At 37.3% G+C, this 58,534-nt stretch overlaps 2 protein-coding genes across 2 annotated transcripts; one reads left to right on the forward strand and one right to left on the reverse strand.

The window, feature by feature from the left end:
* Nucleotides 1-1,965: 1,965 nt before the first annotated feature.
* Nucleotides 1,966-41,510, reverse strand: LOC106914599 (uncharacterized). The gene is made up of 61 exons (XM_088015271.1): nt 40,883-41,510; nt 36,529-38,600; nt 36,288-36,349; nt 36,014-36,043; nt 34,473-35,908; nt 34,108-34,349; nt 33,402-33,454; nt 31,352-32,943; nt 30,670-30,801; nt 30,549-30,583; nt 30,141-30,293; nt 28,617-28,745; nt 28,396-28,434; nt 27,418-27,543; nt 27,198-27,324; nt 26,940-27,110; nt 26,822-26,856; nt 26,517-26,681; nt 25,175-25,309; nt 25,023-25,061; nt 24,798-24,938; nt 23,783-23,868; nt 23,528-23,551; nt 22,243-22,586; nt 20,932-21,117; nt 20,792-20,826; nt 19,308-19,460; nt 19,096-19,221; nt 18,470-18,508; nt 18,228-18,353; nt 18,026-18,152; nt 17,082-17,264; nt 16,962-16,996; nt 16,714-16,878; nt 16,487-16,621; nt 14,916-14,954; nt 14,699-14,839; nt 14,498-14,571; nt 14,367-14,393; nt 12,898-13,541; nt 12,223-12,402; nt 12,103-12,137; nt 11,181-11,330; nt 10,977-11,105; nt 10,814-10,852; nt 10,496-10,630; nt 10,333-10,429; nt 9,956-10,126; nt 9,591-9,625; nt 9,237-9,398; nt 9,000-9,134; nt 8,136-8,174; nt 7,903-8,043; nt 7,463-7,551; nt 7,328-7,351; nt 6,424-6,607; nt 4,705-6,286; nt 3,888-4,022; nt 3,199-3,333; nt 2,649-2,783; nt 1,966-2,108 (listed from the first exon to the last, which is right to left on the reverse strand). The coding sequence occupies exons 2-61, from the start codon at nt 38,413-38,415 to the stop codon at nt 1,966-1,968; spliced, it is 13,293 nt and encodes a 4,430-aa protein (XP_087871397.1). The 5' UTR covers nt 38,416-38,600; nt 40,883-41,510.
* Nucleotides 41,511-42,872: 1,362 nt separating this feature from the next.
* On the forward strand, nt 42,873-52,596 carry LOC106914598 (type I phosphatidylinositol 4,5-bisphosphate 4-phosphatase-B-like). The gene is made up of 7 exons (XM_014981468.2): nt 42,873-43,151; nt 46,053-46,234; nt 46,725-46,831; nt 47,878-47,989; nt 48,072-48,124; nt 48,244-48,334; nt 49,877-52,596. The coding sequence occupies exons 1-7, from the start codon at nt 43,058-43,060 to the stop codon at nt 50,018-50,020; spliced, it is 783 nt and encodes a 260-aa protein (XP_014836954.2). The 5' UTR covers nt 42,873-43,057; the 3' UTR covers nt 50,021-52,596.
* The last annotated feature ends 5,938 nt before the right edge of the window (nt 52,597-58,534 follow it).

Below are 58,534 nucleotides of genomic sequence, written 5' to 3' on the forward strand. Positions count from 1 at the left end.
CTCTTCTGAAAAGGAGGAGAGAAAAAGGAACAAAATAAATGAGCAGTCGTGAGCTAAACCACATTTCAGTTCAATCATCTGGATCTCTAACTGTTTAACCTCAAGTGTAGAAAATCACCACAGACTCCTTAGTGCTATATTTCACAACTAAGGATGGAACCGATCTGAAAAAATGAGCCGTTACCAATAACCAATATTAATATTGCTATTAGAGCCACTACTTGCCAATATTACATGTTTCCATGTCCTTTCGATACTGTGAAAAAACGACTACACAGCTGACACTACTTATGCAAAATTCATTTTTTGAACATTTTCATGCTTCCATTTGGGTTTCTACTGCTTCTAAAAACAGCCCGATGGCTTAAAAAGCAAAAAACACTCAGCCATTTTGGGCAATAAGCTGATGTCTGGAAAATGAGCCGTTTAAAAAAAACCCTCCAGATTGTTGAGTCACACTGTACCGTTACCTAGCAACCCCAGCATAACCCAGCGGTGTTACCTAGCAACCCAAACGGAACTGTATTGAAGTTTTGACTGACTTAAATTCACTTATAACAAGATATTTTTCCTATGTTGTAAGTGAAATAATCTGCCAATGGAACTAGTACTTGGTAATATTTTGTGTTTTTGCAGCGTACATGAGTGTAAATTCGATGAACTTCCTGTGTGGTTTAGTCACTTGAGGTTAACATATTACAGAAATCTGAAACGTATTGAAGAATCAACTTAATGAAGAACGTTTACAGTAGATGGATGATTTTGTATCCCGTTTTCTCACCGCAGAGGTCTCTGAGGTCTATAAGGAGGGCATCTGACACTGGCAGCAACCGGAGCAACCCAAGAGCAGGATCTCTTTGGCTCGGGTCCAGAAAGATCCATCTTTCTTTTATGTTGTACTAGAAAAAAAAAGGAAGTAAAACAGAAATTAAGAAAATACAACAGAAATCGTATCAGTTCGATCTGAACTTCCACACAATATGCAAATCTCCTCCAAATAAAGGATGAAAAGTTGTCTGAAGGACAAAGGATTCACAGGAGAGAACATTATTAATTATAATAGTTAATTTGACCAACGTTGCCATTTACCACCAACATTAGGTAAAGAGATTCTTTCAACTGGAAAATCTAGTTTAAAGATGATCTATCATGCTTCCCCTTTAAGGTCAGGATAGGTTTATAAATACATTCATCACATATTTTGCACAAAATAATTTTTAGATAATGAGATTTTAGTCTCAGTTTTGCCTATTTGGGGCTATTTTAGGGCGTCTTGTCATTTCAATTCAAATAAGCTGCAGCTGGCCACGCACCCACCACTCACACCTGAAAATGGCTGGAAACAGATGCACAAATATACAAATGTACAACTCTGAAAAGCAGAAGTGGAGCCTGTTGCACAACAAACAAGAAAGCAACAAGTGGTTTTTGGATGGTAAGTCAACAGCAAAACACTTGTATTTTCCAGCAGCCATTATATAGTATTTGAACCAGCTCATTTTCCAGACACCAAAAAACACATTAAATTTAGCTAAAAAACATTGGTCATTTATTTGTATTAGCTTGTGCTGTTTTTAGAAGCAGCTGAGACCCAAATTGATGTACAAAAACATGGAAATTATATATTTGCATAAAAGGTCGGCTTTAAGATGTTTCTCCTCTTCTATCAACTGTTTTTACAAATTACAGACTGAAAATACTCTGTCTGTGCAAGCAGTCATTTCTATTTGCTGTTTGGAGTCTAGACTCTCCGTAAGGCAAAGGGAAGAGAAATTCATTAAACATTTTTCAAGCTGTCATGTTTGTGTGAAGAGTTTGGAGAGAAACGTCACCACTCACATCTTTCCAGAGTCTGTCCATCAGGATTTAACTTCACTCCAGTGGTTGGTTTCCTCACTGCAGCAGAAGATAATAAGTTGACCTGGTTTCATCATGTTTCAGTGATTCTAACAGATGGAGCCCCGTTTACTCACTCGGAACCGGTCTGACTTTCTTCTTGGGTCGACCTCTTCTTCTGGGCGCTGTAGTTTCTATTTTCTCCTCTTGAGTCTCTCTGGAGTTGCAGGTCATCGACATGACGTTTTTAGGAGACACTTCTAGAGTTTTCTCTAAAGGATTCACAGTAGGGAACATTATTGGCAATTGTTAATTTGGCCAACGTCGCCATTTACCACCAATAATAGGTAAAGAGATTCATTCAAGGGGAAAACTTTGTTAAAGGTGATCTATTATGCTTCCTTCAAGGTCAGGATAGGTTTATAAATACATTCACATTTGCACAAAATCATATTTAGATAATGAGATTTTAGTTTGCTCAGTTCAGTCTATATCAAGCTGTTTTAGGGCGTCTTGTCATTTTAAATCCAAATAAGCTGCTGCTGGCCACTCCCCCCCAACTCAACGTTTACACTCGTACCTAAAAATGGCTGCAAACAGATGCGTAAATATACAACTGTACAACTTTGAAAAGCAAAAGTGGAGCCTCCTGCACAATGAACAAGAAAGCACCACATGGTTTCTGGATGGTAAGTCAACACTTGTCTTTGCCTGTCTTTTCCAGCAGCCATTATACAGCAGCAGAAGATAATAAGTTGACCTGGTTTCATCATGTTTCAGTGATTCTAACAGATGGAGCCCCGTTTACTCACTCGGAACCGGTCTGACTTTCTTCTTGGGTCGACCTCTTCTTCTGGGCGCTGTAGCTTCTATTTTCTCCTCTTGAGTCTCTCTGGAGTTGCAGGTCATCGACGTGACGTTTTTAGGAGACACTTCTAGAGTTTTCTCTAAAGGATTCACAGTAGGGAACATTATTGGCAATTGTTAATTTGGCCAACACTGTTATTTACCACCAATAATAGGAAAAGTAATTTGTAAAAACAGCTGTTTTAGGGCATCTTGTCACTTTAAATCCAAATAAGCTGCTGCTGGTCACACCCACCACCTCAACGTTTACATTCACACCTGAAAATGGCTGCAAACAGATGCACAATTATACAACTGTACAACTTTGAAAAGCAAAAGTGGAGCCTCCTGCACACTGAAGAAGAAAGCAGCACGTGGTTTCTGGATGGTAAGTCAACAAAACACTTGTCTTTGCCTGTCTTTTCCAGTAGCCATTATGCAGCAGCAGAAGATAATAAGTTGACCTGGTTTCATCATGTTTCAGTGATTCTAACAGATGGAGCCCCGTTTACTCACTCGGAACCGGTCTGACTTTCTTCTTGGGTCGACCTCTTCTTCTGGGCGCTGTAGCTTCTATTTTCTCCTCTTGAGTCTCTCTGGAGTTGCAGGTCATCAACGTGACGTTTTTAGAAAACACTTCTAGAGTTTTCTCTAAAGGATTCACAGTAGAGAAAATTATTAATTATAATAGTTAATTTGACTAATGTTGCCATTTACCACCAACATTGGGCAAAGAGATTCTTTCAACTGGAAAATCTAGTTTAAAGATTATCTATTATGCTTCATTCAAGGTCAGGATAGAATTATAAATACATTCATCACATATGTTGCACAAAATCATATTTAGATAATGAGATTTTAGTTTGCTCAGTTCAGCCTATATCGAGCTGTCTTAGGGCATCTTGTCACTTTAAATCCAAAGAAGCTGCTGCTGGCCACTCCCCCCAACTCAACGTTTACATTCACACCTGAAAATGGCTGCAAACAGATGCACAATTATACAACTGTACAACTTTGAAAAGCAGAAGTGGAGCCTCCTGCACAACGAACAAGAAAGCAGCAAGTGGTTTCTGGATGGTAAGTCAACAAAACACTTGTCTTTGCCTGTCCTTTCCAGCAGCCATTATACAGCGGCAGAAGATAATAAGTGGACCTGGTTTCATCATGTTTCAGTGATTCTAACAGATGGAGCCCTGTTTACTCACTCGGAACCGGTCTGACTTTCTTCTTTGGTCGACCTCTTCTTCTGGGTGCTGCAGCTTTTTTTCCCTCCTCTTGAGTCTCTCTGGAGTTGCAGGTCATCGACATGACGTTTTTTGGAGACACTTCTAGAGTTTTCTCTAAAGGATTCACAGTAGGGAACATTATAAGCAAATGTCAATTTGACCAACATTGCCATATACCATCACTAATAGGTAAAGAGATTCATTCAAGGGGAAAACTTTGTTAAAGGTGATCTTTTATGCTTCCTTCAAGGTCAGGATAGGTTTATAAATACGTTCACCTTTTGCACAAAATCATATTTAGATAATGAGATTTTAGTTTGCTCAGTTCAGCCTATATCGAGCTGTTTTAGGGCATCTTGTCACTTTAAATCCAAAGAAGCTGCTGCTGGCCACGCCCCCCCAACTCAACATTTACACTCACACCTGAAAATGGCTGCACACATATGCGCAATTATACAACTGTACAACTTTGAAAAGCAGAAGTGGAGCATCCTGCACAATGAACTGCTTTATGTAAACTGGCTGCCGCTGTGACCATTTCAACAAAACAGAACGATGGAACAGAAAGGTGCTAACAAAGAAATACAAACTCTAAACTTACTGGGTAAAACATAGCTCTCTTATTACTGCTCTTTACTGATATTCCTTTTTTTTGCAGCAAGTGGTTTCTGGATGGTGAGTCAACAACAAAACACTTGTCTTTTTCAGCAGCCATTATACAGCAGCAGAAGATAATAAGTTGACCTGGTTTCATCATGTTTCAGTGATTCTATCAGAGGCAGCCCTGTTTATTCACCTGGAACCAATCTGACTTTCTTCTTGGGTCGACCTCTTCTTCTGGGCGGAACCGGTCTGACTTTCTTCTTGGGTCGACCTCTTCTTCTGGGCGTTGCAGCTTCTTTTTCCTCCTCTTGAGTCTTTCTGGAGTTGCAGGTCATCGATATGATGTTTTTAGGAGACCCTTTCTCTTCGTTTTGTTGTTGAGAATACCTGGCAGAACGTTTTCTCCTCCTTGTTGGAGTCCTATCTTCTTTTCTTTCAACCGAAGAGTCGGTCTGAGTTAGTTTTCCTCCTCTGGGTGATTTGATTTCATTTGTTTTGTCTTGATTGGCTAATCTGGTAGTTTGTCTGAAAGATCTTCTTAAACCAGATTTATGTTGAACAGAGTCCTTACAAACCATTTCCTCTGTCTCCATCTCTGCACTGATGTCTTTTGATCGCGTCTCAGGTTGTTTATCCAAACTCTGTTCTTTTGCAGGATTTTCTCCATCTTCAGATTCAGACACTCTGGTTTTCTTGTCTGGTTTTACTGCCAAACCTTCGTCTTTGACCAAAGGTTTTTCTTCTTGAACAGAAGCTCCAAGGCCATCCATTCTAATCTCTTTTTGTTCAGCATAAACATCTTTCCCTGACTGACTGATTGTTGGTACAACAGTGGCCGATTTGTCTTGATTGGCTCCTCTGTCAGTTTTCTTAATAAATGTATGTATGGGAGATTCATCCGGAACAGAGTCCTTACAAACCGTCTTCTCTCCAGTTTCTGAACTGCTTTCTTTTATTTTTGTCTCATACTTGTTATCTGAACTTTCCTGTTTTATTGGTAAAGTCTCTCCCTCTTCACCGCTAAAAGCTTTCATCCTCTTGTCCAATTTTACTTTTGAATCCTCATCTTTTCCCAGCAGGTTTTCCTCTTTAACTGCAACCAAAAGCTCTTTGATAGCAGTATGTTTTGAATCAAGAGGGTCATTTCCTTCCTTCACTGGATTCCTGACATTATTCTTCTGTTTTTCTTTGCTTTCAGTTCCCTCTTTGAGTGATTCAGCTTTAAAACAGTCTTGGTTCAAATTTGACGTTGCCACTCTTGGGCCCAACTGAGTTTTTGCAGTGCCGCTCTCTGCTGACACCTTGTGGTCAGCCTTTGCTACTGCAGCAGCAGGTGCAGCTCCATGTTTATCCGACTGTGGAGTTTCTGCAGATGTTGCAGCTGAACTGGTGCTTCGAGTTGAGGATGCAGATGATGTTTGAGATGCTCCAAGAGGAGCCTCTTTCTTGCTCTGCTGATCTTTCTCATTTAAAGATGCTAAAGACTTAAAAGTCTTTGACGAAGTGGAAGGAAAAATTTTACTGCCACCTGCAGAAGATGACTGATTAATTTGAGGTTTCATAGACTCAGGTGCGTCTTTTTGTGTTTTTAATGACAAAGACGTGGCGCTAGACTTCAAGCTGCTTTTTCCAGTTGATGAGGCAGAGCTCCTGCAGTCTTTATTAGACTTTGGGATATCTCTAGTTACAGACGATGAATGCGAGATCTTCATTTCTTTTGTGATTGGCTTGGAGGGAGAGGAACTTTTAAAACTGCTGCTGCTTCCACTGGAAATCTACAGGAAAATATATGAAAGATTAATAACCTTTCCAACCAAATACTCCATGATTTTGTCAGTGAAGATCTGAATGGACATTTATTAAGGCTTTGTTGAAGTTTGTGCTGTTTTTAGTTCAAAGTGTTTCAGTCAACCTGAAGGAATCCTGTTCCTCTGTGAAATGTGGTCAGGCTTCTGTCTGGCAGAGGGTCACATGCTGCAGATTTCTTGTCCACCGTCTTCAGTTGTGCCGCCTCAGGCTTGACACTCATGGTGCCGAGTTCAAGGTTCACTGCAATTTTCTCACAGTCCTTCAGTCGCTCTTTTCGGCTCAACAAACTGTAATAAAAGCAGACAAATGTTAGGGAAAACCATTCTTAAAGATGATCAGTTATGCTTCCTTAAACAGGTTAGGATATGTCTTTATGAAACATGATTATAACACTTTTTTGCACAAAATAATTTGTAGATAAGGAGATTTCAGTTAGCTCAGTTCTGACCATTTTGAACGGTTTTGGGGTATCTTGTCACTTTAAATCCAAATAAGTGGCTATTGGCCACACTACCCAGCTCAAGATTTGCACTCTCACCCGCTGAACGGCTGCAAACAGATGCACAATTATACAACCGTGCATCTTTGAAAAGCAGAAGTAGAGCCTCCTATACAACCAAGAAAAATGCACCAAGTGGTTTCTGGATGGCAGGTCAACAACAAAATACATTTCTTGTTCAGCAGCCATTGTACAGCTGAGGTAAAGCCAGCCGACCAAAGCTGCTGGAGCTCCGCTTCGGTTGCTAGGTGACTGGCTGGGTTTGTCTGCGGTTGCTAGGTAACGGTGCAATCAGGAGATTTTTTAAAACAGCTCATTTTCTACACACAAAAAAACATCAACTTATTCCCAAAAAAATGGCTGTGTGTTTTTTCCTAAGCTCTTAGAAGCAGTAGAGACCCAAATGGAAGAACAAAAATTTGAAAAATGTGGATTTCGAATAGTAGGTCCCCTTTAACTCATTGAACTCAAATACTGTGTCAGGCTTGAAGTCAGAAGAAATGCTCACCTTTCAACACGTCCGACCAGCTTCCTAAAAAACGCAGAAAAAAAAAAAACACAGTTAAGCTTCAGAAACACAATCTAAAAAATCCATTCATTTATATTTTTATTCAATCATTAACTTCTAAGTTCACACACTTACCAAGCTTCATGCTGTTGAGATAATTTGCGAACAGACAACTTCTCCACCACTCTTCTGACTCCGCTGGACTCGGCCATCTCAACGTAAATCTGTCGTGAATCGACAGGAGTGGATGCAGCAAACAAAAGCAAGGGGAAAAATTAATTATCAGTCTATGAACAAAAAAGACCTCAACTCTACTGACACTTCGGCATGACCTTTACAGTTTTGTTACATCCTAACAAATAAATATGTTTAATTTGTGTTGTAAAAAAATGAAAATACAAATTTTATTTAAATTTGCTAAACTTTTTTTTAAAACCAGCGACATGGTAATTCAATTCCAGTTGGATAAAAATGAGTCAAAACATGGATTTTCTCAAAATCATAAGCAAACTGGATTGAAAAAAGAAAATACATAAAACACAGAAAACAGCCAAGTATTTCTTTTTTTGTTATACCCTGTTGGAAAGCGGCAGGAAGCTAGCAAAAGTAGCGATGCTTGCCACTTCTTTTATAACCATCATTGTGATATGCTCGTTGGTCCCTGAAGCCTCCACAACGAGCAGCCGCTCCCCCAAAGACGTCAGGTCTGGAACATGCTGGGGGGAAAGAACAACATTTTTTGGTTTTAATTTAAAGTCGTAGCAGATTTTACATGGCAAAATATTTAAAAAAGTGAAAATTCACTCACAATATTGCTCCATTTCATCAAAGCTCTGAACATGGATTCCTGAAACAACAACATTAAGTGGATTATATTTACTTAGGGACCCGTGGCAGTGTGACGTCATGCCTCCATTTTCCTGCTGGAGGGCAGAAAGCTGCTGGCTAACGGTGACTAGCATTGATTTTAGCTGTTAAGTTGTCAATATAACGCAGTAAATCCTAAATGTACGCCTGATATATATAAAAGGGAAACAAACGTAGTGCTTTGCTACTAAATCTCAACAAAACGACAACTAGATCAGGTCAGGAAAAAGTTTTAATTAAGAAAAAAAATAGGGAGGGAGAAGTTCAGTTATGCTAGCTTGACTTTGACAACCGTAACATGTAGATGTGCAGTGGAACTCGTAGCAAAAATAAACGTCAAGCCTGAAAACATAAAACTGTAATGGACTGAATGTTGTGTTCTTTGTGTGGGAAATGTTTGAGTGTTTTTTCAGTGTTGAATCGTGAAACATAAAGAGGCGTTGTTGCCAGTTGCTATAAGTCTGTGTGTAGCGTAGCCGACAGAGATCAAGAAAAAAGTGGTTTTGAGTTGTTTTTTAGTGTTTTTTTCTGCGTTATTTTCTGCTTTGCTGTGGTTCACTTTACTAAATTAGTAATAACTTCATCTCCAGGTCTCATTTAGTTAACAGAGATTGAACATCTACTGTGACAGCGTGGCGATGGACGGCGAGTAACATGCAATAACATGCATTCATGTTAGTTTCATGATGTCCTGGACATAAGCCAGAGATTTACACAAAGTGTAAAGTAAGTTGATCAAAGTCAAATATAAGTAAACAAAAGTTACTGATGGAAAAGAGCCAGTTGTGCACTGCACCTCCCATACCTCACTGGACCCAAGACTGAGATCCTCCAACAGCAAATGGATGTTTGGAATGAAGCCTTTGAAATAAACTCGTTTCCTGTTTCGATCTCTAAGAAATCTTATGCAAGCACAACTGCTGCTGAAAATCACAAAAGCCTGCAAAAGAAGAGACATGAAGAGATATGACACGCTGTTCCCACAACTAAAAACATCTTAAATCAAGGAAAAAGTGATAAGACTGCTGAATTTGGCCTTTACCCTCCTCTGCAGCGGTAAAACTACAACATTGTTGTACAGTGTGTGAAGGTTCTGTTCGGGAAAATGCCTCCACACCAGCATAGCCACTTCCTCGTGTGTGTAGCTTCTGTTTGGCAAACCGGTCAACATGATGCCTGCAAACTTCAAATCTCGCTCAGAAATCTACAGGAAAAAAATTTAAATAAACTTTTATTTATTGAAAATTGGAACAGGCTTGAAAACTTAGTCACCTTAGCAATCAATAGAGTAGCTTTCAGTTAATTTGAAAAATGTTTTAGGAAACTGGGTTTTACACTGAATGCTAATTCATATGATTCAAAAATGTGTAAATACAAGTACAGGAATAAAACGTACCCTGGCACAGGTCTTCCTGTCGACTGTCTGAAAAGCTGGGAGTGACAAAAAGGCAGATCACAATAAATATTCATGCGTAAAATTATCAAACATCAGCATTGGTTCGTGTGTCGGTTGTACGTGTAGAAAAATCAGACATGAAGTTGTTCTCAAATCCATCTGGGAGCGAATTCTTGGTGCTTTTTGTAGTTCTGTAACTAGATGGGATTAATTCAGCTTCATTTTTTGATAACTTGTGATCATCACCTGAACACCAATCTGATCAGATCAATAAGCTAATCGGTGGTTTAAACTCCTCAACAGTCACTTACAGTCAAAATGTTTTGGGTTTTCAGCTACATTTGGCTTCTCTGTACTCATCTTACCTGGGACCTTGAAGAAAGGAGACGCAGTGTGAACAACATAAGGACTTTTCTTCACGGTCATCCAAAAAGGCGCCTTGGTTCCCTCTGGAACGGCTCCTGCTGTTCGCGGGACGCTGGTTTCAACCGAGATATTCTCCCAGATTTGCAAACCATGAGCTGATCCGCTTAGCGCTGCACAAACAAAAAAATAATAGTAATAATACTGGACTAAGAAGGGAAATCTATTCTCACATCAGCTCCACCAAAGCCTGCTGCTGTTAAAGTCCTTTCACGTGTTAACTGATCGTTTGTTTTTACAGTGTTTTATCCGTGTGTTAGAGTGACTGCCGCTGCATCCTGACACTCTGACCGCAGAGACTTCAGTGTTTCCGTCTCACCCGTCTGCTGAGCGTCGTGGGATCGGCTCCATCTCCAGTAGCTGTACCAAGCTTCGAGTCGATCGGCGTCCTCCGGGGTTTCACAGTGAACAAAAACCTGGAACATGACAACAGATCAACACAGAGCAGCTCCATCTCCCTGAGTTTTAAAGTGTGCTTTTACCCTGTTGAGCAGAGGCAGGTAGTTTACAAAGCAGCCGATTTTCCTCAGCGCTTCCCTCAGGTCTCTGGCTTCACTTGCTGAAATGTTGGGGAAGTAAAGCACGTTTTTTGTGCCCAATTTCATCTGACATGCCGGCTGGAAAGAGGGCAAACAAATCCATATGTTTCACTGCAATGCATCTGTGCATTTAAAAAGCATAAAGCGTGTTGCATACAGTTTCATTTGGATTCTTTGTCCGTTAAAATTTGTGTAAAATTTAAAGCGACGAGCATAGATATTAAGAAAAATAGAAAGAGAAAAAGTCGGTCCAATACTTACAAAATCGGTAAAAGACATCAAATATCGATAAAACCGAAACTGAAAAAAGAAAACAAAACACACTTGAATCAGAATATTTCCGTTTGCAAAAACAATGAATGGTTATTTTTGTGCCCAACAGTCTTTCTAAACACCTAAACACATGCCAATAAGAAAAACCTACCAGAGTCATTGGTGTGGAGCTGGTGACCACATGAAATCCAAGTTTTCGTCCTTTGAAGAAAAGCTCCCTCCACGGCGTCGCTCTGAACAAATGCTGCACCTGCGCCGCCCTCGGCATGATGAGGAAAGCCTGAAAGCAGAGCAGGAAATGTAAAAGTCTCTGAAAACAGCAGCAAGCAAAGCCTCAGCAGAGCTCGGTGCCGACCATTTGCGACTGGGGAACGACGAAGATTTCATTTTCGTCACACTGAACTCGACACTTCTGAAGGACGTTGATGATTTCGGTTTCCGTGTAGGAGCCGTCGAACCACCGAGGCAGGTTGGTGACAACCAGGGTGATGTGGAGAGAGAAAATCTGCAGAGCAGACGAATTATTAACGTTCAGAACGAAAATTATGTTATGGGAAGGCTGGCGCAAGATGAAACCACCAAAAACTAAATGTAATAGTTTATTTTTGCAAGTTAAGCATCAAAATTCTGACAAGAAATTTAAAATCCAAATTCGAGTTTCAAAATTAGAAGCTAAAATGTAGTTTCATGGTTTTTATCTTCAAACGTTTCATCAAGGTGAGTTTTCAAACTTTTCCAAACTTTGGAGATGAAAACGAAACAAACTAAAAAAAATTCACTATTATATAATCTCTTTTATCACCGTTAATATCGTATTGTATTTCATATTATACAGCAGGGATACATTAAAATATGACAAAATGTTATGTTTTGAAATGTCTCTCACACACCATGCACCTAAAGGTCAGAGAAAGTTCAAATAAATAAATAAATCTCTGAAAAATTTTCCCGCTACTTTTTCTGGCATTTAGTAAACAGAAATAATTCTGGTAATTGTTACAAACCAAAAACAAGAGAAGTTTGATCTAATTTAACTTCAGACAATGAGAAATAAATGTCTTTTTATTGTCATTAAATGTCTAATTTCAACTGTAAAAAAGGTTTTCAATCAAATGTTAGATTGAACCTTATTACCAAACTGCACAGTTTGAGTGCCAAGCACTTTATACAGAAATCAAACATTCAACTTTATTGAAATTCAAACATTTCTGATGCATAAAATCCAGCTTTCAGAGGAGTTTTATAACTTTAGACTGAGCTGCAGAAAGAAAACTTACCGTTGGAGACAAGATGGTGTGCATGTCAAGCTGACCTGAGAAGAAGAAACGGAGATCAGTAAATAAATGAAAGGACCTAAAGAGGACATTTTTGGTCTCTGTACGCCGTTCGTGTCTCACGGAGTTTAAATGGCGTCAGGAAATGGTGCAGCTTCTCTCCGGGGGTCAAAGGAAACGCTTCGGTTGACGTCGCTGCTGCTCCAAGCGGCTCCGATTTTGTTGCCGCTGTCGAGGATTTCGAGTTTGGGTCAATTTCAGCTGAAGCTGCTGAAACTTTAGATGCAGGATTCTTCACAGCAGCTACATTTAAAACAGACGTCAATTTAATGATCTGGAGAATTTCACTTAACGGCTAAAATCACATCATGAAACATAAAAACATTTAATCACGGGGCTGGACAATAAATCAATAATCTACATCAATAGATTATTCAATAGTTTCACTGAACTCCGATCCAGAACCGCACAGTTTCCTGGAGGTTTAGGCAGAAGAAAAACTAAGCAGTTACCTCTTTGGTTACCTAGCAACAACCTGCTCACTTACTCATGGTTGCCTAGCAACACCCTGTTAAGTAAAGGGCAGTTAAAATTTCCGCCATTTTGTTTCGTAAACTGCTTAAAAAACAACCATCAACGGCGTGGAGAGAAAACTGAGGATAAAACAGGGAATTTCACACCACCAGGTTTATGTCTGATATTTAAAACCAAACAAAAATAATCAATTTATGAAACGAGTATACTGTCCAGCCCCAACAGTTTAGTTTATTTAGGCAAACAAACACCAACCAGAACTACCTGAGTTTCCTGAAATGTCAGTTTTGGTCTCCGGGTTTTCAGCAGACGACGTTGGTTTTGGGTTTATGCGTTTCTGGAGCTGTGACGGCGCCTTCACAGAGGTTTGTACGCCGGTTTGTGGGCTTTTACGAGGAATAGTTAAAGGTTTAGATGGCTTAACCGTGGGGGTTGATATCAGAAACTTCGTTGGTTTAGCAGGTGGAAGTTTTTCATCTTCAGTCTTTCCAACTTTGGACTTGGCAGCATTTTGACTCTTATCCTCTTCAACCTCATCAGTTTTTGCTTGTTGCTTCTTCTCCTCGGTCTCAGTTTTGTCTTTAGGCACCACTGCAGATTCTTGAACTTTTCCACAAACGCCAGGATGTTTTTCTGAAACTTTGGACTTCCCATTTTCATTTTCTGTTGCAGCAATTTCCATCTTTGTCCCAGATCCATCGGCAGTCGATTCCTCTGTAGACGGAGCACTGTTTGGAAGATTTGTGACTTCTTGGACGGGAGGTTTTGTTTTAACGGGAGAATCAGACAAAGGAGGTTGTGGTTCATTTGTTGTTGCTGGAGTTTTGTCATTGATGTCTTCGGTGTTGCGTTCAAGATCTATTTTTGTTTCGCCTGAGTCTTTGAGACGCTGTTTTAGGCTCTTCACACTGAAATTAAAAGAGGAAATTGGATTATATTTTTAAAAATCTTATGATAAAATCTTTACTGGTAAAGTAAATAACATGTTGAATGTAGAAAGAAGTTTCAATGCTTTCTTGAACAGGTTAGGATGGACCTATGGCCTATACAAAACATGTTCATTACATTTGTTGCACAAAATCATTCTTAGATAGTGACATTTTATTCTGATCAGTTCCGCCTGAGCTGTTTTAGAGTTTTACACTTGCAGGTGAAACAGATGTGCAATTACATAACCATACATGTTTGAAGAGCAGAAGTGGAGCCTCCTGCACAACCAACAAGAATGCAGCAAGTTAAGCCGACAACAAAACACTTGTCTTTCCCAGCAGCCATTGTACAGTGTATACAGTGGTAAAACCAGCTGAAAAAATGTGGAGGAGTTCTACTTTGGTTGCTAGGTAACGGGCTTTGCTTGGCTGGGGTTGCTAGGTAACGGAGCAATGGGGAGACTTTTGAAGCAGCTCATTTTTCAGACTCCAAAAACCACCAACTTATTGCCAAAAACAGCTGGGTGATTTTATTTTATTTTATCTTAAAGCGCCTAGACCGTTTTTAGAAGCGGAAGAAAGTCAAATGGAAGTACAAAAAATTTGCAAAATGTGAGTTTTGAATACTAGGCCTGCTTTAAATTGACCTGGTGGAAGAAACAGCGTATTAAAACAGAAGGACTTCAAACTCTCTGTAGTTCTGTTAATGTAAGACATGACTGTGAAGCTTCAGATTTAACATTTTAAAAGTTTAAATTTTTTGTAGGTCGTCGTTTCTCCTGCTTTCTTCGATAAAATACTCACGATTCAACACTCTGAACTTGACTATTCCTGTAATGAGAGGAAAAAAGACGAAACTAGTAAGTTGATGAATGTTGCAAACTAATTTCCATCAGGAATGAAACATTGTTTTCTTATAAAATGGCAGGTCGTACCAGTCTTCTGGCGAACGTGCAAACCTCTCCACCACCTGATCTACTCCTCTGGATTCAGCCATCTCGATGCACAACTACATAAAGAAAGTAGCAAAAATAAAAGATGAAGATGTTTGACTCTTTCTTTTAGTGCTGAATCTAAGCTGTTCAGATGAATTAAGTAAAAACTTTTTTAAAAAATGTCTGTTTTTGCTGTCTTACCCTGTTGGCTAGCGGCAGGAAGCTAACAACTGCAGAGACGTTTGTCACTAATTTTACGGCGGCCATGATGAGGCTTAGGGAGGTTTCAGAGAGCGCCACACACACCAGCCGCTCATCCAGAGACTCGAGTTCAGGAACACGCTGGAAAACATTTTAATGGAGAATTTAATTTCATTCCACCATGACACCATATTTAAAGAAGGGAACTATAACTTACAGCGTTGCTCCATTTCATTAGCGTTTGGTACATCATGTCCTAAAAAGACAGCATCCAAATAAACGGTTACAGTCATCACAAAATACACGACACTGCTTGATACTGCAAATATTTATCAGAGCCTTATCTGATCAGGCTTGTTTTGATGAACTTCCAAAAATGTCAAATGTAAGATAAATGTCACAAATTGACGATAAGATAAAGGTTTAGTATGAAGTTAAATACTTTTGTTTATTTAAAACAAATTTCTGATTTGATCAAGTAATTAGGTTTTTGTTGGTAGCTTGCCAATACTTTTTTATATTCTTGAATCTCACTACCTGACCCTCTTTTCTTGTGTTTGTGGGTGCATTTATTGGGTTGCTAGCCAATTGCTGAATTTACACTTATTTATTTTGAGTAGCTAACTGGCTGCTTGAAATTGCCAGTGGCAGAGCAAAAGAAAAGTTAATTTTCTTTATTTTGTAACAACTTCAACCTAAGTTGCTAATGTATCAATTTATTAGCTGAACCACATAATGACATTAAATCTTGAACTATTGGTTGCTAGCCAGTGGATTTTGGTTTATAGCAGCTGACTATTTTTTCTATTTTTTTAGTTCCTTGCAAATTGTTTTGTAGCATGCTAATTTCTTATTCTGCATGTTTTCAGCTGACTAATTGTTTTTCAATTCACAGCTTGCCATTTAATTATTCGATAGATGTTTGGTGTGTATTTTTCTGTAATGAGATAGATGGCTAGCTAGCTAGAAAAGCCTTGGTGAATTTCCATTCTATGTTGTAGAAATTTAAACCTAATTTATACATTATTTGTTTTAGCAGTTTATTATTTGCTCAAATATGAAACTAGATTCCTAATTATATTAAATCTTATACCATTTTGGTTGCTAGTTAGTAGCTTTCAGTTTATTGTAGTTTTCTGGTTGTTAGCTAATTTATTTTGGGAGGGGAAACCTGGCTATAATGTTTTTGGTAGCAAGCTAATTTCTGAGGTAGCAAGTTTTTAGCCATCTAGATGTTTTTCCTCACAAATTGCATTTTATTGGTTGTTAGTTGTTTGCTCTTTTTTTGTAGAAAGCTAGGTAGTTAGTTAGCACCTGAAATAGGAAAGAAACTAGAAGAATTTACTAGTTAGTACTCTTTCAATTTTGGACCCAATTTATTAATTCATCAATATATTAGCTGCTATGAACTCTTGGTTACTAGCTAGTGGCTTTTGGTTAATAGGTTTTGGTGGTAAGCTAATTATATTTTGGTAGCAAGCTAAATATCAAGCTAGCAGGTCTTTAGCTGTATAGTTTTTCCAATACACAACTTGTCATTTTATTTGTAGCTGGCTGTTTGTTGTGCTTTTGTGGCAGTTAGCTAGATAGGGAGTGAGATAATGTTTTAGCATTTGGCTAGTTTAGCTCCATTTTTCTATTGTCAGCTAAACTATGATAACTCACCCCAAATCTTAACACCAGATCTTTATTCTCAATATTTTTTCTTGCCTTTTTTCATTTAATTGCTCTATATGCTACAATTAAAGACAAATGCCACTTTGCTGACCACCTCTCTGACCGCCATACCTCACTGGATCCAGGATTCATCTCCTCCAAGACCAGGTGGATGTGCAGCTTGTGGCTTGTAAAGGAAACTCCCTTCTTGAGGAAATCTTGAACAAAGTTATTGCATGATGTCCAATCGTTGAAATACACAAAAGCCTTGAATGGAAAATACATTTTAAAAAACATTAATGACTCCGTTACAACAGGAATATCTGAGCACATCTTAGTCTGCATCGTGAGATTTTTACCCTTTTCTGCAGTGGCAGCACCACAATGTTGTAGAACAGAGTCTGGAGATTCTGCTTGGGGAAATATTTCCACACCAGCTTGGCGACATCCTCGTGTTTGTAGTTTCCTTCGGGTAAACCCGTCAACATAACGGTGGAAAACTTACAGGCCACAGAGACGGATGCCTAAGTGACAGAATAGTGAAAGATTTTTATGCTAAACTCACCTAAACCTTTCAAATGAAACACAAACATGGAACCGCACTTACCAACACGTCCTCCTCTTTATCAACCGTCCTAAATTCTAGGAGATGAAGTCAGATTAAGTTTATCGCTTCATTTGTGATATTTGATAATTTGATCATTTGGTTTCCACATTTTTTTCTTACTTGGAATGACGAACCAAGGCGACACTGTTGGGAAGAGGAACGGAGCGGTTGTCATGGCGACTGAAAATGGTGCCCAGCTGCCCTCTGGGATGCTGGTATTCATCGGCGGGACGATCGGCGGGACGATCGGACCGGCGACGACATCTTTGCTTTCCGGCGCTGCTGTAGCTGCCAGGTGTGGTGCTGTGAAAAGGAAAACAAGTTAAAGCGACAATTTTTATTTCTATCTACGCATAAGACAAAAACATGTAATCAAATCAGATTAAAATCATGTTTTTGTGATGATTAACCCTCTTAACGTATAACACATTCCTCTGGTTTTATTAATATAGTTTCACTGAAGGTAATTTACTCTGACAGATTGGGAAATTTTAAGCTCCAGTGTTTGAGTGAAACAAGGTTTAGTCCCTGACATGAATATTGTTTCTTTCAGCGACATTTCAAATATTAAAAACAGTTGATTAAAATCTTGCTATTCCATTCAGACGATGGTTTTGATCATCTACTTGTTTATGCAACATTGGTGGAGATTTTGCAAATGATCCAGTTAAAATATTATAATTGGACAAAAAAAGGGGGAAATTATATTTCTATCAAATTATGGATATTTTCAAAAATAATTTTAAATATATAATAAAAAAAAATGTTTCTACATATTTCGAACATATTTTTAATACATTATATCGTGTATATTTATTTATTTTCAATACATTTAAAATGTATAAGTTTATATTATATTTTTATTTCACACCTGAAATAAAAAGTGTGCTGCAACTGGGGACCAAATAGCAACATTTGTTACATTTTCAGCTGCTGTGTTTCGCTCTGTGTCGAACAAAACAAACTAACTGGAAAACCAGGTTATTGTTTGGTCAGTGAATTTGCTGTGATTTTTAATAGCGCATCTGTTGAGGATGTGCAGCTTTCTGAAACGTTTTCCTTACTCGATGATGTGACGTCGGTCTGGGGAGGTTTTATCCTGCAGACGTTATGAGCAGGGCAGCGTCTCTGCAGGCTGTACCAAACTCCGATCCGATCAGCATCAGCCGCGGACTCAAACTCGATGAACACCTGAAGCAGGAAACGCCAGAGTCAGACGGTCGGTGAGTCAAACCCGTACTCTTTCAAAGGAGAGGAAGTTTCTACCTTGTTGAGGAGAGGAAGGTAGTTTTTAACAGAGCCCATTTTCCTCAAAGTTTCCCTGAGATCCCGGGCTTCGCTTGGCGAGACGTTCTGGATGTAAACGGTTCTGGTTCCGTCGTCGGTGACCGGCTGCTCCAAACAAAGCAGAAACACCGGAATGAGCTTCATTTGATAAATCCTCATTTATCAACCATGAACGATGGAGCAGAACGCTAAGGAAACGGTGAAAAGGTGCGGATACTTACAGAATCGATCATTTCCATCAGAGATTTATAAAATCCAAACTGCAACAAGAGCAAAATGGTCGTTTTATTGGTACGGCACATTTTCAGAAACAATTCAAACTGAACTGGAATGAAAATAAAACAACATTTCATTGCAGTGATAAAATAAGAAAAATGGATGAATTTTCTAGAGCTTGTTGGGACAAAAACATCAAAATTCTGATAAAAATCAGAATTACAAAAAAAGATAAGAATTCTGAGGAAAAAAGTAATAATTTCAAAACCAGTCAAACTTAAGAGAAAACAGTCAACTTTCTGAAAAAAGTCAAAATCTAAGAAAAAAAAGTCAGAATGAAAAAAGTGTCAAAATTCTGAAAAAAAGTCAAAGTTAAAAAAAAAGTCAAACTGCTAAGAAAAACAGAGTTCTGAGTTGGAAAAAAGTCCATATTTTCTCAGTGGTCCAAATCCTCCTCCATAGAAAAACACAAATCCAGTCGTGGCAAAGCAACTCAAACAGACCAATTTAAAAAGTTATTTTAGAGAATAGAAATGATTTCTTTCAATCTATTTGCTTCAATTGCAGAGACATCAACTACACACTGAAAACGAATCACGATCTCCAGCTGTTATGTTTTAATCCATCTTACCGTTGTCATGACGACCCCACTGCTGATTATCTCAACAGAGAGTTTACTTCCATTCAGAGTCAAACTATCCTTCGCAGCTATGAAAACTTCCTGAGCCTTCTGGTAACTTTCCATGAGGACAAACGCCTGAAAAAACAAAAACGTTTAACAAAACGTTAACGTTCTGCAGTAATCAGTTTGATCAGCTGCAAGGTTCATCTGCTGGAGTTTACCATGCAGGCCTGAGGAACCACGAAGATGTTTTTGTCCTCGTACTGAAACCCAAATCTGTGCAGCAGGTTGCTGATGTCCCGCTCAGAGTAGCAGCCGTCCCGATACGGTGGCAGGTTGGTCACCAACAAAACCCTCGACTGAAGGGGAAACGGCTGGGAGACAAAAAGAGGATTCAGAAAACGCACAGGAAATAGAAATAATGCTTGAATTCAGAAAGTCTAATCACTAATCCACTGGTTTTAACAAAAATTCCCACGCAGATTTTTCTGAATTCACTTTATATTGACAGATAAAACGTGGCATGAGGGGTGCAGGGGTCACACACAACCCACATAAGGAGGCCTCAGTCCTCGACTCGGCCGTCGCAGGTTCGATTCCCGGCCCGGTGACCTTTGACCCTCGTCTTCCCCCTTCTCTCATTACCCACTTCCTGTCAATTCACCATCAAATAAAGGCAACTAGAGCCAATAAAACCATAAAAAAAAACCTGGCATGTTTCTCAAACGCTGCGCTTAAAGTCAGTGAATATTTGATATTTCAGTGCTTTGTGTGCCAGTTGTTGCACTTTAATTACTTCAGTTTTTGAGCCACTTTTGGATAACATCCGTCTGGTCTTCTTCTTGCTGAGAAAGATTTGTATTTTTGTCTCATATTAGATGTTCTGACTTGTTTTTCTCAGATATTTTGGCCAGTCTACAGTATAAAATGCACAACAAAACTGCAGATTTGTTTTGAAACTGAAGTAGCTTAAAAAACTACAACTGTTTGATTATGTAGAGAGCAAGATTTTTTCTATTTACTTTTCAATAAAATAAGCAACATAGTATCACACCTTTGGTAGCAAAAAAAAAAATAGAAAGTAAAATGTGCGCAAAACTTTGTCAAAATTCCACTAATGTCAAAAAAATATTTTGAAATTGTGTTGTTTCCATTAAATAAGAAATGAATTTAAAAATCACATGTGAATAAGCTTATTTATGCAAGAAGTTACTAAAATCATCCTCCTGTCTCCGTCTTTTTCGTTTCTGCCAGTAGTAACATCCTGTTCCTGATCATGTGACACAAAAACAAGCGTTTATGTTGAAGTTTTGCAAAACAAAATAATTTTAGTAGTAGAAAAACCGCCTCATCCAAGCAGAAAAACTTTAGCAAAAATGTGATTCCCCCCTCTACTGGCATTTCCCTTAAATTAATTTTCATAATTCCAATTTGTGAAATTTTAAGTTTAATGGAAACGCAGCTAGGTAAAGAAACAGAGAAACAAAGAGCTGAAAATAGCAAACTTTCTGTCTTCTTCACTCTGTAGCAGCGTATTCACTGAAGAGAGTTGGCATTGGGCTAACCTGGTGTGGTTTTAGTCATGATGCATTCAATGAACCACCACAAAAAGTGGATTTTTGAACTTGTCAGGACAGACTGCCCTTAGTACCCACATATAAAATATCATGCACAAATATATATAATAAGTAGTTTGAGGACTTACTTTTGGGGACATGATGATGCTATGACCAAGACAACCTGTGGTGAGCAGTAAAAAAACACCATCAGGAATCAGATTTTAAATGTAGGACTTTATTTATGTTTCCCCCACATGTCGGATTAACACAGATTACGGTTTCTTACAGATTTTTTCTGGCTGCAGTAAACTTCCTATCCTCTCCCCGGCAGTGAGACAGGAACCTGGTTGTTCTTTGACCATTTCCTCGGCTGCTGCCTCCGTTTGGACGGATGGAGACGTTTCAGTGGACTTGTCTGGAACGGCGCCGACGGCATTAGAAGGTGGGTCCGTTTGGATCGTCTCATCGGGATCTAAAGGTAAGAGAAAACTAAAGTTCTTAAGGAAGCTTTGACACCAGATTTTATATTCCTACTGCAAAACGACAAGGAGGCGTTTTGAGGATACGTCATAAAATAATAATACATTTAAATTTAACTGGTACATCCCACCAGAATAATCAGGAGTATTCTGTGCCATTTTAAAGCACAATCAAAAAAGTATGTCAAGTTAAATTGTTTTTAAAAAAATGCTACATATATGAAGTATTACTTAGAAATTTGACTTCGTAATTTAACGCCTTGAAATTTGGCCTCTGTCTCTTTAAGAAGCTCCACCTTCAGTAAGTCATCACAACATTGTTCCTCTATTAACCCTTCAGCAGATGCAGAGCTCCACCAGGTGTTTGCTAATTGCTGCTGGCTAGTCTGAAGGAGCCGAGTCCTTGAAGGCGGTGCTAGGCCCAACCAGGCATTGTACGCAGCTGAATGGTTGCCATAGAGGTTAAATGTTTTCTCCAACATGCATGGAAGAATCAAAGCAACACACCAGGTGCGTTTTTTTGATTACAGCATGGTATAAAGATCAGAAAAGCTGATTTTAAATTATACTGCCCCTTTAAAATAAGTTTATGAATTCCTGATTTTTCCATTAGAGAGTGACTAGCTGCGTTTCCACTGACCTTAAAATTGTGCAAATTGGAATTACGCTTAATGGAAACAGAAAAAACTGACATTTTTCCGATTTAAAAAAAAAACCATTGGATTAGGATGTCGTCGGTTTAAATGCATCAAAATTTGTGTTTCTCTGCAAAACTGCAACAAAAACTTTTCACATCAAGTGAGTCACTTGATCAACAACCGGATGTTACTACTGGGAGAAATGACAAAGATGATGACAGGAAATTGGTAGAAGGATGGCTCTGGGTGTTTTCTAATAAAAACATTATCTTTTTTTCAAATGGAAACACCACAACTGCAAAATATTGTTTGACAAATTTCTGCATAAATTTGTAATAGAAACGCAGCTAGTGTCTCTTTTTTACATTTTCTATGCTTTTTGCAAATGACAAAAGTCTTTTCAGTCTTTTATCGTCTGCAAACACTTTTTCTTTAAAATAATCACCACACAAACATCGTCTAGTTTTAAATTGAACGTACGCGGTGTGCAGCCGACAGCGTTATCTGCTGCAGAAGAAATCTCCCTGCAGGGTTGACATTCTTCTTCTGTTGAATTTGCTTCAGTTTTGGAGTCCAGGACGACATCAGGAGGTTCAGATACTTTTTCCTCCAGCTTTGATTCAGATTTAGAAACTGCTGATTCGATTAAAGTCGGCTGTGCGGCAGAATTAGCTTCTGCAACTTCATCGCCTCGAGCCTCAGAGATTGGAAAATCCACCAGAGTTTTCAAGGCCGAAGGCTGACCGCTGGCTGCTGACGGCTCCGCCTCGAGCTTTATCGTGATCCCACCGGCCTCTTCCAGACGCTGACTTAGATCCTTCACACTACAAATCACAGAGAGACATCAAAACAACTGCTAAATAATATATAAGATATAATAAAAGAATCCTCTCTGACTGGATATTTAAAACATAATTAACTTTTGTTCTCATCTCTGATTTACAAAGTGATGCTAAAGTAATCAATATTTATAATTTATGTTGGTTTTATCTCCATTAAATAACTTTAAATTTCCTAACAAATTAGAGCTGCAACTATTCTTTTAATAATCGGTTATCCTACTTTATTTTCTCGACGATTAATCAATTATTCAGACGATGAATCGGACAAAAAAATGCCTATTCAGCCATTTTTTTTATTCAATATTAAAAATACATGAAAAATATAAACAGACAAATAGTTCTTTAAAAAGAAAACATTGTTGTCTAAATTGCAATAAACAGCAGTCCTTTATTTTGTAAGCAGCTAAAAATATTTCCAACATCAACATGTGAAAAGCTCAGTCGTCTCTGATTGACTTATCAATACGGTGTTATATAGACCTATTGATTATTTTTTTAGGACTAACCGATTAGTAATTGGATCACAAAAGGTGGTTAAGATGAGGTTTTTTTCTGCTTATCTGAAAAAGGTGAAGCTAAAACTAGACAACTTTGCTGCTTTAGGACTGTTGTGTATTTACAGACAAAGGTTCAATCTTAACCTAAATGTAAACTGTTTATACGTTTTGTACAGTTTTGGCTTACTTACTGCTAATTATTACAGTTAAAGATTAATCAATTACTAAATTAGTTGGATATTACTTGAATAATCGATTGAACACAATTAATCCAATTATTTCAGCCTTAAAACAAGTAGAAATCTTTCAGCACATACACTAGTTGTTAGGAAAAACAACATTTTATTACATTTTATGAATTAGGCCACTAACATCTTTACGAACTTCCTCTGCTTCACAAACATGTTAAAAAATGGCGACACTCACCTCTCAACACGTCCAATCTTTCCCCTGTAGGGATGAAATAAAAATAACTTGGTGACAAGATCCTTCCCAGAAGACTAGATCACTCAACACACGACAGGAAAATCACATACTTTATCTTTAGTCATCCCAATAATTGGAGCGTGGGAAAAGGAAAATCGGGTCAAAAATCGGAATAAAAATGTTGCCGTGACAACATTCAACTTCTGAAACAGTGCCGTGTTTTTAATCTCTACCTCTCAGCCACAGACAACATACCAGAGACACGTAGGCAAAACTTTCCTCAAGGGCATCTCCTGCAGCACCTTGGCAGCACAACTGGGAGAAACCATTTCGATGCAAATCTGCGAGAAGAAATTAAAAACGCAAAAAACATTTACAATATTAAGTTTATTTTTTAAGGAGAATTATAAAAGCATTTTTAAATCCTCCTAAAAGTTCACGTTTTCTAAAAGGTTAGTCAAGCAAATGTAACTGACTACTTTGATACTGCGAGTCCTCAATAAATTCACAGTAAAGTGATTTTGTGATCCATTTCACAATAACCAAACAAACAGGTTCCGTTATAAAGTGTTTCTTTGCTAGACATAATCATTTGAGCCTTTTTTTTCTGGGATTAAACCCAAATATACAATCTAAAATGCAATAACAAAACAGGAATGAATATTTAAGATAAAGACAAGACCAGAAAACATATGTATGATTTATATTTACGTATTCGTGATTGCACATTTTGCAATTTATTGATTGACGGTATTCAGCATCATGATCATGAATGTAGATATAACTAAACTTATATCTACAGGTGGTTGATATAGACTTAAAGTTTTATTACATTATCTTGTGGTACTCTTGTAATAATAATAAAGTGACAATAAGAACTATTTATTACTTCTTTGACGTAGCAATGATGGCGTCTGGAAAAACATTTCCATTTGTAATAAAGTTCAATTTGTATCATTAAACTGCAAATTATAACTGCATTTAATCACATTTTCAAATCTATTGATGCTTTCATTGAACAAACATTAAAACTAGCAATCCTGGTTACAGTTTAGGAAGTTTTAAACTGGAATTAACTGGAATGACAACAGTAAAAATCATCAAAATAAGAAATTCATCAAATAAACGATAAACATCAAATTCCCACCCCAACTTATATCTGGTAAGCAACAAATATCTTTGCTGGAAAATGATTAAAAATGGTTTAATGTTAAAAATGAGAATATGAAAGGTTTATTGTGAAGAGTGGAGGCGGGTTGAGTTGCTGTACCCTGTTGGTCAGCGGCACGAAGTTGATAAAACTGCCGATGGCAGCGACTTCCTTAATGATGCTCTCGATGAGATTCATATTCGCTTCATAGATCTCCACGCTGACCAGACGCTTCTCCAGGAAGAAAAGCTCCGGAACGTACTGAAAACACAAAACCAGGAGTTTGTTAAAGCAGATCGTTTTATCCAACTGATGCCAGCATCTAAAAAAATAAATAAAACTTACACCACTCGTCCATTTCATCAGAGTCCTGAACATCGTTTCCTGCACAAAATAAATTAAAAGTTAAATACAAATATAAAGGGGAATAAGTGTAAAGGTAAACAAAAACAATGATTGCTGGAGGTTAAAGGTCAGAGAGCATCCTCAGATAATACCTCACTGGATCCAGGATACATGTCCTCCAGCACCAAGTGGACGCTCAGAGTGCAGTTCCTGAGAGAAACCGGCTTTTTCACACAATCTGAGACGAAACTGTGGCATGCCTCCCAGTCACAGAAGAACACAAAGGCCTAGCGGTGAAAGAAAATGTGTTTAAGGTTATATCAAAACCCAAAGGTCAGTTTAAGAGATACAAATCAACCCCAGCTCACGTTTTCCCCAACTTTATCTTTGAAAAATACACATATTTCTGCTGAGCTTATGTTAATATTGTTGCAAATGATTATTTTTCAAATCCAACTTGCTTTATTTTGCTTAATAAAATTACTAATGTCTACTACAGACACATTGTCTCTCTTAAAAATTAATGGAACAACTAGTTTCTGCTAATCTGCTATGAATGGAGCTCATTTTTTGTTTAGGGCTTTAGCGAATTGCTAAGTTTGAAAACGTTTAGTGCATTTAGCTTCCCTTAAATTAATATTTCCAGGTTAGTTGTAAAGAGATACTTCACTCTGCTGTCTGGAAACTTTCAGTTGAAAAACCTGTGAAATGAAGTTTATTCTGTACCCAGAATGAATCGCTGTAAAACAGTAAACAGTTTAAAATCTACTGATTCTGACCGAAGCCTTACCCTGGTCAGTTAGGCTAAATCAGCAAAAGAGTTAGCAATAATCAACTATTATAAACTCAAAACCATGAGTCATGGTGGTAAAGCACTGCACTGCTAAACACATTATCAGTATAGAGTTTTAGCTAAATATCCTGTTGGTATAGCACTTTACCGCTAAGCACCTGCTAAATATTATATTAGTATAGTACTTCAGTGTTAGCTTCTGCTAAATACCTTGTTAGTATAGCACATTAGCATTAGATGCTGCTAAATACTATGTTAGCATAGCACTTTAGTGTTATCTTCTGCTAAATACCCTGTCTTTATAGCATATTAGCTTTAGCTTATAAGATTTTAGGGTTACTTTTTAAGTTTGAGGCGGCCATCACTGCCTTAACGTCATTTAGCCAACCATTATCATCCTTCAAAAGATTTAGACCATCTGTGCGGTTTCTCTCTGTACCGTGAGAGACCTGATAAAGAAACTTGCAGGATCTAAGAGAAAAACATGTAGTCGAGATCTTTGCAGAGTTTGCTTAGTTATCAAACGTTACAATAATTACCCAAAAATCTCATGTAAGACAGCAAAAATCCAACAGATGTCTATAGAGAAAAAACTTGTTACATGTTATTTCACCTTTAGTGAAACAAGAAAGCTAATTGAAACAATAATGGGGTTTGACTTTTGTGCAATAGGCAATCGGTCTACAGGAAGAGCTCCTTACCCTCCTCTGCAGCGGTAGCACCAAGATGTTGTAGTAGAGAGTCTGCAGGTCCTGTGTGGGGAAATAACGCCACACCAGCTTCGCTACATCCTCATGTTTGTATTTTCCTTCTGGTAAACCGGTCAGCATGACGGTGAAGAACTCAGAGCCTGGGTGGGGAGTCGTCTACGGGACGTCAAGTTCAGAGAAAATCAGAAAAACCAAAAATTAAGCAACACCTCTGTTGGCTCATAAACCCTGATTTAGAAACACTTTCAATGCCAACAGTAAGATTCTGATTTCTTATACAGGAAACGGGGCCTCACCAAAATGTCTTCTTCTCCTTGGACCGTCAGAAAACCTAAAAATGGTGTTAAAAAATTAACACAATCAGGGGAAGTCTCCTACAGAGAGCCTGGTGTGTCTGCATCTTGCTTCTCTTACTGGGGATGTTAAACCAGGGACACACGGTTGGGAAGATGTAGGGCGGCGTCATCATGGTGACCCAACACGGCGCCGTGGTGCCCTGAGGAACGCCAGGTTTCACATCTGGGATTCCAGCGCCAGGTAAGATCTTCTCACCGTCTGGCAGAGCTTTCAGCGGCAGCTTTGGTGCTGCATAAACAACGACGGCATCATAGAGGGCGTTTGGTTACTTTTGTAGAAAAATTTGTAGCAGGTTAAACTTTTTCTTGTCCTTACGTTGTGATTTCTTGAGGCTTCTTGGTATTTTCAGCCTGTTGACTGTGTGGACGAAACCCAGTCTCATCAGGCTGCACCAAACGCCGAGGCGATCTGCATCGTAAACTGTCTCGAATTCAACAAAAACCTAAAAAAAACAAAAAAAAAAACAAAAACAGAAATAAATCCATTAGGTCCTTCTCTCTACCTGGCTTTGAATATAAACCTTTAAATTTAATACCTTGTTGAGCAGAGGCAGGAAGTTTCTCACATGACCAATTTTTCTCAAAGCTTTCCTGAGATCAGCGATGTCGCTTGGCGAAATGTTGTGGATGTAGATTATACTGGTTCCATCGTCTCTCATGTTCTGTGTCAGCGACAGCCAGAACAACGTTAAAACAACTACATATATTTGCTTTTCCTTCATTTTTTCTGGTGTTTAGCCCCAGATCTTAAATCATAGTTAGTTCAGACAAAACTTGTAGTTTCACGTCATTTCACCAGACAGAAGGTTTCTCCTCACCAACCTCACAAACTAATCTGTTTATCCTAATCATCCTTCTTCTATTTAATATGTTTTTATAATTACTATAGTTATTGATCCATCTTTTTTCACTCAGATTGAGTCAACTGCTCATTTTGTAAAAAAGTAGAGCTGAATGATATTAGTAAAAATTGACGTCACAATTTTTTTTCCAACTCCGTAAAATAAAAATTTAAGTAATTTAACAAATGTCTTGAATACAACCTTACAGCTGCCAAATTGACAATTAACTCACACTGATCTAACGTCTTTTTGTATAAGTTTTAATGTCTATTTGAGAAATTCTAATATTTTGTGCTGAACATCTGTAAATATTGCAGTGACAATATTATTGCCATTTTTTCTTCTTTCACTGTTATTTGTTTACACTAGAATGAAAAATGTAAGTTCATAACATTTGGCATGTATTGGCTAACAGTTCTTTTTTGTGATATATTGTACAGCTCAAGTAAAAAGTGACAAAGAGTTTTCATATCTTAACCTCCTAAAAAAATCTTTACACAGGTTTGTACAAGGTGGATTTGTTGGAAAATGCTATGTAGTTGCAGCTGCCAAACTGAGCAAAGGTGTTCTTACTTTCCAGGGTCAAACACTGAACGGCAAAACGAGACAGTTCAGCAGCGCTAAATAAGCTCAAGCAAAACAAAACCATCCAAGAATGTTTGGGTTACTTACGAGAGGCGTTAGTCCGATAAGAGATTTATAAAACCCAAGCTGAAACAAAAACAGAGTAAAAATAAAACTTTACAGTGTCTTTACTTTCAGGGTATTAATGTTGTTTAAATTAAGTTTTTTAATGACAGATAAATAGATATTTGATGGTATTGGTTGCAGGTTGACAGGAATCAGGTTGTTTTTATCAGTATTTTAATTTTTTTTATTCTTTTCATGCTTACTGGTGTCATTAGCATGTCTGTTTCCACGATCTGCAAGAAGAGTTTCTTCGATCTGAAAGAGAGATAACCGTGCACTGCTGCGACGACGAGGCCAATTAATGACCGCGCATTTGGCATGAGCACAAAAGCCTGAAAAGACAGAATGTTAGAAAACAAAACTCTATAAAAATTATTTTAAAAAAATGAAAACAAAATTCTACCTTTTACAAATTAAGTCTGATTTTGCTTAAATTTAACACTCATTTGTTACAATTTGATCATATTTTTGATACATGAGACAATAATAACCAAAGTACAGTTTTCAGTTGATGATAGAGGCCAAGCCAATCGTACCCTGTGTGAAAATATGACAGTAAAAATGCCAGAGTTCCACTTCGGTTGCTAGGTAACTGTGCAGTGCCAGTCAAATGTGACTTAAAATTTCAGAGGTTTTTGAAAGGACTTAATTTCCAGACACTGAAAAACATCAACTGCGTGTTTTTTTTGTTTGTTTTTCTTTTAGAGCTTGGGCTGCTTTTAGAAGCAGTTCAGACCCAAATAGAACCACAAAAAGTGAATTTTGCATAAAAAACAGAACTTGTCAAGTAACATAAGTCAATATGCACAAACAGCATGAACATAGAAAAGTAGCGAATCTTCCTGGGAGTGCCTGGCCAGTTTAAACAGACAGAAATCTACAGAACAAGTCCAGCAGTTATCACTTGAATCAGCTGAGGTCAAAGTTCACGATTAAACAATAAGGAACAGGCTGGGGGGAAAATATTGAAAAACCCAAAAGAACAAAATGTAATATCAAAAAACATCTTGATATTCAAAACCTTAGAAAAATTACTGTCATACTTCTGCTAATAGCGTAGCTAATTTTTAGCTTAGCATTTTGACGCTATTGCTAATTTTGAAAACGTTTAGCTCACTTAGCTTCCACTAAGGGTGTGTTCACACTGCAGCCTGAAGTGACCCAATTCCGATTTTTAGCAATTCCAATTTTTTTGCCGGGGCCGTTCACACTGCCAGTAAATGCGACTTATATGCGTTCTGCAGTGTAAACGGGTAAACGGTCTGAAAGTGCGCAGTAGAGGGCACAATAGCGTCAGCGTTCTCAGTGTTCTACCAACCGCCATAAAAAAAAAAATGCTCAGTGTTTGCAGAAGTAAACATGGAGGCTAACGGTGGAGCTTAGCTTACATATTTGAAGTTGTTATCCGGCTGGAGCAGCATATTAACAACTTAATCCTCATATAATCCGTCATGGTTGTTGTTTTCCTCCCACTTGCGCGTATCAGGACACAGAATAGTGAGATTTGTTGAGAATCAGTGACGTTCAGTTCGGATGAATGCGACCTGGACGTTGGGTCGCATTTGAATCGAACACGTATTGGACCTGTGCTGTTCACACTGCCATGAAAAGATCAGATACAGGTCGCATTATGTCAAAAAAAATCGGAATTGGGTCACTTCAGCGCACCCTAAGACACCCAGAATGCTGAGTTTCAACCAAACACAAAAACACAACCAGGTGCTTACCATGCCTGTCTGAGGGATAACGTAGATGTTGTCGTGTGCGTATTGAAATTCAAATTGACGGAGCACATTTACAACTTCCTCCTCTGTGTAGGAGCCGCCATAGTCCACAGGAAGGTTTGTTATCAACAGCAGTGTTGAGTTGAGAGCGTAAGGCTGGAAGAAAAGAATAAAATGAAAGCAAAAGTGGTTGTTATTAAAGCCGCGAAGGCAAAAACCTGAGTAAAATACATAATGTCAAAATTAAAAACATAGTTGAAACTTCAATGACTAATTTAGATAATTTACATGGACAAAAAAAGAAGACATATGGTTCAATGTTTTGATTCAGACTCATGTACTGAATCAAGTTTTAGGATAATTTTTCCTCAATAAACTACATCAAAAAGCCAAAGGGTAAATAAATCTTACTTTGGACGACAGGATAATTCCCGCAGGAACACACTCTAGATGAGGGTCAAAACAAAAATGAAACATTAAAAATAAAAAGAAACGTTCTGTATTTTTTTGAAAATACAAACGGGTTTCTTACTGAAATCGTGTGGCTGCAGGTAATACCAAATCCTCTCGCCAACAGTCACTAATAAGGACTCGACGCGATTCGGAGCTGCTGCTGCTGCGTTTGGAAAACAGGCGACCGGGTTCTTCTGGGTCAGAACATCAACTTCAGAAGAGAAATGATTAGCACAGAGGACAAGATATGTTATTACAGAAATTAAATTTGGGTGAATAATTTTTATTTTTGTAGAAAGAAGAAAAATAAAACATTATGGTGGATTTTTTTCTCTCTAAATTCTTTTAGAGCAGGGGTGTCAAACGGCTATTTGTGGCCCTGGGCTGGCTTTGTGCAACACCCCCCCACCAAAAATATGTGAAATTAAATTTAGCAGACAATCAAGCCTAAAAGATTTTACAGACTACATGCAAAACTGTTTAATAGCTCTGGATCTGCAATTATTTACACATTTCTCTAGTGACTAATGTTTGTTATTGATCAATTAAAACATTGCATGCTTAGTTAATTATTAAGAGGGTTAAAAAATATATATTTTGGGTGATTTTAGTTGAAAAATATATATTTTTTGGCCAGGGAATAATTTTATGTCGATTTTGGCTCATGAGAAAAAGCATAAGTCTTTTATCTTTTATTTCATATTTGAGTTTGAAAGTCAGGTATGGTGAAAAGAATTACAAACAGGTCATCTCCGACATACCTTTTTGATCATTTTCCTCCTCCCCTCCAGTTTTTTGTGATGAATCCAACGGTTTCTCAGCAGAGCTTCCTGCAGACTGCAGTTGAACCTCCAGCTGTTTGGTCTTCAGGTTTAGCGCTGCCAGGCCTGGAGTTTCTCGAGTTGTTGTTGTCTGTTGACTCATCGTTAGATCAGCAGGTTTATCTGCAGTGGTGATAACTTCACTGCCTGGTTGAGGATGTTCAGGTTCAGCTGGGGAGGCATTTGTAGCAGTCACTTCATCTCCTTTGGTCTCAAGAAAATCCATTTTTCTTTTCATCACATTACCATCTGTAATACCTTCTGTCTGCATGTTTGTTTCAGTTGTTGAAACATTTGCCTTCACAAGCCAAGCAGTGTCTTTTGAGAGGAAGGCAGATTTGTCAACCTTTATTTCAGAACTGTCTGTTCTTAGGGTTTGACAAACTGCAGAGAGGTTTTCTGACGACGTCAGCTTGGATGACACATTTATGTCCCTAGATGAAGTTTCTTCTTTTTCTTGGCTGATTTGTAATTGACTTTCATTGGTGTTAAATTGTAAGGTCTTTGCTTTATCGATCTCGGATTTTGAAATCTGACAATCACCTGGACTGTTTTCCATCACTGGTATTGTGGATATCATAAACGACACTGAAAGGGAGGGTTCAGATTCTTTGACGCTAGCTTGATCACATTTACTGAAGTTTCCAAACGCCGTTTCAGAAAGTTTTCCCACTTTACCTTCTGAGAGACATCTAGTAGTTTCATCCAGCTTTTTATTTGTAGATGTTTTTGGAGCCTTGACCTTCACTTTTGCAACCATTTTCTTCCCTTTCTTTGTTTTAGCAACAGTCTTCTTTAACATTTTTCCAACCTTGGTTCCGTCTTCAACTGCAACTTGAGAGCCTTTGCCTTTTCTGGAAACTTTAGTAGCTGGTTTGTATCTTGTGACTCCAGAATCAGGATTCTTTCCAAGGCTTTTGGACTTCTTGGAATCTGGATCCATTCTTGGTTGGATTTTTGGCAAAGTTTTGTCTGCGGTTTCTTGAGCTTTGACGATCGTCTCGTGAGCCTGAAGTGAACCATTTGAAGTTTGTTGTTTATTTCCAAAAGAATCTTCAACTTTCATTAGTTCAACTACTCCACAACATTCAGCAGTTTTATCCAGTGGTTTACTTGCAAATGTTTTTGAAGAATCAGGCTTTACCTTGGTGATAGTTTTATTCTCTTCATTTGGTTCAGGAATAATAATCCTCCTTGTCCCTTTAACTTTCGTCTTTTCTTTAACTGCATCTTCTTGATCTTTTCTGAAAACGATAGGTCCACTTCTTTGATTTGAGAGGCCAAAATGAGGCCTCGTTTCCAGACTTCTGAACCTCAAGGAAACTAATTGTTTCAACGGCTCTTTTACTGATACAACCGACTTCAAAGTCTGTGTTTTTTGCGAGTAAGTTTTGGATTTGGAGACGTGTGATCCTTTGGAAGACAAACGTTTTGCTTTTTTCACAAGTTTTTGATGCAAAGACAAAAGCGTTTTTATCGGAAGAAGGTCCAAGCTCTCAGATGAACCCAGTTTCTTGGTATCCCCAGATTTTCTGTCAAAGACACAAAAATACATTTAAGAACTCAAATAAAAAAGTATTTACTTTCCTGCGAACTTAAATAATATTATGCTGTTGTACAAACTACCCAAACCTTACAGCCTCCAAAAAGGCCTTGACTCAAGTATTTTGCATCAAACAAAGTGTGAATGAGTGGCATTCACAACCTAAGAGCTGAGAACCATAGTAAAACAAGACATGGTAACTTATCTTCGTTTCAGATCTATTATTCATAGTGAATCTGTACAGAAATGCTTAGCTTTATACATGTGTAAAGAGGGGGGATGAGTGGAAGACAAGATATAAAATAAAAATAAAAATTAATCCAGAAGTGGTCTTGAATGCTTCAGCATCTGTTGATACAAGTTAAAGTGGAAGAATTTAAAACATTTTTTGGTGATTGTTACTGCATAATTCATAAAATTATTGAACTAAAAAACATCATAACTTACAGTTTATGATGTTTTCTTCCATGTTGTGAGGTGAAGGAGAGGGCCTTCTTGTCCTGTTAACATAGCACATTGTAGATGGATCAGATTAATACAATCTACAGTCATAACCAGAAGTTTTGGGACTGACAAATGTTCTTTTGAGGCTTTAGGAAAAAGCCAACTGCTTGTTTTTACATTTGATCCATTTGGATCTTCATACTAAACACAATAAGCTTCACACCTGAGAGGTTTGCACCAGCCTCCCATTGTTGATCATTTTACCTTTTGCATAATTTCAGTCTGTCCTCAATGTTTTTATTGGACCTCGCTTGCTTCTTAGAGAGGCAAAGATTTTTCAACAATGAGCTTGAGATGAAATCAGAAGTGTGCAAATTCACCCATATCCCACTACTGCCAATTTTGACAACAATCTCCACACAGGCAGAAACACAAGTTTGTAATGTTTGCTAGAGATTTTTTTTTAAACGGCAATCAGGCTCAACAGTCTTGATTGTATCTGGCCACCTTTGTGGTTGAATTACGAAACAAAATTAGGTTTGCTCCTTTTGAACCAGCGATGTATATCTTCAACTCCAAATCTGAAGCCCTTGAATTTTGAACCATTTGCAACCCACACACATTTTTAGCAATTTATTTAGTCTACAAAAATGTAGGAATGATGAAGCTAACATATCTTAGCTTGATGAATTCAAAGATGCACACTAACCTTGGTCTTCTTAGAAGATCTTGCATGTTTCTGCTTGAGTTTGGACAGTATTTTTGTGGAAGATGGTGATAATTGTCTTCCACTTGATGAATGTATTAAGACCTTCCTGCTTTTGTCCTGTGAGGGCAATCCCAATGATGACTGTGAGGAATCCTCATTCTTTGCAAGTTCAGCCAGTAAAACAGGAACCACTAAATCTACAACATCTTTGATGTTGGACTCTTCTGAGCCAGACTCGATAGCTAGAAGGAGAAGAATGCATGAGAAAGAATTAGCACAATTATAGGACAGATGGAGACATTCTACAAGTAAAGACGTTGCTAACACTTTGATTTTATGGATTCAACAATGTTTTGAGATCAAACCTGAATTTTCCAGCAGCTTGTTTGTCAGGATCTGTACACTGGACTTCTTTTTCTGACAAGACGGCTGCTCTTCTGGAGACGCATGTCTCTTGCGGTTTCTTCTTACAGAAGTCGTTTCCTCGTCACTCTGCTTTGACAGGAATTGTTTCTCATCTCTTTCAAGGAATGATTCACCTTTTCTTGTTGGTGACCATCTTTTATCACCATTCCTTCTTGGGGATGACTGTCGATCATGGTACCTTGGCGGAGACCAATATTTGCAGTCGGCCCTTCTTGGCGGAGACTGGTACTTGTCGTTGGACCTTCTTGGCAGAGACCGATGCTTGTCGTCAGACCTTCTTGGAGGAGACCGGTACTTGTCGTCGGACCTTCTTGGCGGAGACTGGTACTTGTCGTCGGACCTTCTTGGGAGAGACCGGTATTTGTCGTCGGACCTTCTTGGGAGAGACCGGTATTTGTCGTCGGACTTTCTTGGGAGAAACCGGTATTTGTCGTCGGACCTTCTTGGAGGAGACCAATATTTGTCATCGGACCTTCTTGGCGGGGACCGATATTTGTCATTGGACCTTTTTGATGGAGACCGATATTTGTCGTCGGACCTTCTTAGTGGAGACCGATATTTGTCGTCAGACCTAGACCTTCTTGGTGGAGACCGGTCATAAGTACTAACATCTGTCCTTCTTTGTGGTGACCACAGTCTGTCATTAGACCTAGAGGAGTGTTGGCCAGGGCTCATCACTGGAGACCATCTTCTATTGCCACTTCTTGTGGGTGAGAATTGCTCACCATTGCTTGTTGGAGACCATCGTTTATCAGTTCTTTTTGGGGACATCTGTCTCGCATAACCACTCCTCGGTGACAATTGTTTATGATCATATATTCTTGGGGAAGACTGGCGCTCAAGGAATCTCTTTGACCCCTCTTTCTGATCACTTCTTGGTGACGATCTTTGCTCACAACTTCTTCCTCTAGACAACTGCCGTTTGTGGTTCCTTCTTGGTGAAATTGATTTCTTATTTATTCTCTTTGGTGAGGACCATTTCTCGTAGCTTCTTGAACGTGATCGATAACCAGAACGATTATAACGTGGGGAGCAAGAGCGAGACCTAGACCTTGAGGTGCGGCATTGCAGCCTGTTTTGGGAGGAACTACTGCTGGATTGTTTTTTTCCATCTCTTGAGCCGTGGCAGATGGGGCTGTACGAACGGGAACTGGAGCCAGTACTGGATCTGTTTTTGCTATGTCCTGATCTGCTGCTGTATTTGTGCTGTCCATCTCTTGAGCTCCTCCGATGACATGGACTGTATGAGTGGGAACGTGAACGGCTGATGGATTTGTCTCGTCCATCTCCTGAGCTGGAACTGCTGCTGCTGTTTGAGCGGGAACGATGATGCAGGGAGGCTCGGGTTAAAGTCTTAGAACTTTTAACTGCATCCCTAAAATGATTAGTGAACAAGAATCAAATCAACCATTTGAAAAAAAGAAACTTGGCAATGAGAAAAACTTGTTGTTACTGTTGCAAATTTGAAAAAATAGATTACCTTTGCACTTCCCCATCCCAATGAGGGTATCTGTGGGGGGAAAAAAACAACAGCACATTCAAATAAAGGTCTCCTCAGGTACTGTAAACTTTTTCTGAAATAACATAATGTCTCAAAAGTCCACCAACATTGTAGGTTAAATGAGAAAAATTTTATATTTAAAATGTTTTCTTGTTATTTCTTAGGTGTAAATAAAAAACAAACGATACTCCAGAAAACACTTTACCTTTCCAAAAACTTAAAATATTTCTTAAAAACGGCTAAATGTACTAACTGGTTGCGAAGGCGGTTGCAGTTGGCATGGTGTTGGTTGCTTGTCTGGTGGGCGACCCAATCCTAAAATAAACAGCAACAAATAAAGTCTTGTCTTGACATTACATTTGCTAAACAAATTAAGGTGCAGAGACATTTAAGATGGTTTCAATTTAATGCATGAGAGATAACTAAAATAATTAAGTTGCTAGCAGTAAGCAATCACTATTATGAAAGAGGAAGTGAAAAGAAAACACACTTACCTTTAGTTGAGGACATTCTTTCTTACATAAAGAGCAGATGTGTGGAAATTTTCCTGGCATAACTGCTGCATAATCACGCCTCACACCAAGGGACGGCAGATCTGTAGAGGACCCAGCCTTGGCTGGAGGTGGAGGCTTAGAAGGTGGCACATGAGCAGTGTCATTTGTTTTAATGATTGGTTGAGACTGTGAAACGCTAGATGCAGGGTTCTTGGATACAACTGTTGAAGATGGAACGGCATCCGAGATGTGTTGCATTTTGGGAATGAAAGATGACTGAGGATCTGGTTTTGCGGCAGAAGACACATCAGGCTGCAAATCCTTCAGAATCTGCAAAATTTTCTGAATATTGGTTTTCTGTAGCATTTGCAGATTCATCGTTGAGTCTGCAATATTTGATCCTTGCCCTTGAATTTTACTTTCACCACTGGATGTAGCATCTCTGGTTTCATGTTGGGGAACCGACTGTGGCGTATGGTTTTGTTGGGTCTCCAGTTTTCCAGCTGCACTCCTCTTTGGAAAGGCCACAACATTCAGTTGGTTCAAATTGGCAGCAGATACTTTCTGGTCATATGAAGAAACCAAACTGCTGTTCTTTAACTCTGCAAAGCTTAGTTGTGGTGCTTGTTTGCCGTCCTTTACACCAACCCAAGCTGCATTGTGAATATTCTTGACAGACGTATTCTCAACATCTGTAATAGATTTTCCAGTATATGCCCAGTCAAACAGTTTAACTGGTTTAATAATCATTTTTGGCTTATCGTTGGCCGTTTCTGTTTGTTCAAAACCAATGGATCGGGTCAATCCACTCGCCTGGTTCGGTTGAGCTTGAAGCAGTCTAGTCTGATTGATACTTGGAGGATTCACAGAAACAAGAGACTCTTTCTGGTCACCTGAAGAACCCAAATCACCACTTTTTATTTTAGTTAAAGTTGCGAATGGCTCCTCTGTACTGCTGGTTTGAAAATTATCCATCAACAAAGAGTTCCTCTGAATGTTTCTACCAATCGCAGCATGTACCTCTGCATAACCAGCAGCATCTTGCTCATTTTTAATCATTTTCACTGGGTGAAGAAGAGTAGACGAAGACATTTTGTCCTCCAGTATTCCTGGCTTTCCAAAACTAGCTGCATCTACTCCTGTTGTGCTTGCAGTGGATCGAGTCGTAGAGTCAGAGTTGGACTGAACTCCAGGTGCAGTCCTTGTGGCCTTTTTCATGCGAATGCTTTCTAAGAGGTAGGGCAAGTTCTCGGCAGTAGTCTGCTCTTCAGAGTAATTCAGAAGTTCGTCCAGGTCAGCTTTCTCCAGTCCGTAATTTTCTAAGATGTTCCCAGCCAATTGTGGATTACAGTCAAAGTAACTGGGTTGAGAAGAAACTCTTTGATCTTCTGCTCGAATGGCATAAACAGACGCATTTGATGCCAATTTCGAGAAAACTTCGGTCGTACCATTGTGGTCTGGCAACCAGTTGTAGGAGCTATAGCTGGTGCTTGAGAGTTGATGCCCATATGAAGTTGAGAAGGTTGACATCTTTGGGACTGAAATGGATAAGGTTTCTTTTTGGGTGATGGTGAAGAAACCACACTGATCTATAGGTTGGTGTTTGATCTCCTCTTTGTGGGGAATGTTGGAGGTACTTTGCGAAGTTGTCAGATAGTTTTCAGGCCTGTAGTTGCTAACTGGCAAAGGGAATGGCTTCATTTCTCTTTCCGTAGACGAGGTAGGAATCCCAGGAGACACTCCAGGGAAGGTAAAGCTGGATTCAGGTCCATCATTTGGTGTTGTTCTCCAAGAATCTCTCTCAGTTTTCACACTCAAGAGTCCATTTTGCCCCTGGGAGGCATTCTGTGTCCCAGGGGATACGGGGTCGTACATGAGATAAGACATAAGGAAGGTGATGTTTCTCAGAGGTTTAAGGAGACATGTGGTGAGGTAGTTCTGCTGTCAATCACCAACAAGAACAATGTTGTTTAACAGCCAGTGCAGGCTGCAGTCTGTCCTCGAAATCCTTGGAAAAGCCTGTTTAGGCCCATGAAGCAGTGCTTCACTTTACCTTCAGCAGGCAAGACAAACTGAAGACAGCAAAAACAAAAAAACAGTAGGTCACTGAAAAGAAACAAGTGCAGAAACTGGTTAAATTAATCAGAATACGAAACTCATATAGATACATTCTATTAAAATACATTTTATTAAGAAAAAGGTATAAACTAGAGATGTACCAGTTGCAGTTTTCTTGCTGATCACGATTACCGATCTTTAAAAAGCCTGACCTGTACATTTTTGGCCAATACCATTTTTTTTGTCTGAAATGTTGCTAAATGTAAGAAGAAAGTTGTTTAGCTGGTTACAGTGGGGCGAATACTGTTAACTGTTAACTGCAAACATACAGACATGACCTGCTGGTCTGTCAGTCAAACCTCTCACAGGCAGAGTCGGGTATCAACTAGTTACATTTACTCAATTACATTTACTTCAGTAACTTTTCTGAGAAAAAAAAAAAGTACTTTTAGGAGTATTTTCACTATGATGTACTTTTAATTGAGTAATTTTATTATGAAGTATCGCTACTTTTACCTGATTTTCTACCAACTGAATGAAAAACAAACATGCTTTTACCAAAAATTCACAGATTTTTCACTGAAAGAAATTGTTTTGGAAAATTTTTATTTTGCCTGATTTTATTATTTTTGTGAATTATAATAATTTTCATCCTAAAAAATACCAAAATTTCCACTTAACTTGATATTTTTATGTTTATTTTTCAATCCCTTTTAAGGCTCAACACTTGGCATATAATCTCATTTATTTTACAATAAACATGCACTCATTTTTTTTACTTTTGACCATTTCCACTACATTCCACATACTTTTAGCCTTTTCAGAAAACAAAGTTGTAAATCAGGTTTGCTAACAATGTAGGCAGAGACCATCAGATAAGAGAGAAGTTGGACTCAGAAGTCATTACTCAACAGTGACTGAAGTCACAAAGACAAGAGGGCCTCTGATTCTCAGTGGGAGATTTACTGTCCCTGCTGCGAGCCTTTGGTTCAATTTACAGGTCGAATCTGGGATAAGTCTTTTTTAAATTCAGACAACATATTCAGAGTGTTATAGTTATGTGCAAGACATATGTTGGTTATCTGAGTAAAAATATAACAAATTATGGTTTCAAAATCACTCAAATTTCACATCATACTTTGCCTACTGTTAATTGTTTTTCCTGAAAATCCAAAGTAAGGATTGGTGAGACCAACGTTTTCTCCATGTTTTCTCCAAACAGCACCATCCTACCAACATTTTGCTGCACACAGTAGGTCAACAGGCTAACAGGAAGTGTCCAAACTTTTCCCAAGAAACACAAATTCGGCTATTTGGACATTTTTCTAACGTCTAAAACACAGAAAGTAATGATGTACACACTCAAAAAGCTCCAACATGCTCTTTTTTTTAAAGGTAATATTGCATTAAAAATAAAATTTTGCAAGCAATGATCACATGTAAGTGAAGAAGACTGCAGGGAAGCTACCTGAGCAGATAGCCTAACTATTTAACAGCTTGTTAGCCTTTTGTTTCTCTAAAAAGTCCACAGCTGCGAAAACGTTATAATTCTCCACAACAATCACCTGTGCTCTTCTTGCGTTAATAAAACGGCAGTGAAGATGGCCTCAGTTTTGCAGCAGGGAGAATAACTAATAATCATAATGTCGTTTAATGTTTGTGTAAACACGCTGAAATTTTTATTCGATTTTATCATACTGTGTGAATCTCATCCTAAAAATACTCTAATTCGCAACTCGGTTCAACTCGGTTGCTGAATTTTTATATCACTCTTAAATGCAATAAAAAATTGAAATCCTCCTCAAAGTTTCTGTTTACATGGATTTAGATACATTAGATTTTTCTTGCATCTAAAGCTTTTCATACAAATAAAACTTATGCACATTAACTCCTTTGTTTTTCACCAAATGTCCTTTATCAGAAGTTTCCGTTGTTATTTATAACCAATACTTTTCGACAAAATGTGGATTTTCAGCCACTTTTTAAACTGGAGAAAAACTCGAGGTTCCCTGTAGAGGTGAACATGGGGAAAAAAATGTCTCCAAAGGGACAAAAACCCACAAAAAGCAAGTAAGTAAGCAGGAAAATCACTGAACATTTCTGTCGACTGCTGTTTGCAGCAGAAAAAAAGGAAACTTTTTACAAACTTCGAGGATTCTTTCCAGAAAAAACTCAATCACTGGCGTACATGATTGCTTTAACGACAGTAAAAACCAATGGCATGTCAATATATTCGTGCATAACCTTTAAGAAGTGCAAAGAAGCATTTTTAGTACAACGTCTTGCAGCTTTTTACCTTTTGTTTGCAGGGTTTTAACTCGCGTGGAGAGAAGCATGGAGACGCTGCATACAGGAGGCGTGATGTTGCTTTGAGCGCTGCGCTCTCTATTCTTCTTCTTCTCCGGTTAATTCTGAGTGGATGACGATGCGACCCTACTGCCCTCACTTGGATGGAGGAGTGAACGGCACCATTTAATTTCGCACATAAATAGAAATGTTCGCTTAACTAGAAGTCTGAGTACTTCAGAGATTCATATATCGCCAAACATTATCTTAATATGTCTGTTTATGTGTTTTAAAAATAAAAACGCTGTTATTCGGGGAATTCTTTCTTTTCTTTTTTTTTGTATTTTCGGCTACATTCCATTTTTTCTCACATCATTGTTCGTATGATGTCACATCCGAGTTCGGCGCGCGGGAAAAACCAGAATTTCCGGGAGAGGAAATTCGGAACTAGGAGTGACGTCACACACGAGTTCACGGTGTTCCAATTATGTCGTAGAACTTTTTCGCTAAAAAGATTTTGTGCTGAGTTGAGGTGGTTTTTCGGCCGTATCGAAAAACGTGTTTTCGCAAAGGAAACACGTTTCTCATCACACCAGTCATGTGATCATGTTACAAAGACAGGAAATGGTAGGAGGATAATGGAAAGCATGTTTTTTTTTTAAATTACTTATGCATAAACAAACTTATTTATATGTGATTTTAATTGCGTTTCTTATTTAATGGAAACACTGCATTTGTGATATTGTATTTTTTAGATGACAGAGAGACCCCAACTCTAATGTAAAATGAAAAAAAAAAACCCAGATAGATATTGGATGATTATTACCGGTTTCAAGTATTAATATCACAATAACAAATTTTGCTGGACGATAAATTATCTCAGAAGTTATCAAGATAAACGATAATAATGTCGTTTTGACACTATTTTCAAGCAACGACACCATTTGACACCATTTGTGCAATAATAGCATTATTGTGACATGTTCTTGCAATAAGTTTGTTGCAAGAACATGTTCTCAACAACAAACTTTAATTTCTAATTAACATCTAACACTGAAAATAAATTATTAAAATTATTTATTTTTGGATAATTTTTGATAATTTTAATTATCCGAAATAAATAAACAAAACAACAGAAGCAAGAAATAAGATGGACACTGAAGTCTCTGTAAGCAAAACTGGGGGTTGTTAAGACCAAAGCACCAGACCGAAGATTTTTGTTATCCAGTTATTGGTAGAAAAATCGAGAGAAAAGAGAAAAATAACGAACCATGCAAATAGAAATAACTGAACTTGTTTTAATCTATCAAAATCTATTTATCTGAAAAATAATTTAACAAGGTATTAAACATACCTTTCATTTAATTTTTGGAACTGGTAATACGTGGAAGCAGAAAAAATAATTACTTCTAAGATATTAAACATTCGAAATCAAATCATTTTATGGGAAACATTTCATTTTTAATAATTGTGTTAATATTGCGTTACCGTGAACTAAAATAATTTTACAAATAATTATTGTTGCTCAAAATATCATAAAAATCTTGTTCTGACCTAAGCTTGTTAGAAATAAAAATAGATGTCTCAAAATTATCAATAATAGTGTATCGTTCTCAAATAAATCCGTGTAAATCAAGCAACATGATCTGCTGCATTTCATTTACCTGGGATATTTTCATTACTACATTTTATACAGTAATATGCTACGCTTTCATTTAATTTGACTATGCTAAACCAACAGATGTTTAAACAAATCATTAGAAAAAGTATTCATATTATTAACTGAGGTCAGAGATGAAGAGAAACCCCCGTCTTCGTGGAGATTATTGTTTCTGTTAATTTATCTGCCGTGTAAAATAAAAAATCCGACTTCCAAGTATAAATTGAACGCCACAAAAGTCGGACGTTCTTAGACCCACCCACTTTCACGCAGCGAGCGTTTTCATTGGCTGAGCCCTGTGTCCATCACAACCGTGACTCAAACCGCTGTCATGTGACGAATGTTTTTGTAGAGTCGTTTCCGCATTCAGTGGGTGATTTTCACCGTGTCATGTGAACGCAAACCTTTGGAGTGATTTAACTTCCAACCCCCTGGGAATCTTTATCGAGGTCCAGAGGAGTACCCGCCGCTCCAGAGATCTTTCCAGCGGGTGCGCTGAAAGACTTGGGTCCGGGGCGGTCAGCCATGGCGGACGAGGAGCGGTCACCGCTGCTGCCCGAGCAGCAGTACGCGACCAACGGCTTCTTCCCGCAGAGAAGCTCCGGTGGATATCCACAGAGTACGTACACATTTGTTTTCTGTTAGCCACTTAAACCACATTAATAAATGCTAACTAACTTAGTCTAGAATAAGTAAAACATTTACATTTGTGTTTAACCCTGGAAATGTTTTAATGTAAACAAGCTTAGCCGTTTTAGCTTTGAGTTTGGATTACAGTGGAAGACGTCGATTGGGAAATTAAGACACACCTAGGACATGTTTCACATGTGTAAAATAACTTGGCATTCATGTATGTGAAGTGACAGAGGCAAGAAATAATATTAGGTTTGTAAAATTACCTTCAGATGTTTATAAATTAGCTAATAAGTTCATATATTTTATATTAAGTTTTTTTTACATGGAGACATGTTCCCAAATTAATTATAAGTCCATATTTTATTTATTTTCTACTTTTGCAGTCATCTGAAGCTGTTAAAATGTGAAACTCTCACTAGTTACCGTTTCCTCTCACAGTATCTTGTGAAATGAATGAAAATAATCTGATAATGGGAACCAGGAATACCATAATTTTAAAAACTTCCAGTTTTAAAACCACTAGCACTGTTCCTGTGTGAACCACATTTTTCTCCAGCTTTGTGGAGCAAAGGGTAACAAAGCCTATTGCTGTCTACTGGAAGTCATCTGACTGACTGGCTTACAAGGAAGACAAATGCCTCTGATTTCCAGTCAGACAAAACAAGAAATGTCATGATGTTGGAGCAACATTCGGCAAATTGCAAACGACATATTTGTTAAGCAATGCACTGCATCAAACCGGACTAATTAATCAGTTAATATCAGTTTGTTATGGTATAATTATTGCTGTATATAGAGCAAAATGGGAAAAAGTTAATTATTCTTTACAACTGCATAAAAACTGCCAAATAATCAGTTGGTCTTTGTCCTGTATTCTGCTTTAAACTACAAAATGAGGTTATAATAAAAGTAAATATAAAACTATGCCGATATAACTGTTTGTATACTCAGAAGCTGTAGCTTTCTTTGTATATTATTTAGTTCCTGATGTATATAAACTTACTTCAGTGTTTTTATTTCCTCTTTCACTCTCGGTTGTTTGGGCAGCCTTGCTGACTCTCCTGGTTACTGACACAGATATTCATGTTGTAAAATATACAACTGAGTGAAAGATAAGAAAAGAAAATGGTGATGGTGAGGTTGTCATTGTTTACTGACCTGAATCCTGAACACCATTAAAGCTGTGTGTTTGTGAACTCATTCTAGATGTTAATGTTTGCTGGGACATTTGCAGAAAAGAAAATTCTAGAGAAAAAGGGCAAATACAAAAGAAACTGTTTAGAACAATAAATAATAAAAAAAATGTTTTCGTACTAACCGCATGGCAATTTTAGTATAAATAAATGTCTAAACGCTTTTTTACTGTGGAGACAGAGTGAACCTTTTATAAGACAAACCAGAGTAAATAAAGCAAAATTTGTGGGGGGGAAAAAGCCCACATAAGTTTAAAATGCTAGTATTTATCACATCAGCCAACACCAGAAAGTTAGCTAAAATCCTAATATATATGCACATTTGATAACACTAGAAAGATAGCTAAAATGCTACTATTAGCATGTTAACTAACCCTTTTATGTTAGCTAACAAACTATCTACTGTAGTAATCTTTAGTAAGTAAAATATGTTACTGACATTCATCGTCTAACTCTTGTATGTTGGCCAGCTTAAACTAGATAGTTTACTATAGTATACTATTTGTTATAGTATACTATAGTAATCTTAAGTAAGTAAACTCATTAGTTAAAATGTTAATGAGATCCGTGGGGTAAATTCCTGATATAATTTTTTGCTAATGCTAGAAAGTTATCTAAAAAAAAAACATTAGCATGTTGCCTAATGGTTGAATGTTAGTCAACTTAAACTAACTACTAAAATAATTTTGAGTACAAATTATTTAAAATGAGATTAGCTATCTTAAATTAACTATTTATTATTTAAATAGAAGCTTATGGTCTAAAATGAAACATTAGCAGCAATGCTGCCATTAGCATGTTTGCTAACTATGTAATTTTAGCTAAGATGAGTTGTAAGTACTCAACAAGTGGTTATATGCTATCTCGAGCTAAAATGCTAATGTTAGTGTGTCTGCTATCAATTTCAAGTTTTATGTGCTATACTTGGGTTACATTATATGCTTAAATAATGTATATTTCAGTGGAATAAAATGAAATGTTGTCCTCAGATAGTTTGCAATGTTCCTTAAATAAACTCAGTTTGGTTTGCTCCAGTCTGATTTGAATGATGGTTATGTAAATTATTTGATTTGCAAAGAGTCGCACACAGGTAGTCGACTCTTTGCAACGCCGTGTCGCTCAAGCAGAGGAGGGTAGAGTAGCTCAAAGTCGTACTCAAGTGAGAGTAGCAGTACTTCAGCACAGTTTTAATCAAGTACAAAGTAGCTGTTCAAGAAATTACTTGAGTTAGAGTAAAAAAGTATTTGGCAAAAAGCCTACTCATATACTGAGTATCTGATCAGAACATTAATATTTGAAAACTGCATCATTAGACGGACCAAAATATAAAAGTATGTGGCAAATTTTGGTATTTTTAAAGACCAAAGTGAAAATAATTAAGATGATAAATAAAATCAGGTATTTTTCCAGATCAGTTTAAAAAAAACAAAAACGTATGAAACTTTAAGAAAAACTGCAGGTGTGTGTCTGGTGAATAAAAAGCACAGTCAAGTAAAAGTGCTCTTGAAAGTAAAATTTTTCCTAAAAGTAACTCAAACAAATGTAATTGAGTAAGTGTAACTGGTTACTACCCAACTTTGGGCCCAATACGACAAAAAGCGTTAATGTAAGCCTGTATTTAACCCTGTAAGCTGCTGCTATTGGTGTCTCTGTTGTTTGTGCGGATCTTGTCATCGTCTTCCTATCCTCAGGTATTGTGCCGTTCCCCAGCTATGTGCCGCCCAGTGAAGCTCCGCCCCCGTACTCGCCCCAGGGCAGCCCAGACAGCAGCAGCGCCCCGGTCATCAGCTGTCGGGTCTGCCAGACGGCCATCTCTGTGGAGGGAAAGACGCATCAGCATGTGGTGAAGTGCAGCATCTGCAACGAAGCCACGGTAGGAACGAGGAAGACTCAGTCAGTCAAGTTTATTTGTGCAGCGCATTTCAGCAACAAGGCAGTTAGAAGAGCTTTACATCGTAAAGAAGACGCCAGCAATTCAGAAAACCAGCAAACAAATAAACATTGAATATGTTGATCAATGTTTCAGTGATTATATTTCAAAAGCAACTCTAAACATTTGAGTTTTTAGTCTAGATTTAAAGGAACTCAGTGTTTCGAATTTAATACAGCAAATATGAAAAATCATTCTTAAGTTTTATATCTACAATCAATAACACTTATTTCCTAACAGAAAAAAATGTGCTAGATTTTAGTTTTTTTTCCGTCTTCTTGATCCTCAAAAACTTTGACAAAAAGTTCAGGCTCCCCTGCTGTTCTGGATGTTTATCAGAATATTTCACCATCAGTATTCGTCAGATATGGAGACAGAGTTCATCTGAAAGTTTTGAATTTGTTTCAGAGTTTCTTTTGTTTTCTGTTTGTAGCCGATAAAGAACGCTCCCGTTGGAAAGAAGTACGTCCGCTGTCCGTGTAACTGTCTGCTGATCTGCAAAGTCACATCCCAAAAGATCGCCTGTCCACGGCCGTACTGGTAAGACTGGAAAAAAACAAATACTGCAATCCTGTGAGATAAATTAGAATATGAGTTCCAGTAAGACTTTTTATTGTCAAATTAGAAATATCTTTTGAAAACATACTTTTCATTAAGTCCACAGTTTTCATTAAACCCACCTGTAAGCAGAAAATCATCATAACTAACAGAAATAAAGCTTGAGAACATAAATTTTTGTAATTAATCTATGCAGTGTTTAACTTCGTAAACAAAATGCAGTTTTATTAATATTCTGATCTATTGAATAATCAAATTCATTGAAGTTTGTTAAAAGACATAAAGTCAGTAATTGTGAAACAAGCTAAAAACATTACATTTTGTCGAATGTTAGCATAAAGATCATCAAACATCAAATCTGTTGGTCAATGTTCCATTTATTATGATTTAAAATCAACTAAACAGGTGAGTTTTCAGTTTTGATTTAAAGTAACTATTCAATATGCTAACAGACTGGATAACATGGACTGAAATAGCTAATAACATTAGCTAAAATGCTATCAATAGAATACTGACTAAACCTAGCAAGTTAGCCAACTTAATCTGTCTTTAGTAATCTCATTTGTTCAAAATGCTAACAAGATTGGTTAGCTAAAAATGCTAACATTTGCTAATACTAAGAAGTAGACTTGCATCAACTCAATGTGCTAATTGCAGCTAATAGAGGATAATTGGTCTAAAATGCAACTTTAGCAGAAATGCTAATGCTAGTATGATGAATATGAATATATGTATGCATTTTTGCTAAAGTTGCATTTCAATCCAATTATTTTCTATTAGCTGCCATTAGCATACAGAACAGGTTTAGTTAATGCAGACCTACTTCTTAGTATTAGCATATGTGCATAGCTTAGCATTTTTAGCTAACCAAAGAAATGAATATGACTGTATATAAACAGACAGAAGAAAACACTAAAAAACAGAGTGGAAGTTTTGTTTAGAAATGTTAGAGGATTATGTTATGAGTTATTTTAAGTCAGCAGTTTCCTGATTTTTTTTTATTTTATTTTATTTTGTTTTTTGGGCAGTAAGCGCATCATCAACCTGGGACCAGTCCACATCGGCAGCGACAGTCCAGAACCGCGGCGCCAACCCGTCGGGCTCAGGGTCATCTGCGGACACTGCTCCAATACATTCCTGGTAATCGGCAAATACTGCAACAGGCTGCACATATATTTTCACTGGCATTGATCTTTCCTTTCTTTTTATTCCACTCTTCCAGTGGACAGAGATTTCAGACCGGACTTTGGCCCGATGTCCACACTGCCGAAAAGTGTAAGCATTTCTGCAGTTGTTTGCTTCTTTGAGAGACGGATCCATATATTTGTCTCTTTGATTTGTGGCCCGATCAGGTTTGCTTTAAAATAAAATGCTTTTCCTTATATATTAACCAGTTCTTCAGTTGGGCAGCAGTACCCGAGGAGGAGGAGCTGGCTGTGTTTCCTGCTCTTTGTTGTTCTGGCAGCATCCACCACTGGACTTTTGGTGAGTTTCTATCTGTGTTAAACTGTTTAGATTGATTCATATGACACAATGACATTCTGATTGTTCTCATTATGAATTTCCTTAATTTGATGTATTCATACTGACCTACAGAAGAGAACAAAACAACTTATTTGGTTAATAAGATAAAAATTATTGGTTAAAATCAGGACATGTTTTGGTCCGGGCTACACTCGCCTCGTGTTTCAGATAAAGTAACAGCTTCTACAAACTGCTGCAGTTTAAAGGTCTATGATGTTAGCTAACATGAATAACCATTCAGTGACGGCAGACTATCATTTAATTAGAGGTGAGCTACATGCACAACCTAGTGTGTTAGCTAACTTAAGTTATCTTCTTTAGTAATTTTGAGTATGTAATCTCGTTAGGTCAAAATGCTAATGAAATTGGCTAGCTAAAATGCTCATTTATACACATTTGCTAATACTAGGAAGTTTACATTAACTGTGTTCTGCCTTTAGCACATTTATGTGTGCTAAAGGCAACATGTGTGAAATTACTGTTCTAATATGCAACATCAGCAAAAAGGCTAAAGTATGTTTAACTGTATTTGGCAAAGGTTATATGCTAATATGAGCTAAAATGCTAACAATATCTAAATGGTAATGTTAGTATGATTAACAAAGAACTTTGCAACAAGTTAGATGTTATGCACTAAAATCCTAACATTTGTATAATGGACTACATACTTAGCAACATGTTATATGCTATCAGGACCTAGAATCCTAACAATAGTTAAAACGATATTATTAGCCAGATCAACTAATCAACTAGCAACAGCTTAAATACTATTGTGAGCTAAAATACTAATGTTAGCATGATGAATTAAGTATTTAGCATAAAGTTATGTGATCACAAGCTAAAAAGCTAAAAGTAGCTTGATGCTAATATAACTTAGCAACAAGGTATATTGTATTGTGAGCTAAAAATGATAATAATTAAACTGGTAATGTTAGCATGACTAACTAAGCTAAGGCGTATTTAAGTTGATGCATATTAGACCGATGATTTCATTTAAACGAGTTACATGCTTTCATGAGCTAAAATGCTAATGCTAGCATCATGAACCAAGTACTTAGCAAGAGGTTATGTTCTATTGTGAGCTAAAATGCTAACAGTAGTTAAAATGGTGATTTTGGCACGATCAACTAATCACTTAGCAATAGATTATATGCTATTCTGAGCTAAAATATTAACTTTAGCATTATGTGCTAAGTACAATACTTACCAACAAGTTATAAGCTAACAATAGCTAAAATAACTGTGTTAGCATGAAGAACTAAGTACTCAACTACAGTTTATATGCTATCATGAGCTAAAATGTAAACTTTTGGATGCCACCAGTCAATTGCGATCTTAATGTGCTATATTTAAGTTACATTATATGCTGAAAAACAACTAAAGATCTTGTTTGTAGGAACAGATTCCCTCTGGGAAGTACCTCAAAGTCAAGACAGCTTCAGAAAACTCTTATGTGTGTGAAGCTGAAAGGACTTGAACAAATATGTGTGTGTTTGTGTTCAGGTTGGTACGTGGAAGCCGGCGCAGCACTCAAAGGGCATCTACGTGTCGTGGGTGCTGCTGATCGTGTTAGCTCTTTTTACCTTGATAAGAGCCATGTACTGGAGGTGTTTCAAGATCAGCGACCCCATATCCAACATCACATAGACAGACCATTCAGGAACTGAAAGAGGGAAGTCAGTTCCTGTCGCAGATCAAGTACATGAGCAGGAGCACACAAGACAAGTGGTAAACGATCCGAGAGTCGGTGTGGTAACCGTGAAATGACACAGGAAGGGAAAACTAACTGAATTTAGAGTAATTAAAAGTATCTTTCTTGTGCTATACTGGGATTAAAGAAATAAAAGCTGCTAGTTGTCCAAAAACAACACTGAGATCTTGTTGAGCATTTTCTATTTTACTGCCATCATCAGGTTTAAAAAGTATTAAATTAAATAAATGAAAGGAATCTGAACTACAAAGCAGGATCAGCATCATAGTAAAGTAACTTCAGGCGTCTTAGAGCTGTTTTATGTGAGCTAGTTCACTGAAAACACTAACTAACTTTTTGGTTTCTCAAATGTAATCAAAAACTTCTCATCAGGTTTATGTTTAATTCTCCAGGATCACATTGTAAGAAGAGCGTTTATTTACACAAATCAGTATTTATCTCACTATGTCTTAAAGTCACAAACTTTCTCTATGAAAACTATTCTGTTGGATTTGTAACAGTTTTACATGTAATGTAACATATAATGTTTGTAGTTTCATTTTAAACCTGCAGTGTGTAACTTATAAAAATATTTTTTTATATATTTGTTGAAACTGTCAGTGCTGTCAATCACCCTCTGTGTGGCGCTGCTCTTCTCCTGTTTGCTCTCTGTTACGCCACAGCTAGCATAGCCTGTTGTGAATGCTGAGGGCCACTGATGACGGTGGATGAACATTTTCCTGTAACAGGAAGTTGTTTTTCCACCATTAGAACATTTAGCAGCTCATTTACTAGGTTGATTGACAGCGCTAAGACCCTCCTCCTGACTCTGACTGCGTTTTTTTTGTCTTGGTGTATTTCTTCAGACGGCAATGGTAGAACTATCTTTTCACAGATTATCTGTCTCATATTAAACATGGAGACAGTTTTAACAAATATGTAAAAACATAATTGTAAATAAGTTCCTGCAGCTTTAAGGACATTCTTTATTTTCTGAAGCATTTTTAAGACAAATTAACGCTGCCAGAAGTGCAAACCTGCACTTCTGGCAGGTTTGCACCTCTGAGATTACAATTTTTGAGTACTAATCATCTTAAAAGAATATTTAAACCCTCCTTTAAGCAAATTAATCCATTAAAATAACATCAAATATCAAATCTACATGAGATTTAGGGAGAAATTGATCATGAAGTTGATCAGTTTCACATTGTTTCATATCAGGATTATCTTTTTAATATGAACTCATTTGGGATCTAATCCCAACTCCAAGTGAAAATAAAAGATGGTCAAATCTTCTCAAATCTCAGCTGTTCGTGTTAATTAACTCAGTTCACCTGAAGATACTTTAAACCTGTTGAGTCTGCTTTGTGGCCCAGACTAGTAGAAGTAGAAATATTCCTCTGTTCTGGATGAATCAGCATTTTTGTTCTGCCAGATTATTAGAAAATATTAGGGAAAATGAAATGAAAACAGGAACTAACTGATGTTTTGCTGAACTGTCATGTTTGGACATAACAACCCGTCATGATCATGAGTTTATTTGATGCCAACACGAATACAAACTTTTGTCTTCAGATGGAAACATATTGATGGTAAATTGATGTTTTTGTGCTGTACTTTTTGCAGGGAGTTAATTTAAAGTATAAATGCTCTTACAGAAACCAGTTGGCATAGAAACGGCTCTAAAATCGAAGCTTAAATCGACCCCACTAATGGGATATTAATGTGTTTTTATTGTCCAGTGCAGAGTTCAGGTCTAGCACTGGGGCTGAAAATGAAAAACATCTGAAGTTGCATAAAGAAGATGAGTTGATTTCTTTACAGAAATAGTCAAACTTGAAGTGATAAATGAAAGTTTTAGTGATTTATAGTTTCTTCAAAAACAAGAAGATGCCAAGAATGTTTTACCTCATGAAGCCTAAATGGACAGAAAATTTAAAATATGAAGCATTTGAAGAAACGCGTTTCACGTCAGCAGCATTGTTTACTTTATGTAACCATTTAAATTGATTTATTCGCAGATTAGAAGGAATAAAGTAAGATCTCGTTTTGTTACCAATGAAAGGCCTTTGCTCAGCTTAGTGTAAAAATTGTCTTAATTCAGTTTATTTAATGTGTAAATAGGAAGGATAGTTTATAGGTGAATGATTTTGGGAATCTTTAAGTTAATTATAACTTCATGTTTATTAGCATGTTAGTACCAGATTAATCTCATACAGGGATTTTTGAACATATTTGATTTATTTGTAGTTTTTTTGTTTGTTTGTTTGTTTATCCATAAAAATCAAACCTGTCAGATCTTGAAAGGAAACTCTGATTAAATCTAATGTGTGGAAATAAGTGCTAATGTCTGTGGAAATGTAAATATTTCAGGAGGTTCTGCTGCCCCCTTGTGTTTGATTAATGTATGTACCTGCTGACTGTGACGTTGCACTACATTGTACTGAAGTTCTACTGTCTGGTTCTCACTGTATTTTTGGTGGATGGATGCTTTATTTTGTATATCGTGAAACAAAGTAATACCTTTAACAAAGTCCTTGGCTCAATGTCATTTTTTAAATTATTTATTTAAACCAGAAAGAATATATTTCTGAAAGAAAAATGAGAAGAATAAATTTAGTATATAAATTATATTTAAGATATTGTATGGAAAATGAGGCCTAAAAGTAAGATTATTTTAAATATTTGACTTTTTATGACTTTGAAGAAAACTCACAAGTTATTGACTATTTCAAGTACTTTGTATAGTTTTTTAAATACGTTTTAAAGTAAATTTAACACAGTATTACCATATAGCTGGTATCTCATTTGCCTGCCAGGTTTTAATATGAGGAGAAGAAATGAGTTTATGCAAACTGAATTTAAATTGAGACACGAAAGCTCCAAATATGATCAAATCATTAATTTCAGACCAATTGTAGCAAAATTACATGCAGGAGGTTATATTTACTATATCGTCTTACCATAAATAAAAAGGCAAAAACCATAAACATCAGAGTTTTACTACTTGTAACCACAAGAGGTCAGCAGTGAGGAAGAAATAAGCTGCTATCTGCAGCTCCACTTCATATTTATAATATTGCTCCGTTTGTTTGTTTTCTGTTTTTTAATTTCATTATTTTATTCCAGAGGCTCTTGGAAAAACACTGACCACGTAACGTCCTGAAGCTCTGTTGAGTTGCTAGGTAACGGCCTGGCCTTCTGTGGGGTTGCTAGGTAACGACACGTTTTGGAAACGGGTAATTTTCCAGACACAAAAAACATTAATTTATCGCCAAAACATGGCTGCGGGGTTTTGTAAGCACTGGGGCCACAGGATTGTAAAAAAAAAAAAGTACATTTCCACTAAAAAATACCCCTAAACAAATTTGGAGCTTAATCTCAGACAATTTCTAGAAAAAAAACTTTTAAAAATTTCAGATTTTGAAAAGTTGAAGATTTGCTAGAACAAACTGGGAGATTTTGAGATCAATGTTTGAGAAAAACTGTAAAAAATTTTGATTTTCAAAAGTCTGAATTTTTTGACTTTTGCAAATTTTCTGTTAAAAAAGTCAAACATTTGCTAAGAAAAAATAAAATCTTTAAATTAATCTCAGGCATTTTTGAGAAAAAAAACATAATTTTTGAGTTTCAAAAGTCAAACATTTACTACAAAATTTTTTAGATTAATCCCAGAAAATTTTGAAAACTCAGTAAATGTCGAAATTTTTTTACTTTGAATTGACAAAATTTCTCCTTTTTTTTCTCAAAATTTCTTAGTTTTTCTACAAAATTTCCAACATTTTTAAAAGTTTTATTTTCTGTTATGGCCCTAATACACCATGCCACTCATCAATCTCAGTTCTTTAATTAGTCTTGTTAAATCTGGCGTTGGTGAACTCTCGTTTGGTTCTCGTTTGGTTTCCATCCCGCTCCCCCTCCTAACTCTCCTCCCCCATCCAGCTGCTGCCTCACTGGGATGACTCCAGTATAGCGCGCTTTTCCCAGTTGCTTCTTGTGACTCGGACCGCTCTGAAGGTCTGACTCCCTCGATTTGTTTTGGACTAAATCTGGGATTTAAAGACTAAACCGATGCACAGATTATCTTTGTACTAACGGAAATCTCCTTGTTTTCCTGAATTATTGTGGGATTGCTGGAGTTGAAAGGGAAATCTCTGCTTTGGCTGAAAGAAAACTAGAGATTGTTGGTGCTAGTTGCAGAAATCAGTTGACGCTCAGAGAGTTTGCGTATTCCTGGTTCGGGTAAATGTTCCTGGCTGTTTTTGGATATGTTGGAGGAAAAGAAGGCAGTCGGATCTCCGCAGGAGAAAAAAACTTCAAACATTAGCAGGAAGAAAATCCTGAGCTTCAACGCAGGAAACGCCAACGTTGCCTCAACCAACGGCAACGTCAGCAATCATCCACAAAGGTGAGAGATGAAGCGTCTTCCTGCTAGAATGACTGTTTTACTAAGTAGATTACTGCTGCTGTCATGATTTAAGGAACAGGTAAACTGAGAAATAGTGTTAACAATAAAATAGAAATGCTGCAACAGAACGAGCTGAAAATTAGATTTGATCATTTCCTGAATAAAACATGTTGCTAATGTTGCTAACGCATAGCAGCATAGTTTACGTCTGCCTTCATTAAAATGATCTGAAGAATAAAATGAACATTAATCGTGTTGTTATAGAGCAGAACTTCAGTTTTAAGTTTCTGAGTCGCCTGATTGTTTATTCAGTTAATCCATGAAAACTGTTTCCTGTTTGGAACCGAAAAACCTAAAGAATCAGTTCAGTTTGTTAGATGTTCTAGTTTTATTACAACATTAAAACCGTTTATTATTCATGCATCCATCTGTCTATCCATCCATCTGTCCATCCGTCCATCCATCCATCCGTCCGTCCGTCCGTCCGTCCGTCCGTCTGTCCGTCCGTCCATCTTATTTACTCTTTTTTTCTCTCCTGGATAAAATAAAAATATTCCCCGTTGGCCCTCAGATGTTTGATCAGATCAGGAAAACAGAGAAAAGCTTTTTATCATCAGAGCTAATTTCCGTTTAGCTGTGAAGCCTTGGTGGCATCAGGCCCAAAGCGGCTCTTAATGGGTTTCCAGACAGCCCTGGGTTTAGTGAGGCGTTTATTACTGCGGGACAGATTATTATCCCTTCGGCTCACACAGGATGACAGCGTAAAGTAAACACAAGAACAAGCCTTTTTATTTTCCAGTGGAAACTCTGGGGAAAACGAGAGGCTCACAATGTCCTGGCTTACATAAATTAATGCTGGACTTCATTTACAGACGGCTTTGCAACAAATGTTATCAATAAAGATGTGGTTTTAACTGATCTATTCTCTGCTTTCACTCAAACTACATGAGAAGATGAAACTGGATGTGGTTTGAGATTCTGCAGCTGCAGACGGATAACGGATAACATTTTCACAGCCAACACACATGGAGCGACACTGAAACCTGTTCATGGTGCTGAACTTACACCAGTGTAACCAGTGAAGCCAAACCAGCTGCACAAGGTGCCAACAGATGGACGACATTAAAAGACAATTATCACTGGGACTACTTAGCTGCTAAAAAACTGAAACAAATTGTCTACTGTTGTCAATAAATTCAGAAAATTGTATTTTAATTGGCTTTTAGCACCACTGAGGCCAAGTGGAGTCCGATGGTGCAATAGGGCCATTTTAGACGGAAAAAGGAGTAAATTTTTGCCACAAAACTCAGAACTTAAAGAATTTTTTGAGTAAGAAGACTTGGAAATTTCTGACCTTGAAAAGTCAAAATTTGCTAGAAAACCCTCCTCAAATTTTAAGATTAAACTAAAAAAGAGAGGAAATTTCTGAGTTTATATAATCAAAAGTCTGCGAGGAATAATCTAAAATTTTGAGGTTAGTCTCAGTATTTTTTTTTAGAAAAACGACAAAACGTCTGAGTTTGAAAAATTGAGAATCAATAAAAAAAACCCTCATATTTTGACATTAATCTCAAACGGTTTCAACAAAACTTTCAACATTTTAAACTTTTCTGGCAATTTTTGACTTTTGGTGCTCATAGGTTTCCTTATTCTTTCTAGAAAATTTCTTAGATTAATTTCAAAACTTTAGTTTTTTCTCTAGCAAATTTTCAACATTTAAAACTCAGAAATTTTCTCTTTTTTGTTTAGAATTTCTGTTAATCTCAACATTTCTTAATTTTTCTAGCAAATTCTTGACTTTTGAAACTCATATTTTCATATCTTTTCTAAAACGACTTCCTGATATTAATCTAAACATTTCAGAGGTTTTTCCATGAACTCGTTTCCACGTTTTTTTTTCAATAAAATGTTTGAGCTCAATCTTTAAAAAAATGAGTTTTTTTTTTTCAACTTTTCAAGCTCAGAAATTTCTACAATATTCCGTGAGATCTCAATATTCCCTCGTCTCCTCTTGTTTTTTCTTATTCTCCGTCGTAGTGTAGCGACTGACGGCTCCTTCAGGTTAAAACCTCCCTGACTTTGACATGACTTTGACACATTTAGCCTACCGCCATATGACCAACCACCTCGTAAAGGTTTTTATAGCGTTTCCGTCGCAGCGCTGCGGCTCAGCAGCTGTAACGGTAAATTCAGCGGCTCCCTTTCCTCCATTTTCTGCTTTCCTGTCACTGAACAACTTACTTTATCAGTTTTTATACCTTAATCTGGCCAGACTTTGTCCTGCAGTTCACACCATTGTTTAACGGAGTCCTGTTTCCCACCTGTCGACCGTTAGCACCTTAGCATGGCGTTCCTGGCGAGCTTCGCTCAGCCTGGCTGATGTTACTGGTTACACTGGTTTAAGTTTAGCATCATGCATCATGAGGGCCGGAAGAATGTTTCTGGTCAGCTGACTGATTTTTATCTTTATCTGACAACATTATCACAGCCTAATAATAATCTTTGTATGCGGCCGAGGAGGCGGGACGTTAGAAATTAAATATGGCGGAGGCAGATTTCGTCCGTTTTTATTCAAATGTAGCTAACCCTAACGGCAAGTGAGAGGGAGAGTTTTTCTTGTAGTGGTTAATCTCTGGGCATCTTTTTTTTGCTCCGTTTTAGGCAGTAGTTATTTAAAAAGCATACTTTAACACAGGGGTTCCCAAAGTGGGGGTCACAACCCTTGAATTGGTCGTGAGATGTCAAACGGAGGGGTGTAGGGTGAAAATTAACTAAATAAATTTACCATTAGATGTCTCATTAAATAATGCAATATAACCTTTAAATTATTAAATTTAATATTTTTAAAGAATACATTTATTTAGTTAATTATCAATATTGTTAAATATTATTTGTTTTAATTACTTAGTATACTTTATATGACAATTGTGTTCTAGTTTTCTTGTTTTGTACTTATTGTCTGTATTGACTGAATTTCTTGTATTTATTGACAAAATTTGTATGAAGTCATTTTAGCTTTGCTTGCATAACTTTTGTTTGTTTTATCAGGAAAAATTGAGCATTGTCCAGGCATAACAGATGAAAAATAACATTTTAGCTATTTTTGGCGCAGTTATAGAAATTCCAATTAATGTGCATTCTCCCTACCAAATAAATTTAATTATAAATTAAGATAAAAAAAAAATCACTGCATATTTTTAAGTAAACAAATAGAGTGAAATACTTTGGGGTGAGTCTTCATCAAGATATAGATATACAACAAGACATTTTCCCCATAAGTGAAATAATCTGCCTCTCCTTAAATTTTTTAATCAAACTTAAGGAATTATTTACTTAACATACTTCCAATATCTTGCTGAAAAGTCGCTTCTTGGTTAGTTTTATATTATTTGAAGTTTACTAAGGCGTTTGCACTAGAAAATAAACTGAAAATACTAGGTAAGATTTTGTATTTTTGCATTTTTTACTTCCCCTTCATAACTACTACTTTATTAGACTTCCACATTTAATTGCAATAAAAAACACAGAGTTTTGTGGTTGCTGAGTGTGGACAACTTCAAGGGAGTGAATATACTATTTCACTGTAAATTCACACAATAATATCCTTCAGAGTTTGAGTTAAGTGACGCTCCGATTAGCTGGTCAGTTTGTGTTGGAGTCCATTTGTCCAACCGGTTGTGAAAAGAGTTTCTGGGTCAGAATCAGGTTGTTCAGAGAGATCAAACCGGACAGGACCTCACAGTTTAATGCCCATGATTTCTGACAGAGCCTTTTAGTTCGGCGTTGGAAACCCCGCAAGCTTTTATGTTTGTCAGCATCTTTTGGAATTAAAAAAATAAAAAATCTTCCTTCATTCATTTATATTTTTAGCTTCTTAAAATAGCCAGTGTCTCCAGACTTGCTCGCCATATGAGTGGAAAACAGTTTCAGAGTGTGAGTGAGCCTGAGATATGAAGACGTGATGAAAAGTCTCAGCTGTAAGCGAAGCTCTGGTCTGATGATGTAACTCAAACTCACCGTCGTTACGCTATCTCCGAAGACGATCACGCTCAGCTGTCAGATT

This window comes from Poecilia mexicana, unplaced genomic scaffold, assembly GCF_051168715.1.
Source record: "Poecilia mexicana isolate PSO_F unplaced genomic scaffold, ASM5116871v1 scaffold_18, whole genome shotgun sequence".
Classification (NCBI taxonomy): Eukaryota; Metazoa; Chordata; class Actinopteri; order Cyprinodontiformes; family Poeciliidae; genus Poecilia; species Poecilia mexicana.

Coding starts and splice junctions, on each gene's coding strand:
- LOC106914599 (XM_088015271.1), bottom strand. CDS start 38,415: ATGTCTTATCTCATGTACGACCCCGTATCCCCTGGGACACAGAATGCC. Junction 25,062..25,174: donor TGTATCCTGGATCCAGTGAG/GTATTATCTGAG, acceptor TATTTTGTGCAG/GAAACGATGTTCAGGACTCT. Junction 8,175..8,999: donor TCAGTCTTGGGTCCAGTGAG/GTATGGGAGGTG, acceptor TTGTTGTTTCAG/GAATCCATGTTCAGAGCTTT.
- LOC106914598 (XM_014981468.2), top strand. CDS start 43,058: ATGGCGGACGAGGAGCGGTCACCGCTGCTGCCCGAGCAGCAGTACGCG. Junction 43,152..46,052: donor CTCCGGTGGATATCCACAGA/GTACGTACACAT, acceptor TCCTATCCTCAG/GTATTGTGCCGTTCCCCAGC. Junction 48,125..48,243: donor TGTCCACACTGCCGAAAAGT/GTAAGCATTTCT, acceptor TATATTAACCAG/TTCTTCAGTTGGGCAGCAGT.